General features: G+C 45.5%; 2 protein-coding genes and 1 non-coding gene across 4 annotated transcripts; 2 read left to right on the top strand and 1 right to left on the bottom strand.

Moving 5' to 3' along the window:
* Positions 1-215: 215 nt before the first annotated feature.
* LOC101271361 (group IID secretory phospholipase A2) lies at positions 216-7,141 on the top strand. Its single transcript, XM_004272582.3, has 4 exons — positions 216-297; positions 3,449-3,593; positions 4,237-4,343; positions 5,793-7,141. Exons 1-4 carry the CDS (start codon positions 258-260, stop codon positions 5,936-5,938), a joined length of 438 nt encoding a protein of 145 aa, XP_004272630.2. The 5' UTR covers positions 216-257; the 3' UTR covers positions 5,939-7,141.
* An 18,694-nt stretch (positions 7,142-25,835) lies between these two features.
* LOC101271114 (phospholipase A2 group V) lies at positions 25,836-50,111 on the bottom strand. Of its 2 annotated transcripts, XM_049706548.1 has the most exons (5): positions 49,841-50,106; positions 38,748-38,797; positions 37,408-37,552; positions 28,395-28,501; positions 25,836-27,689 (listed from the first exon to the last, which is right to left on the bottom strand). In XM_049706548.1, the coding sequence occupies exons 1-5, from the start codon at positions 49,882-49,884 to the stop codon at positions 27,565-27,567; spliced, it is 471 nt and encodes a 156-aa protein (XP_049562505.1). In that variant the 5' UTR covers positions 49,885-50,106; the 3' UTR covers positions 25,836-27,564. The 2 variants fall into 2 exon arrangements, with proteins under 2 accessions (XP_049562505.1, XP_033289027.1); XM_033433136.2 differs by having other exon boundaries at positions 25,836-28,501; positions 49,841-50,111.
* A 1,124-nt stretch (positions 50,112-51,235) lies between these two features.
* On the top strand, positions 51,236-51,365 carry LOC117202404 (small nucleolar RNA SNORA11). The gene has a single exon (XR_004484743.1). It is a non-coding gene; the product is annotated as a small nucleolar RNA SNORA11 (small nucleolar RNA).
* The last annotated feature ends 20,546 nt before the right edge of the window (positions 51,366-71,911 follow it).

The raw sequence follows: 71,911 nt of genomic DNA on the forward strand, positions 1-71,911 counted from the left end.
TTCTTCTCATCGCTTATGTTTTCCAAATCTTCTATGCTGAACTTGTTTCTACTGCAATCAAAAAGTTGAAAAAACAGATATTAGAAACAAAAATAATAAAATTCCTCATTGCCGGAAAAGAGGAAACAAAGAGTATGGGTGACCTCGTCCAGAGCTGGGAGGGGTACGTGCATCTAGTAGGGTTGCATCTGATATAAAGAGCTGCTAGCATGGAAGGGGACTTCCAGCAGCTGCCTCCACTGCTCTGTGCTGGGATCATGCGACTTGCCTCGCTGTGCATGCTGGTGGTGTTTGCTGGTAAGTGGGGACAGGACCCACAGCTGGGAAGGCAGGGAGGGAAGCGGAGATGCCCTATATCTCTTTCCTAAGCTGAGCTGTTGCTCTGATCCTCACTGCCCTGGCCTCGCAGTCCCCAACTCTTTGGCCCCCTGCAAGGAGCCATCCGTGACTGTCAGTCCCCTGGAACAGTGGCTTCGGCCAGAGAGCCCTGGACCGCCAAGCTGTGTGGCATATGAAGGCGGGAAACTACAGAAACTGTGGTCCAGCTGAACTGATGCCTCTGGTACTTCGGACACAAATTATAGAAATGGATCTGCTCCCCTCTGTCCCTTTGACCAGATAATAGCAATCTCTTACCTATGTACAGCACTCTACATTTTTAGAACTCTTGCATGTTCATTATCTCCCTTGAACCTGGGAAGAGGGTTCTGTTGACCATTGGGAGATGGGGCAGTTTCCATCCGATCTTTAGCAGATCAAATGTACAAATCTCGTTCCTGGCAAACTGGCGTTTTTGTTTCTTGAGCCATCTCAAAATATGTGATTTGAAAAAGGATTTGCATTTTTAAATGTGGTTTTGTGTTATTTTGGGGACTTCCAAATTCTCAAGAGGAACACATCTCCAAGGTTACTGTAAAAACCATTAGGAAAATTGCAATCAAGCTGCAGAAATTCATCTCTCAGATGCAAAGAGGCAATACAGTATAGAGATAAAATACACAGATGAACCTGCATTCAGATGCTGGCCCATCACCTCCCAGTCCCCCTTGCCCAAGTCCCCCTACCCCTCTATATCCTCATCTGTAAAGTGGGCACAATGGCACCCTTTACATTGGGTTGTTAGAAGGACTCTAATGAGAAAACGTTTACAAAGTGTTTAGCAAGTGTAGGTAATAGTAAGCGAGCAATAGTTTAACACACAGCACATTCACGAGATAGTAGTGATGTTACCTCCTGCCACTGCCGCTAACCCTTGGGAGAAAGGGCTCCATCCCCTTCAGTGACAACTGAGGATGGAAAAAAGCAACCCAGGCAGGTATTTCTGTCAAGCTAAGCCAGTGCCTGAAGCCCTCATGACCACAAGTTGAGCTCTTCAATTTCCCAGGGCTGGGTTGACCTCACTGTAAAATTATGAGAAATAAGACCACCCGAAAGCATTCTGAATCAAAGTTGAATTTATTGTTTGCCTGGCAAGGAACAGCTGCATACTTCAGGTGTGAGTTTATTTGTGTGGCTATTTCTAAGCTGAAATGGAAAGGGCTAGACTTAGGGGGGACAGAGGTACAGCAAAAAGGTGAGATTCTGAATTCAGGTCCCTGGCCGGCCTCCAGGGTGGACGCTAACTCTCTTGGCAGTGGGCTGCTTTCTGGTGCCTTATCACCGAATCCGGAAGTCCAGAGGGCCTGGGGTCATTCCTTAGGATGGTCAAAACTTAGCAAGGTTTCTCTTTAACACCCGTACATCTACAGCCACCGTGGCAAACAGCAGTGGCATTGTGGATTCCCACATGCTGGGGACACGACCTGCCTGCAAGTCCCTGACACCACCAGTCACTTTTACCTACAGCCCAAGGCAAGCACCCTGCTTGTGATCGAACCCTTGGTCTGCTGCATGAGTTCATCCCAACCCCACCTCTTCCCATCCCAACCTTCCCCAATCTGGGGCTCATCCCTGGTTTACTACTTACTTCATTTGAGTGTAGCGCTTTCATTATAACATCATTTACTTGGCGGGGGGGGGCTCCAAAACTAGGGTCACCTGAGGGGGCCTCCCCAGCCCAGTCTCCCTGAGACTCTGGGCTCCATCTGTGTCCTTGGATCATCTCCCCAGCTTGCACACAGGTACATTCCAGTCCCCTCTTACCTTGTCTGTTTCTCACAAATTCTCCCCTGAATTCATTGACTTAATATATTTTATTTCTCCTAATTCAACATAATGTATTCCTCTCTCCCAATAAAATAAATTCCCCTTATGATCAACTCTAACCAGCAGATATTATGACTGAAATGAAAAATATCCATGAAAGTCATTGATTTCGGGGCTTCCCTGATGGCGCAGTGGTTGAGAGTCCGCCTGCCGATGCAGGGGACACGGGTTCGTGCCCCGGTCCGGGAAGATCCCACATGCCGCGGAGCGGCTGGGCCCGTGAGCCATGGCCGCTGAGCCTGCGCGTCCGGAGCCTGTGCTCCACAACGGGAGAGGCCACAGCAGTGAGAGGCCCGCGTACCGCAAAAAAAAAAAAAAAGAAAAGAAAAGAAGATCATTGATTTCTAAATCACACTGCTTCCCACGAGAGCCATGCATGCTGTTTAATGTGTGGATTTCTCTACAGGCTGTGCTGGGGGTCTGGGGAGGTGGGGTGAGTGTAAGAGGAAGGGTGTCTTCCTATTATGGAATGTGAACTCAATGCCCAGAGACAGAGAACAGAACCAGACTGCCTTGGGTTTCAATCCTGGCTCTTCTATTTACCAACTACTATGACCTGGAGCAAGTTACTGAGCCGCAGTGTGTTCATCTCTAAAATGAGGATTAAAAATAGTACTTATAGTACCAATGTTGGGTTTTTAGTTTTCATAAATATACCACGATTATCTAAGAAGACAATAACATTAGAGGAAACTGAATGAGGAGTATATAAGAACTCTCTGTATGATCTTGACAACTTTTCCATACACCTAGAATACACCAGAAGAAAAAGGTTTTTATTTTTTTTTAAAAAAAGTGTTTATCTCATGGGATGGATGGAGTCAATATGTCACTAGATGAAAAGATGCATGGTAAGCACTCACCAACTATCATTATATTTTCAATAACCTTAGTGTTAGTTGTCATTTTATTTTATTTATTTCATTTATTTATTTTTTTTGCGGTACGCGGGCCTCTCACTGCTGTGGCCTCTCCCGTTGCGGAGCACAGGCTCCGGACGCGCAGGCTCAGCGGCCATGGCTCACGGGCCCAGCCGCTCCGCGGCATGTGTGATCTTCCAGGACCGGGGCACGAACCCGTGTCCCCTGCATCGGCAGGCGGACTCTCAACCACTGCGCCACCAGGGAAGCCCTGTTGTCATTTTATTATCCAAGGTCATTGGTTTGATCCAGGTGCCAGGCCTGCAGCCCACTGGCCTCCACTTAGATTCATGTCCTCTCCTTGTGGCTGGGCTCCTTGACAGGTGTGATTCCAGCCCAGGGCGGGATACTGGACCTGAACAAGATGATCAGACGAGTGACGGGGAAGAGACCCATCTTCTCCTATTTTCTCTATGGCTGTCACTGCGGATTTGGTGGCAAAGGCCAACCCAAAGATGCCACAGACTGGTAACTCCTCCCAATCATGCCCTGCCCCTACCCAGGGACCCTCCCCTTTCCTCTCCATCCATTTATTCATGTGGTACTATGTGCTAGGAACTCCACTGAGCTCCAATCCAGCCCCAGCCCTTCTGGAGGATTCCCCAGAATCTCTAAAGGCCCCCTTGTACTCTCAACCCCAAACTAGTTAGAATACCCACACACTCCCCAGTGCCGTTGAACATTGTTTTTTAAAAGTCTTACCTCTTTTTGCCATGATCACATTTGGTTTTCACAGCAACCCTAGGGATTAGCCAGAGGAGGGATGAGAGCCAGCCAGGCCCGGGGTCAGTCCCCTCATCCACCACTTACAGGCTGTGTGATCTTGGGCAAGTGGCTTGACCTCCCAGAGTCTCAGTTTCTTCATCTGTGAAATGGGGATAATGCAAGCACCTCCATCATAGGGTGGTCAAAAGGCTTAAGAGAGAATTCATAGATAGCACAGGTGCCTGGTACACAGGAAACAATAAGAGTTAGCTAGAAAGAAGACTAGACCCTGCAGGCCTTGACTCTTCCAAGATAGGCACACGATTTCTGCTCTGGGGCAGGGATAGCCAGAGACCCGAGCTGGCCAAGGAATCAACACCACCATCCCCGTGTCCTCTCCCTCCAGGTGCTGCCACATCCATGACTGCTGCTACGCTCACCTGAAGCACCACAAATGCAATATTCACTTGGATCGCTACAGCTACAAGTCTTCCCAGGGGAACATCCAGTGCTGTGAGTGCCCAGGCCTCGGGGTTGGAGTTGGAGGCCGAGGAAGAGAGTTCTAGCCTGCATTGCCTTAATGTGCTGTGTGACAATGCACAAGCTACTCAACCTCTGTGTTTTTCTCATGTGTCCAGTGGCAGTAGCTGGGCTGTGGAGGAGAGGCAGGAATGGGGGTAGGAGTATGGAGAGGTCCAATAGGGGCTTTGACCCCTTGTGGATCTGGAAGGCTGGCAGACCTCAGCTTAGATCCCTGACCCACCATTAACTAGCTGTGTGACCTTGAACACGTTGCTTAACTTCTCTGAACCTCCTCTGGAAACTCAGGAAGATAACAGTATTCTACTCCATAAAGTCAATTCAAGAACTAAAATAAGAGCAGACACAATGGGCCCTGCAGATGCATGCTCGATAAATTACACAGGCTATCGACGTTACTGTTAATTTTTTCATCATCATTTGTCCTCAGAGCAGCCCAGCCAGGAGGCAGCACCACCCTGGTGATCTCTATTTTGCAAACAAGGAATCTGAGACTAGAGTGAACTGTTTGCTCAGGGTGACACAGATGTAAATGTCGAAACCTGGGCTGTAACCCAGGTCACCTGGCCCCTGGGTTCATGCACAGAGAAAGGTGGCAGGTCCCAGGGCTGGGAGTTGAATGGGCTCATTAGCTGTCACTGTTAATTGAGAACTTAACAATAAAAACAGTAATAGTCAACATTTACTGACCACTTACTATGTGCTGAGGGCTTTGCCTTCTTGCTTTAATCTTTTATATATACATACATATATATATATATATATATATTTTTTTTTTTTCAGATTCTTTTCCCTTATAGGTTATTCAAAATATTGAGTACAGTTGCCAGTGCTATACAGTAGGTCCAGGTCTTCTTACCCCCATTTTACAGATCATGAAACTGAAGCACCGTGGTCCTTTCCTCAGAGGCTTTGCGCATGCTGTTCCACCTGCCTGGAACAGTCCCCTCCTCCACCCTGACTTTCGGGAATGGGGGCAAACCCTTCCGATCTCAGCTCAAATGGCTCTTGACACTGAGTCAGATCCCACCCGTTTCCCATCTCGTAGCCCCTGCATTGTTCCTCACTCCCGGGTAGCACAGTTGCTGGCACTCATTTCTGTGGTTCTCTGATATCTGCCCTCCCCAGGGGGGTGTGAACCTCACCTGTCCATTCTGTTCAGTCCTTTCCCCCCAGGGCCTGCCACAGGATAGGTGCTCAACTGTTTTCTGAAGGGATGAATAAACAAAGGAGCAATGGCACACAGGGAGGCCATGGCCCGCGCCCAAGGTCACAGAGCTAGAGTCAGAGTAGCTGGCAAGGGTACCAAAAGCCATGAAAGGGCTGAGCTGCCATCAGCGTCTCCCTCCAGGGGCCCTGAGACACCCCTGCCCCAGCTGGGGAAGGGATAGATGCTAAGTGCCCTCCTCCTCCACCCCGCAGCTGACAAGGGGAGCTGGTGTGAGCAGCAGCTGTGCACCTGTGACAAGGAGCTGGCGCTCTGCCTGCAGCGGAACCTGGACACCTACAAGAACCACCTGCGTTACTACTGGCGGCCCAGCTGCAAGGGCCAGACCCCCACGTGCTAGGAGGAGCCCCCTGCACCGTGCCACGCCCCCTACCCCGCTCCTGGCTTCTTGAGCTCCGGAAGTCCTGCAGGACCACTGCCACCCCCTCAGGATCTAACCCCTGAACCAGCCTGGCTTCTTTAAAGCACTCCCTGGAAAAGGGAGGGTCTTGGCCTTCCCCCACCCACCCCCCACCTTGCCTCTTGGACCTTCTAAATCTTCCCAGCCAAGGCAGCAGCTGTCTCCCCTGAGGGTGGAATGGGGTCTTAGGAAAGGCCAAGGCCAGGGAGCCCCCAGGGATGGTGTTTAGGCCAAAGCAGCGGGCGTTGGGCGTGGGGTCTGGGGGCGAGGTGCAGCAGATTCTTCCTCTACTGCCGCTCCAGGCACCCCCCTCCCCAGGTCCCCCCCCACCAGTCCAATGCACCGTCCAAGCTGCCACTGGAGTGGCCTCTCTAAAGGGTGATATTGATCTTTTTGTCTGCATGACTCTACTTCTTAAAACCCCAAGGTCCTCCACCACCCAGGATAGGGGCGGAGTTTGGGACCTGCACTGTCTGGCACTGTGTCCCTCTCCCTTGGAAGCTTGGGGATCCTTGCGGGCATGGCCTGTGTCTGTCTTGGACTCAGTTGCATCCCTGGTGCCCAAAGCAGTGCCCAGAACCCAGAAGGGACTCCGTAAATGCTTTTTGAGGGAAGGGCTTGTCGACTTAAAAAAAAAAAACGTAACATGAGAGCTGCGAGTTAAGTTTTATTTGGAGCAAAATGAGGACTATAGCCTGGGAGACAGCACCTCAGATAGCTCTGAGAAACTGCTCCAAAGAGGTAGGGGGGAAGATCAATATATATGTGATTTTGGTGAAGGGGGAGCACAGGCCATCGAGCACATTTTTTTGCAGAAGTTTGCTGCTAGTCTCGTGAAGGTTACGGCCAGTCACGAGGAACAGAAATCACCGTGAAGTATTTTAGTGCTTTTCTAGATTTGAGGAGATCCAAGTATTGGGCTCATAAAATCAGCTCCTGAAAATATCTAACTATCTAAAGGCCTGTTCTGCCAGTGTTTCCCAGAGCACAGAGGGCCTCATTTCTGCTCTCCACCCTGAACTCCTTTCAAGGGGTGTTGAAGGTCAGAGGCTGCAGCAGCTCGTGATTGAGTCCTTGTAGAGGTAGTTGGCAAGGGCCAGTGGCAAGTGTCAATTTGCTGTTGACAGGCTGGACCAAGCAGCCCACCCCCTTTGCTCCAGGCACCTGGTCCACAGGCCATGTGTCCTCCAGGCACCCGTTCCTCTCCCGCTGCCAGGCTTTTGCTCAGCCTGGACTTCTACAGCGACGCTCCACTGTCCTGCCGTCTCCAGGTGGCTAAGCCCACGCTAGGCTCCTTGGGGTCCACGGGCAACGTCCTACAGGAGTCTCCCTGGCTGCTTCCTCCCCAGTCCTAAGGGCTCACTCCCGCCTTCGAGCTCCCACGCACTGTATGGGTCTACAACTTGAGTGGCCTATGATGGTCCAGACTGCTCTGACCTCCCTGGGCCAGACTGGAGCTCCCGGAAGATGGAGGCCACCTCAGTTTCATCTTTGTTTCCTCTGCTGCCCCACATAATGGGTGCTCAGTCAACGCTTTGAGATCAAAGGAGCCCATAATGGAGAGATGGTGGTGGGGGCGGGTGGTGTTCGTGCCAGCTAAGCCAGATGTTGGCTGCCACGTGCTCACATCGGCCTCCTTCTCTTGAGGGTTGCCCTTGGCTGCTGGGAGCTACCGTGCCCATCACCCACCCCAGCCCGCCCACCTCTAACCAATGAGTTGGGAGAATAATACCATGTAGGGCATAACTGCCCCCCGCCTCGTGCAGGACCATCTGGGTCACACGCTGTGTGCCCCAGTGCTCCTCGTGGGGTCAGACTAGATGTCTTGCTTTGTCCCCTGGCCTATCCTGTTTTCCTTGTCCTCCTACAGGTTTTTCCTGAGACCACTCCCTCAATAAATCATTCACTTGCACAAGAATTCCCATCTCAGGCTTGGCTTTTAGGGAAACTAACTTTGGATGGATGGATGGATGGATAATATTTTCATATAAGGAGTCACAATCTGTCATTCATATGTGATTAGCGGTATTTCCAGCTACGCGGCTAGGGCACCTGGAGCCACCCACACCCTCCTGCCCGTAACACACATCTGTGAAACAGCTGACCAAGGGGTTTTCCTTCCATGTGAAGCTCAGTGGCTCATGCTGGAGACCGTAATAGGAATAAAGAACTACGGGTGCTGGGTTCGAATTCCAGGGAATTCCCTGGCGGTCCAGTGGTTAGGACTCCACTCTCTCACTGCCAAGGGCCCGGGTTCAATCCCTGGTGGGGGAGCTAAGATCCGCAACCTGTGCCCTGCGGCCAAAAAAAAAAAAATTCCATTATACCACTGGCCAGCCAGGTGACCTTATATGAGAAATCTAGGTTTCCTCGTGTGTGAAGTATAGATGGAAATACTAAAATAAAAGAAGATGAGGCTAATGTATTAAACGAGATTAATGCATATTAAGCCTTAGCACAGTGCCTGGCCCATAGTAATCCCTCTTTCAAAATTAACTCTGTTATTACTGTTGTTGTTGTTGTCGTTATGCAGAGGGCAGATCTGAAGTCACCCCCAGAATGAAACAGGAGGAGAAAATAGTTAATCAGTGTTGCCCTCTTTCCACCCAATTCCTCTCTCCTTTCTGCATGAAAGCTGTGTATGTTAGATGCTGATACACGAGGTCCATTTATTCAAGACACACAGTCAAGAGCTGGCGACCCTACCTGCCCATCAGAGGTCCCCTGTGCTAGGCTCTGTGGCTTTGTGACAATATCAGTGTTGGCAGATACGGACATTATTATCCCCATTTTACAGCTGAGCAACCTGAGGCTCAGAATGGGAACAGGAACCTCCACAGGTCCCACAACCAACAAAAGGCAGAGCCAGGATGCCACCCCAAACTCTTCCCCCTCTGCTCCCTGGCACCTGGTCCCATTTGTACCGATCAGGAAGCTTCCATCCAAAAACTGTGACTCAATGGGTTTCAACAATGAGGGCACTTATCACCTCACATGACAAGACATCCAGGAGGAAGGTGGCTCTTCAGTGGCTTGATGATGTCATCAGCACCGGTTTCTTTCCTGGTCTCGGCTGGCCACCCTCACTGTGCTGGCTTTGTCCTCTGGGTGGCTCCCCTTCCCGCTCCAAGATGGCAGCCATCATTCAGCCCTCAAGCCAAGGCAGGATAACATCCAGAGGAGAAAGTGTTGTCTGTTCCGTGTCTCTCTTTAGTAAGCCCTACCACCACCACCCAGCAGACCTCTGGCTCAGGACTGGCCACGTTCAACCATGGTGGCCCCAGACCACCATGGAATCACCATGATTGGTTTAGATTCCTCAGGATTTATTTACTCCTGAGAAGGGACAAGGTCAATGTCCCTGAGCGGAGGAGAACTGCCAGAATCAGGGCTCTTGGGGTTATTGATGGGATTGGTGTTGGACGGGCAAGTCCAGGGCTGGGTCAGGAGGAGGACTCTGCCTGGAGAACCCTCTGTGAGCCAAGCACCTTAGTGTTGGTGCCTGCCCATCACATAGTAGGTGATCAATAGATTGTTGAATGAATAAATGAATGAATGAATCCCAGGTTGGTAAAGACATAGGACTTTGGACCATGAGGTGGGATGGGCAGGTGGGGTCTCAGGGTAGCCAGGACAGAGTCCCCAAAGTAAGGGGAGAACCTCCTGCCCTGTGAGTTCTCATTCTGGGCCAATTTCCAGCTACTGGAATTGGATAAGAGGCACAAAGGAAGGAGAGGCTCACAGGCAGCTTCTGTCCTCCACCTCGTGTCTCACATACCCCAGGATGAAGGAAGCAGATGGAAGGACACAGACTCCGTGCTTCCTCTTTCCTCCAGAGTCAGACTCGGAAAAGGCAGGGGCTGGGAGGGGCGGACAATGAACCCCTGACACTGAACACCTGTGGCGTCCACTCACGCGGTCCTCTTAACTCACTCGGAACACTGGAATTGTCACCTGCGTTTTCCAGCTGCAGAAACTGAAACTCGAGAATGAGTCACTTGCTGATAAATGGCAGGGCTGGTATTCGAACCCGGGTCTCTTTGGCTCCAGGGCCATGTCTCACCCTACCTCCCACACTCTTTATTAGAACAGTTGCTGACTCAGCCCTCCGTGACCCTCAGAGAGGAGCAGCTACCCCCAGGGACAAGGAAGCGAGGTTGGGGTATGGCAAGGAGGGATCCTGGAGGAAGGTATGTATTGACAATAACAGCTGCTCTCAGTTCGAGCCCTCACATTTGGTGCACTTTATCCTGCACTAATCCCCTTCCCACCAGGGGCTGGTCCTCTGTTCACCTGGATGTCGGGTTCCACCTCCATAGGGCGGGAGCCCAGCCCAGGGCAGTGATGGGCCGATGACTTCTCCATGTCTCTGCCAGTTTTTTCTGCTGGATCTTGCTCCTTCCTTCTTTCCTGGGCTGTGCAGGTGGGGCTGGGGCCCCTGTCCCTGCCCCCCCACTTGAGGGGGGATGAGGGTGTTCCCACCTGGGGTCCTTGACATCCTTGCTAATGTCAGCCCGAGAGCTGACCTGACCCCGGGCCAGCTGGATGACCCAGAGTCAGGACCTGCTGTCTCTCTCCCTCTCATTTTTTTCACTTAAAATAAAGGAGAGATTTTAAGACAGTTTGTGAAAACTCGAAGCAGGTCAGAGAAGGCGGTGTGGGGGATGCCTCTCTGTTCCCTCTGCTGTAGGTTCCTGGCCAAGCCGTGCCCACCTTGGGGCTTCTGGAAGGCACTTTCCCGAGCTCTTTGCAAAACTGGCCCCTTCTGTCACCCTGAGCTCAGCTGATAGTCACTCCCTCAGACAAAGCCCGCTCCTGCCCTGCCAACCTGAAGCCACCACCTCTCCGCCCTTACTTGCTCCCTGTCTCCTGCCTTATCTTCTCTGCTTCACAGTTTCTGATGGTTTTCCTCGTCACTTCCTCATCCACTTGTCTATATCACCCCAGAGCTCCACTAAAACGTAAACACGACAAACTCAGGGAGGGACCCCCACCTCACCAGCACCCAGAATGATCCAGAATGACGCCAGAGGCACATGAAATAGCTGCTGAACGAATGAGGATTGATAGGGAAACTTACCCTGTTTCTCTCAACTGGCTACTTCCCAGCCGTGTGACCTCGGGCTAGTGGTTTTACTCCTCTGACCCTCACTTTGTGATCAATCAAATGGGGGTGACAACACCTACCTCTTAAGACTGTTTATGATTCCCACGAAAGGGAATTTTTGACCAAATCTTCATCTCTTTCCCGATGAGCGCTTCCAGTTGGTGAGAAGGTTGAGACAGAGTGAAAGGGGTGGGGTGCCCAGATTGGAAAGGGGGTGTGTTTTATCACCTCCCTGCTTCCTCCCTCGGACTATCAGAAATCAGCCACCCATTCTCTGCCAAGAACACTCCCCTACTCCCAGAAGGCCATAGAAGTGAGGTCAAAGGTCATTCTCCAGGTGGGCCGCTTCATCTGGAGCCCCTTCCAGGGGCCGGGCTGGGCCGGGGCCAGCAGAAGCTAAGGCTGTCCTCTCCTGTTGAGGATCCAGCCCTGAGATGAAGTCTGCCTGTGCTCCTGGTTCTGCTATGGCAGATTGCCCCTCCCAGGCCCCAAACACCCCAGGTCTGGGAACCACAGTGTAGAAGAAAAAACTCAGCTGTGGTAGCTCCTGGCTTCCCGAAAGGGAGATGGGAAGATGCCATTTTCTGGATTTCCCTGCGCTAAGAACCTTACATACGTTTTCTCATTTACACCTCGTTATACATGGCCCTGCCTCACTGTACAGATGAGGAAACAGGCTCTGACAGGTTAAATATCTTGCCAGAGGTGACTCGCTCAGCAGGAAGTGGCAGAGGCCGGGGGCGGGAATTAAAGCCATCGTGGCGCCGCCTTCTCCAGCCCAGATGGGGCACTGCTTAAGGCAGTGTGTTTCTAAATCATTATGAAGGACAAGAATCCCCTGGGGGCTTGCTTAAAATGCAGTTTCCTGGGCCTCACACTCAGAGGATCTGATTTTGTAGGTCTGGGGCGGGGCCCAGAGACCTGCATTTTTTTACAAGTGCTCCTGGAGATTCTGATGCATCTGGATGAGAATCATACTCCCCCTCTCCTCTCTCAGTGGGTCTCCATGACCCTCACATTCCCTATGCTTGGCACCTAGAGCAGGTGGAGTCCATCCCCATGGCCAACCCAAGGGCTGACCAGCCCATTAATACCAAGGTTCCTCCTGTGCCTGCCCAGCTCACGGGACTGAAAGATTGGAGACCCACATTTCAGCTCAGACTCTGTGTAAACCCCATTCTATGGGCCTCCACTGCATCATCTGTCAGACAGGAGGGGGTAGAGAACGGACGTGTGCACACGGCCTTTCACACATTCCCCAGCCTTTCACACATCCCTTTCCTGGTGTTTGGTTTAATATTTCATTTTTACTCTATTTTTTTCAGGTTTCTTGGCCACACCATGCAGCTTGTTGGATCTTAGTTCCCTGACCAGGGATTGAACCCACGCCCTCAGCGGTGAAAGCGCAGAGTCCTAACCACTTTCCCTACTTTATTATTTTTTTAAAGCTTTCTTAATCTAAATAAATTTATTTAAGAAGGGAACTTACAACACCCTGGCAAAGGGAAAACTAGCATCAATTGTCATAAACAGAAGGTGACCATGAAAATAAAACTCTTTTTTTTTAAAATTGGAGTATAATTGCTTTATAATGTTGTGTTAGTTTCTGCTGTACAATTAAGTGAATCAGCCACATGTATACATATATCCCCTCCCTCTTTTGGACCTCCCTCCCCCCTGCATCCCACCCATTTAGGTCATCACAGAGCACCAAGCTGAGCTCCCTGTGCTATATAGCAGGTTCCCACCAGCTATCTATTTTACACATAGTAGCGTATTTATGTCAAACCTAATCTCCCAGTTCATCCCACCCACCCCTTCCCCACTGCCGCCATGTCCACATGTCTTTTCTCTACATCTGGGTCTCTATTCCTGTCCTGCAAATAGGTTCATCTGTCCTATTTTTCTAGATTCCACATACATGCGTTAGTATACGATATTGGTTTTTCTCTTTCTGACGTACTTCACTCTGTATGACAGATTTAGACAGACAAGATGCACAACCAATAGTTGTTGGGTGAAAGAGCAAGCACTTGAGAGGAGCTGAGGACACCCAGCCCCCAAGCTGAGACCACCTTCGCCTTGATGTTGTCTGAAGGATTGGGAAGGAACCAGAAGGGAAAGAGTGAGGCACCCTGTGAGCCAGTGTTATGTGTCCTCTCCTCTGGGAAGCCCCACAACGGGGGAAATGCCGGGCCGGGTGATGCTGTAGAAGGTCCTGGAAATGAAGGATGAGGAACATGGGGTCTGCTCCTGGAGAGCCCAAGCATGGCAAGGGAAGGGGGCAGGGAAGGAGTACTGTGCTGGGAGACAAAAGACCCCAATGTTAAGCCTGATTTTCTCACTCCTCCGCTGCACGGCCTTGAAAGCGATCAGAATATGCTACCCAAAATATGCCACTTTAGCATAAAATTATTTTGAGCTGAAGGCAACTGAGAATTAACAGATGCATGAAGAGTTCTTTTTCCTCCTGTTACCTGCCTAAAAGCAGATAAAAATTTCCCTTTGAGGAAGGTGCCCTCTGCCCACCACCCTTGAACTAGGGAGAGAAATGCAACTTTGATCATCAAAGACGGGGAGTCAGCTCCAAGATGAGTTTGCATAAGCAGACTTTACTAAAATAGCTCTTACCTTCCATTTCCCCCCCATATATTTCCAGGTTATTTCCCTACAATTTACTGTCCCTTGAAATCTAAACCCTCTTTCCTTCGCAAAAAAGGTAGATGAGTCCCTGAGTCTAACCACTTCTTTGAGTTTCACTTCTTTTCTGTGAACTCCTGTGCATGTAAATATTAATAAATATCATGTGCCTTTTCCCCTATTTATCTGTCTTTTCTTAGTTTAATTTGCAGACCCCCAGGCACTAAACCTAAGAGGGGAGAGGAAAAGCTTTTCCTCACCAACGCTGGTCTGCCATTCCCCATTGACACCAAAGTGACCAAGGTGAAAAAGCTCATGTTAAATGGAAAAATAAAACAAGAAGCACAACTGTATGTTCATCTTGACTGTATTGGGGAAATGTGCCACATGAAAGGTTGGCAGGAGAAATGCTCTAACATAGTAGTCAAAAGTGTGTGTTCAGGGTCCTGAAACTGAGCATGATCCTGTGGGGATCCTGGGCACCGAAGTTTTTCTGTGTCCTCCGTTCCTTGTTTGTAGGGAACAGACTCCGGCCTCCATGACCTTCCCTGAGTCCCAAAGGGCAGATTCAAACAGTTGCTAATCAGGGAAGGGAGGGGACACAGACAAGAGAGGGGCAGCCAAGAAACAATAGTGCAGCCTCGGGGCTCGGTCCTGATTCCACCTCAAGGGATACATATAACAATATCTTTAAGCTCTTTATAGAACCAAACCCCCAACAAATGAAAGATGTCAGCATTCTTCATTCCAGAGAAGACCATCTGAGTCCAGATTAAAGGAACCAGAGAAGCTCATCAAGAAATTACCTGAGACCAGATGAAAGGAGTGCAGGCCCTGCACACACCTTAATCTTATCAGCAACCCCACCCTTGATGAATTGCTATAAAACTCAACAAATCCTCCCAGGATGGGACACACAGTTTTCGAGGGCAGGAGCCTGACGTGTCCCCCTTTGCCTGGCAAAGGAATGAACAATTCTTTTCTAGTTCACCCAAAACTCTGTCTCTGAGATTTGATTCGGCACCTGTGCACAGAGGCCAAGTTTTTGGCATCAGTCCCACACACAAGGGTCTCCTGACTCCTGGGCATGGGATTTTGTCATTGAACCTCTCTGAGCCTCAGTTTCCTGAGGCAGCTATCCTCAGTAGTGAAGCCTGAGGGAACTCAGGAAGGAAACAAAGAATACCTACCATCTAGCAGTCAGCAGACAGCAGCCACCCGCAAAGGTGCAGCTTGAGGAAACCCAGGATGTGAAAACACAGGATACTGGTCCCAGATAGCTGAGGCGCATATCAAAGGAATGATTTCAGTGAGCTCAGACGCTTGCATCTTCCCATATAGAAAAGGGCTCAATTCCTTAACTTGAGATATCTAGTTTTCTTTTATTAACTGTGCCTGTTAATAAATAATAGTCATAATAATAAATTAATACTAAATAATAGTATTAACTACCTGCCCTTTATTGAAAAACTATATATCCTAGCTCCCCCCTCACCTCCTAGGAGCAGTTTTCTCAGGGTTGCTGGAGATGCTGCCTCCTGGGCTTGAAGTCCTAAGAATGTCTGCTGAATAAAACATAACCCTCAGCTTTTAGGTTGCGCACTTTTTTTCAGTCGACGGCAGTCACAGTGGCTTGGGGGGCCAGGGGCAGCCTATGGTTGATACCAACAGGTAACTCTCCTGTCTGGGGACAGCAGGCAGGCTGGCTGAGGTCTACACTGAAATCTTCCCTGAGCATCATGTGAGCAAGGGGCAGCCACATCGATTCAGCACACCGTTCCTGGGCAAAGAGGGCAGGCTCTGGGGTTCATACCCTTTTGCCCTGTTTACCAGCTGTGCTTCCTGGGGCAAGCTCCTTGACTTCTCTGTGCCTCAATCTCTTCACACACAGGACGGGGGCATTCACAGTACTTCCCTCATGAGTGAATATGAGGGTTCCGTGGAACCGTGGTGAAGCACACTTCAGACACCGTCTACACTGGGCTCTGCTCTATTGTGTCAGGCACCAGACAAGGCAGCGGGATTCATAAAGTAGTCCCAGTCAGTCCTCAAGAGCTCACCATTCACACGAGGCACTCGAACATTGCTACAGGGAACCAGCTTGGGTTGGGGAGGCTGCCCCAAACTTCAGGGTCTGAGAACCTGGTTCAAGTGCCACTAACTTGGGTGTGACCTTAAGCAAGACACTTTTCTCTCTGTCTCTCGGTTTCCCACCCAGTAAAATGGGATGTTTTGAGGCTATATTGGATCATGGATTTGAAAATATTTTGAAAAGCATAAAATATTAAAAGGTCTGGGGTGCAGAGCAAGATAAATATTATAGGATATCCCTTACATGTAGAATCTAAAAAAACAGTACAAATGAACTTATTAACAAAACAGAAACAGACTCACAGACATAGACAACAAACTGTGGTTATCAAAGGGGAAGGGGAGAGGGATAAATTTGGAGTATGGGATGAACAGATACACACTACTATATATAAAATAGATAAACAGCAAGGACCTACTGCATAGCACAGGGAACTATATTCAATACAGTGTAATAACCTATAATGGAAATGAATCAAAAAATGTGTATATATAACTGAATCACTTTTCTGTATACCTGAAAATAACACAATATTGTGAATCAACTATACTTCAGTTAAAAAAAGAAGGTCTGGAGTGTTCTACATAGAATGGGAGTCTACACACTATTTACAATTGCCAAGACATGGAAGCAATCTAAATGCCCGTGGACAGCCATGGGCATTGATTCCTTTTCAGCCATAAAAAGGAACGAAATTGGGTCATTTGTAGAGACGTGGATGGTCCTAGAGACTGTCATACAGAGTGAAGTAAGTCAGAAAGAGAAAAACAAATACTGTACATTAACACATATATGTGGAATCTAGGAAAATGGTACAGATGAACCGGTTTGCAAGGCAGAAATAGAGACACAGACGTAGAGAACAAATGTATGGACGCCAAGGGGGGAAGTGTGGGTGGGATGAATCAGGAAATTGGGATTGACATATATACACTAATATGTATAAAATAGATAACTAATAAGAGCCTGCCGTATAGCACAGGGAACTCCACTGTACAGTAGAAACAAACACAACATTGTAAAATAAGTATACGGCAATAAAAATAAAAAATAAAAGATTTCATTTAGTGCTTGGTTTGGGGAAGGCTAGAGTGTCAAAAATGTAAAAAGCCTTAGATCTTTTTAAAAGTTAGAAGTCTCATTCTCTTCAATAATCTAGGATATAATAAACGTTAACATAAACCACAGGAAATGATTCTGATAAGGCAAAATTTTGGTTCCTAGGCAGATTGCCTTTCACAATCTCATTAAGAGCAGACCAATATTCCAAGAAATCGTTGTCATTTTAGCAGAGACAAAACCAAAGTCTAACTTTGCATCAGTGTACTTTTTTTTTTTTTTTTTGGCCATACACGGGACTCTCACTGTTGTGGCCTCTCCCGTTGCAGAGCACAGGCTCCGGATGCGCAGGCCCAGTGGCCATGGCTCACAGGCCCAGCCGCTCCGCGGCATGTGGGACCCTCCCGGACCGGGGCACGAACCCGTGTCCCCTGCATCGGCAGGCGGACTCTCAACCACTGCGCCACCAGGGAAGCCAGCATCAGTGCACTTTTGATATCAAAATTTATTTTTTTAAAAACTTTATAAATAAATCAATTCAGTCTTACCCACTTGACCACATATAAAAATCCATGTTCTGCAAACCTACAACTTTCTACATCCATTTAGGTTTCTCCTTTTTTTTTCTCTCTCTCTCTTTCTCATTCTGGAACAACCAGTCATCTTAATTTAAGACAAAATTACTCTGTTTTTTCTTGAGAAAAACACAGCCATCATACCTTGTATATTTTTCCTTATCAAAAACATATCCTAATTTCCTTGCATACACTGTTCCTCTTATTATTTTTAGTAGTTTTATTGTCATATTTTGATTATAATTTTTAGCCACTAGTAACCTTTATTTAACAGAGAAAACTACAAAGTTTTTTCTGTGAAATAGTGACCTGTCATATACCAGCATTCTGTAGCAGACTAGCCAATTTTACACATACGTGTCACAATTTCTAGAGACGTTTCTTTATAGGTGGTTCCCAACTTACAACTGTTCAACTTATGACCTTTTTGTTTTACGATGCTGCTAATGCCATACGCATTCAATAGAAACCATACTTTGAACTTTGACCTTTTCCTGGACTAGCGATATATAGTGTGATGCTCTCGCGTAATGCTGGGCAGTGGCTGCCACTGCGGCTCCCAGTCAACAACATGATCCTGAAGGTACACGATCAATACACTTACAACCAAGTTGGTGGAGCATATCGTCAGCAGGGGTTTGAGAAGGGAGTTTTCGGTCGACTGAGAAGCTCCCATGTTCTTAATTATCAATTAGACTTAATTAGACTTATGAACAGAGATAACTAGGGCTCCAGCCCAGCTTCTGTGTGCCTAGGGCTCCAATGCAGCTTCTGGAATATACTCAGAACCTTAGGAACCAAAATCTGTCCTTACTGTGCTTCAGTGAACATTTGTCTGGAGCACGGGCTCAGGAGTCAGACTCGTCAATGGGTCCCCAATCAGTGAATCAGGAGTGAAGACAAAGGCTTCAAAGAGACTCACTTAGGGTCCTGGGTGAGAAGTCTGGGGGCCCATTGATGAATCTGATCCTATCTGAGTCTCCAGCACTTTAACCGTTAAAGAAAACCAGAGCTGGACAGTGGTCATAGCAGGAAAAGCAGATTTTTAACCAAGAATGATTTCAGTATAAGAGAAGAGACTTCATATAGAACTGGGGTCAAGTCCAAACACAGCATGGACAAGTGGGGATTGACAGCCAAGGAGCAGGGTGAGGGTCAGTGGATGGAAAATTACTAGGAGGAGAGAGACATCATGGGTAAGGAGGGGATTCTTGCTGAAGGCCGCCCAGGATAATCAGACATTACCTGGGGATGGTGGGGATTGGACATCTGATCAGATATGCAGGGTAGGGGATTCTCGGTAAACTGCATTATGATTCTTGCTTTGGAGGACAATGTCCGAGGACAGGGTCCGGTCAAAAAAGGACCGAGAGGAGCCTAACTCAAGTTTGGTCAAAGAAAGTCCCTGTCAGTAACAAAGTCCCAACTTTAAAAGGCAGAGATGTAACACGTTTGAAGAGAATGTTCTACCGTAAAAGAGGAACAATTTTTTAAAATAATTTTTTAATTAAAAGAGAAAGTTATAAAACATACACACATTTGGGGGACAAAGACAGTGACACATAATTCTGTTTTCATTAGGAGAACACGTCTTTACCCTGGGGGCACTGTTGTAAATTTAGAAATGTACGAAATCAGGACCAGGACCACAGCTTGTCCCGGCCTCTGGGGTCGACATCAGGCTATCCCCATGGATACATGTGAGTACAGAAGGTAAGCTTTGCTCATCTCTTCTGACCTATACAACCTCCCAGCGTCCCCATACCTGACCACTATCTGCTTCACCCTGGAGCCGGTTTATAAATACAGATTTCTGGTCCCCAAACCAGAAGTGCTGATTCAGCTTGGGGAGGTGTATTTTTAACCACAGGTGATTCTGAGACAGCCCTTCTACTGTCAGTCCCTAGGGCAGCCTTAGAAGGCATTGGGTTCCACCTGTGCAGAGCTTTCTTCTCCCCACTAGGATGAAATGCTTAACCCTTTCTATCGCTATAGAGACCGTACCTGACACTGGGAAATTGTGGTCTCTGAGCTGGAGTCACCAGGCCCCCCTGTATTGGTAGGTGGGGCTGAGTGACCTCTTCATGGCCTGAGAGTGCATGACCCGGGTCCTTTATGCGCAGTGTCCGTGCTCTTTGCTTGCCCTGGTGGAGGGAGATGGAGTAGAATCTGTAGGGAGGCTGCTGGCCCATGGCATTAAATGATGCCTCCTTAAATGATAGCCTCCTGGTTTAACTCAAAACTCCTTCATCACGCATCCCATCCTCATCACGTGTGGAGTGCTTGTCTATTGCCTGTCTGTCTCCTTCCCTAGACCGAGCTTCTCGAGAGAGAGAGAGAGAGAGATTTATATGATGTTGTTGTCGAATCTCTGTGTCCCTAGGGCCCAGCCAGGCCCAGCACAAGCAGGTGTCCCATAAACGTGCACTGAAGAACTATTGACTTGTCCTCTATGGGGACCCAAAAGAGGAACAATGACCTGTGCTGGGGAAGCTGGGACAGGTGTCACCTGGAAGCAGCATTTAGGCCTGGCCTTGGTGGGTGGGATGGACGGGGAGACAAATGTTCCAGGCTCAGAAACGCACAGCCCCTGGATTGGCTGTAGCACTGCTTGTCCCAGGCCCAGTTTGGGTCTCCCCACAGCTGCTGCCTCTCACCCACAGCTGCGGCTACTGCTTCCGGAGAGCTCAGTGGCGCTCCCCCAAATGGGACCACTACAACCACTGCATCACCAGTTGCCACATCCAATGTGGTAAGGGCTTCACGGGGCAACCTGGGAAGACGAGGAGAAGACCACCTTCTGCCCTGGACACCAACCTTGGCCCCTAGGGCTTGTGTTTGGAGTCAAAACTCTTGGGCTTGGGTTTAATGGTACTCTCCCATGACAAGGGCCATTTATTGAGTGCCTACTGTATGCCAGGCACTGCAGTGGGTAATTTATGTGCATCGTATCATCAAATATTCCCAACAACCTAGCGAGGAAGGTGTTATTAGTCATTTGACAGCTGAGGCTTAGGGAATGAACTCACAGCCCGGAAGGAATGTGGCGAGGAAATCCGCAGAGCTACAATGTGAGTCCCTCTCGGATCCCAAAGCCCTTACACGCTAGCTCTCCATGACTGAAACTCAGTGGCTTGGGTCTCTGTTTTCCAATCAGGTGCCACACACCTGTGCTTATGTCCTGTTCCTTTGCTGGGTAGTTATGGAATATTTAGGGACTGATGCTATCACAGGCTTGGAGATCCACTGTCAAAAGCCTAGTCCAAATCTAATATTTGAAGAGAAGCGTGAGGGAGTCAGACATCGAGCCCCATGGGAGACTTTATGTGGTTTCGTATAATTAAGGCTAAGACATGGAAGCCACTTAGATGTTTGCAACTTCAGAGCCAGGCGGGCCCTGAGAGGTCACGTGAACAAGGGTTTCTCAAATCCTTTTGATGGCAACCCGCACAATGTAATAAAATTGACACCCGGACCCAGTCAACCCACATATACACTCCCAGGATAGAAACACAGTTTGCTGAAGCAGCACTTTATGACTTGTGCTATATCGGCACAAGCATGCACACACACATGCATGCACACAAGCGTACGCACGCGTGCACAAGCCAGAAGCAGCCCTCTAAACTCATGTCACGATCCACTAATGGAGCAGGGCTACAGTGAAAATTATCTCTCAGACCCGCGCCTGTGGGAAAGCTGAGGTCAGGCAGGGTAAGGGGCCTGCCTAAGGATACCCAGGACGTGTGCAAAGTCAGACTAGAATCTGGTGTCTAGTTCCCAATACTTCTAGTTATCCAAAATACTGACTAATAGAATGTTAACCCGGGTGAGCGTGTAGGAGGTATTTGGATGCTTTGGGATTCAAAATCCCTACAGCCAGACAGGGTCATACTGTGCTGCTTGGAGGGCTCAGAAGCTCAGTGCCTCTGGGTCACTTCTGTGTCCATCAGGTTTCACTGATCCCTGGGAGTCTCGGTGGCCGGGCACCCCCCAAACCCGATCTTCGGTATTGAGTTCCTAATTCTGACTCTGGGCTGTGGTTTCTGAGAAGACGTAGATGTGACCCCTGCTCTCTGGGCATCTGTGATCTAAGGCAGCACTGATGGAAGCAAATGAGGCAGCAATGCGCAGGCAGTCTGACTCATGGACATTTACCAGGAGCCCCCTCTGTGCCAGGTCCTGTAGCAAGCAAGGCAGGGAGTGCTGAGAGCAATGAGGCATGGGCCCTGCCCCTGTGAGCTCAGCCTCTGGATTTGCACAGTCTCAGGTTCAAACCCTCACTCTGCCTTTGTCTGGTTGCATGGCCGAGATTACATGCTCAGCCTCAATTTACTCATCCATTAAATGGGATAATCACCCCCACCTGTTGGGTTGTTTGGGAGGATCAAATGAGATAACCTCTATGAAAGTCCCTGGCACATAGTAGGCAATCAGCAAGTGGTAGCTTTTATTATTATTACTGATAAGAAGAGGATGCAATTCACAGTTATAGATAGGGAATGAACATTCCAGAAGGGAAGAAACAGCATGAGCGGAGGCAGAGTGGAAAGCATAGGGCAAGATTCGAGGAACAGATGTTTTTGGAAGTAGGGAGTAATCGGGAGAGCAAACTGGAAGCACACTACAGCCACAGGCGGAAAGACCATTGTCAGACTGAAGAATTTGGCAATAGGGAGCCATTGAAGGCCTTGGAGGAAGGGAATGATGTAATTGGAGCGCATGATAGAATAGATGGATAGAGGACGCTTGATTGATAGTAGCAAACCCTGCCAGGAGCTCACTTATCCTATAGTTGTGGCTTTCGGAAATTAGCAGGAAATGGGATTCTGTCACCATCCTGGGAGGCTTCCAGGAGGTGGCAGGATTTCTAAAGTTCCCGAAGGAGGCTCTTGCCACTTGGGTGGGATGGGTTGGGTCTCTCTGATTGGCTAACTGGAGCTGAGCACTCCGGTTTCCTTGCTGGGCTGCTACAGGTCCCAGGAGCAAGTGCCAGAAGCCGATCTGCAGGAGTGACCAGAAGTTGCCCTTGTGTCAACTGCAGCCAGCCTCTGGACACATCCAATGGCTGGAACCTCATTTTCAAGAGCAAGCCATGCAGGAAGTCCATGTTCCCCTAGTGGACATTAGGACACTGAGTTATCTTCTCCCATCCCCCCGGCCCTCTGAGGATACCAACTAGCATGGCTGTCTAATAAATTGCCCATCCCCTCATCCAGTGCAGGCCCAGACCAGGGAGACATCAGTGACTGGGAGGCCAAAGGTTGGGCCCAGCGCTGGTCCAGACTGCTCCACCAAGGAGGTAAAATGCCACAACCACTGTATTTTCGGCCCAAATTTTCAGTTCTCTGTGCTCCCACACTGGTCTGTGAACTCCTTGAGGGTAGGGACTGTGTCTCATTCATTCATTCATTTGTTCATTCAGTCACTTATTCATTCAGCAAACACTTGTTGAGCACCTGCCATGTGGCAAGCACGCTGTTAGGCACTCAGAATCCCACTGTTATCAACCAGGGTTTGGTCAGAGTGGCAGAACTACTAAGAGGTACCTAGATATAAAATGAGGGATTTTTTTTTTTTTTTTTTGCGGTACGTGGGCCTCTCACTGTTGTGGCCTCTCCCGTTGCGGAGCACAGGCTCCGGACATGCAGGCTCAGCGGCCATGGCCCACGGGCCCAGCCGCTCCACAGCATGTGGGATCTTCCCGGACCGGGGCACGAACCCGTGTCCCCTGCATCGGCAGGCGGACTCTCAACCACTGTGCCACCAGGGAAGCCCAAATTGAGGCATTTTAACAGGGATTTGTCTTTCTGTGATGCTGGGAGCCCATGAAACAGTCTGTGAGAGGCTATTCCCTTCTGTGCTGTTGCTGGCTGCCTGAAATCTTACAGCCCAAGTGGCAGGGCAAACTGGAACTGCAAGGATAGGTGGAGCCCAAGAGGAAAGCCTAGAATACCCTTCTGCATCTCACCACCTCCAAGTCTTCACCCAGAGAAGATAAAGGAGGCGATCTGGCAGGACCCAGAGTTGCTGCAGCCCTGGCTTCTTCGCCACAACAGCACAGTGAGCCAGCAGATACAGGACAACGTGCATTAGCCGCAAATGTATCCCATGCCGGGCTCCGACTTTCTGATTGCACAAATCAAGTGACGTCTAGTCCACCTCTGCTTCCAAATCTCAGGCCAAACATCTCTTAAGAGACCCATGCTAAACTGGAACTCTGCAGGGATGGGAATTCTGGGAAATACAGCTTCAGCATAGCTAAGTGACACAGTACAGATCCATGACAGTCTATCCCTTGTTGACTTGGCACCCACACACATCTCTTTCAACCACTCTTAACCTCCAAATAAAGACAATAGCAAAATCCTGTTTCTGCCTAACATAACGAGTACAACTTGAAACACACTAACATCCCCTAAAGAGGATACCAAGTCCTTTTACACATCATTGGGTCATGCTCATTTCTATTCCAGTTGGGTCGTAACCCCCTTTTGATATTCTCTGATTTAGATACTGAGATGTAAGTTTAGCTGCATGAACACAGCTTCTGCATGACAGGAGGGCCACCCCAGAGGAGGTCTGTAACGTTGCAGCTGTCCACATGCATGGAGTGCCAACACATCGTGGACAACCATCTGTAAGACAGGCCCAGAACTTTTTCTTCCTTGGGCATCTGGTCGTGGGGAACTCACCCATGAAGTCACTGGTACAGATTAAGAAAAAGGAGACAATACAGCAGGTCTAGGGGCCGTGGACCTCTGTGCCCCTTACTTATGCAGCTCACCTGGGCCTTCTGCTCCTGTTTAGGTCCAGATATTATGATGTGATGATGTAATTGCTGTCATGCACACCCAGTTTCGTAACCTGGTGGGTCAGATAACAGCCAGTCTCATGATAACTTGTTAACCCAAGGTCAAGAATTCAGTCTCCCTGAAGAACCATTAGCAAGCCAGATGTTGTTTCTCAAAAGGAGAACAGTTATCTGCAGCTGATAGAGGGGCTTTGCTCCAAAATCCTAAGGGTTTACCCTGTGCTTTACCAGTAGGGCCCTGTGAAATCTTCCATGTGACATTTCTACCTGCACACACTCAACAACCATTGGTGTCCTGGGTCTCTTGTGCATTTTCAGTTTGGTAACAGCTATAATTAACACACCCCCATGTATGTGTGCTCTACAGATGATTTTTCATGTTTGAGGGGGGTCCCAGTTGTATCTGAAGCCCACTTTCAAATGCCAGTGAGGGCCTGTACTCACAAGGCAACCTGTCCTTAAGTGTCTGTGTATCTGTGTCATCTGCCAACTTCTGTATAAAGATCTATCCAGGGAGGCATTTACGGTCTGGTCTGTACATTACAGTATCTCCCTTGAAAGGGTGGGGGATGTGATTTTGAAAGGGAGACCTTCCCGATGGTTCTCTTTACAGCCAAGGAATAGTCAAGAGAGCAGGCAAGGAGACCAGCTCTTCCCAGGTTACAGGGACCGCGTGACTCCATCATTTCCCCATGGCTGCTCTCTGCAGTGAGAGTGGGGCAGGGGAGCACCATGGAGGACCTCAGTGGGGTCCCCTCTACTGAGGATGAAACCAGTGCACCAGCGAGTCTAACCACCAAAGGACAGACTCTGGAATCCCCAGAGGGAGTCAGAGCAGAGAAGAAATAGAGCTGGCTCTCAGGCTGAATCCAGGGGATTCTCCTAAGAACTGCCAATGTGGGTGAGTCCCTGAACCACTCCAGGTTCCATTTTCTCTCTTTTGGGGCCAGAGTTGAAGACAGTGGGATAGTGGTCAGAACCTAGAGTCTGGAACGAGGATCTGAGGTCTAAACCTACTTCTGCTATTGATGTGCTGTGTGACTTTGGGAAAGTCTCCTAACCTCTCTGGGCCTCAGTTTCTTGGTAGATAAATGAAGGCTCTCCATGAGCCCTTCCAGCTCAAACCCATGTCAGCCTGTGGTGTTGCTTTCATAATATTGCAACATCCCTCATCCACAAATGCCTGTCTGAATACCAGTGCTTTGAGCTTACTTGGATGCCCCAGTAAGAGGGGCCTGAATGCAGCCCCCTCCTGCAGAGCTTACCAGCAAGACACCACCCTGCCTGCCACCTGACCCTGACGGGAGAAGGGAGAAGCCTGGGCTGAGGTCTCTTCTCCATCATCCAGAATATCACAATTGAAGAGAAATGGCATTGAGAGTGAAGCTCTCAATTTCCTTTACATACCTATTTAAAAATGGATTTGGAAAATGGCTCTGATCAAAAAAATTTCATGAGCGAATTGGACATTTGAATTGCTTTCTTTGTTACTCTGTCAAATTTAGACGCGAGTCCATAGCAAACTTTTCGAAAACACTATTACATTCAGGGTAATTGCATAAAATTAAATTTTATTTTGAAAATGTTCAACATTGGAGGTTTTTAAATATAGATCCCATTTATCATGTGGTTATTTTGGGATTTGTCAATGGAAGGAAGCCAAATGTCCTTTCTTGGAAAGGACTCTCCTTTGTTTTGGGATGTGTCCTTTCTTCCTGCAGTCTGGGTATCAGAACACCCTTTCTTTTATGAATAGATAGATGAGGTGGGCTCTTTAGTGTCCTTCCTTGGTAAAAATAAACCCCATAGTTGAACTTTTTTTTATATATAAATTTATTTATTTTTGGCTGTGTTGGGTCTTCGTTTCTGTGCGAGGGCTTTGTCTAGTTGCGGCAAGCGGGGGCCACTCTTCATCGCGGTGCGCGGGCCTCTCACTATCGTGGCCTCTCTCGTTGCGGAGCACAGGCTCCAGACGCGTAGGCTCAGTAGTTGTGGCTCACGGGCCCAGTTGCTCCGCGGCATGTGGGATCTTCCCAGACCGGGGTTCGAACCCATATCCCCTGCATTGGCAGGCAGATTCTCAACCACTGCGCCACCAGGGAAGCCCGAACTCTATTTTTTTAATGTCTTGCTCTGTGAAATCCCAGAACCTCAGCCTCGCCAGGTCATCATCAAGGTAGCTTTGGGATTCCCAATTTACATCGCAAAAAACATTACAGTTTCTTTTTTTTTTTTTTTTGCGGTACGCGGACCTCTCACTGTTGTGGCCTCTTCCATTGCGGAGCACAGGCTCCGGACGCGCAGGCTCAGCGGCCATGGCTCACGGGCCCAGCCGCTCCGCGGCATGTGGGATCTTCCTGGACCGGGGCACGAACCCGTGTCCCCTGCATCGGCAGGCGGACTCTCAACCACTGTGCCACCAGGGAAGCCCTACAGTTTCTTTTTTAAAGAGACCAGAAATCAGAGGGGTTCAGTAATGAGCCTGAGACCACACAGCTGGAGAAGCCAAGTTGGCATTCAAATGCGGCACTCTCTGGTCTGGAAGCCCAAGACGGCACGATTGCCAATCATCTTCTCCCTGCTCCCTGGAGGAAGAATGAGGTCCAGTGCTTGGTTCGAGTGGACCCAAGGTTTAAGGAGATGAGCCCCAAAGAAGGCTTGGTACTCATCCCAGGAAACCTTCTAGTTACTAATCTGTACCTTCTTCCTCTGAGGGAACATGGTTAATGCTGGGTCTGGTGCCCCAACAGCAGAGAAAGAGGTGCAGGCAATCCTCCACAGCAGGGGAAATACCTGTGTGGTTATTATTAGTCTTGAGAAGGAATTTTATTTAATATCTATGTGGCAGAATTATGGAGTCACTTTTGCTTCCACTTCTGTGAAAATTCTCTACAGGATGGTAGTGATAACCCAACTGCAGAACTGAAAAGTCAATGCATCCCAGGAAAGCCTCCCTCCTGGAGAAGCAGGGCTGTCTTCAGGGATGAGGAGAAATACAGCTGGCCTGGAGTGAAGGGCGAGCTTTCAGCACCAGAGTGGCTGATCTCACAAGTGGAGGCCGGGGACCCTGACCTTGCCAAGTCTAATGACCAGAGTCACGCTCCTGGAACTCTGGAGGATGAAGTGTGGCTGTGGGCCTCCTCCGAGCCCAGTGGAACATCAAGAAAGAATGAGGTCCCAGACCTGGGAGCCTCTCTGGGGATTCCAGCAGAGTGGGTAAGCTCTGTGCTGTACGAGAGGGTGTAAGAATCTTGGTCCAGGAGGAGCTCACTGAGGCGACTAGATGCAGAGGAAGTTGGGAAAGTATTGATAAAGAGGGTTGTAGCTCCTCATGTTTCTTTTCAGACAGTAGACGAAACGCCGGTCACAGGCGCAGAGCTGCATCTGGCAGAGGGACCCACGTCCTGCAAACAGGACACCAAATGCAGGATGAGGAAGAAGAGATGCTCTGTGACACTGACTCTGGACTTGCTTCAGTCCGGACTTGCTGCTAGCCTGAGCAGACTCCCCAGTCTCCTTCCTGCCCTCAGTCTAACGTGGGAGGCACAGCATCTACACTGGGGGTGCAAAACCCGATGGAAGAGGCACAGCTGCTGCCCAGGGCGAGGTTTCAGCTGAGGGAGACACAACTCCTGCCCTCAGGGAGTCCCCAGTCTGATGGAGGACACGCATTCCCTCCCCATCAGACTGGGAGCTCTCAGTCTGGTGATGGAGACAGCCCTGTCTCTGGAGGAACTTCAGTTCTCAGAGAGGAGACACCATCCCCAGATTTAGCTTTGAACTCAGAAGGACCTGAGCTTGAATCCCGACTCTAGCTGTGTGCACTGGCAAGGCTTTGAGTCTGTTTCCTCATCTGTAAAGTGGGGACTAAAGCCACCCCACAGCGAGCAAAAGGACATATGGAAAGCGCTTGACCCCTAATACATGCTGAGTCTAAGATGTTTCCGCCCGCCCCCTAGAGGTCAGATACAGCTGCAACAATCCTCCCCCTGTTGCCCCCATCTCTGCCCCCCCAAGATATAGACTGGCTGACCTCTTGGGGCACCTGACTTCAGAGGCAGCAGGGACCCAGGCTCTTCCAGTGGCCTGAATGGAAGCCCCAGCCTTACCACAGGTGACCAGGCCGCATGCAACTCTGTATCTGTACACCTGTGTCAAGGCATTGCAGCCTTTTTTCTCCAGCCGCGCGTAGCAGTGGTCATGCATCCAACAGCACCTGTCAATGCAAGAGCTTTAGATCCTGAGCAGAATGGGCCTGTCCCTTGAGCAGAGGCCATCATGGTTGGTGAGATCTGACCAAGAAAAAATCTCATGATATGGCTGAGTCCTTCCTGCTCTTCCATTAAGTCTGTCCCACACATGTACCAGTTCACGGACCAGCTCTTTCCTCCTGGGCCCACGGTGAGACTACATTTCCCAGCCACCCCCCTTGCAGGTATGTGTGGTCACATGACGAGGCTGGCACCCTGGAAAATGTACAGCACTTCTAGACCTACCCATAAAAATCTCCCACTCTAGGAGACCTTCAAGATGGCGGAGGAGTAAGACATGGAGATCACCTTCCTCCCCACAAATACATCAGAAATACATCTACATGTGGAACAACTCCTACAGAACACCTACTGAACGCTGACAGAAGACCTCACACTTCTCAAAAGGGAAAAGACACCCTCAGGAGACCTACACACAGAGGTGGGGCCAAATCCAAAGCTGAACCCCAGGATCTGTGCAAACAAAGAAGAGAAAGGGAAATCTCTCCCAGCAGCCTCAGGAGCAGTGATTAAATCTCCACAATCAACCTGATGTACGCTGCATCTGTGGAATACCTGAAGAGACAACGAATCATCCCAAAATTGAGGCGGTGGACTTTGGGAGCAACTGTAGACTTGGGGTTTGCTTCCTGCATCTAATTTGTTTCTGGTTTTATGTTTATCTTAGTTTAGCATTTAGAGTTTATTACCATTGGTAGATTTCTTTATTGATTTGGTTGCTCTCTTCCTTTTTTATATATATATATTTTTTATATATATATATATATATCTTTTTTTCCTTTTTCTCTTTTTGTGAGTGTGTGTGTATATGCTTCTTTGTGTGATTTTGTCTGTATAGCTTTGTTTTGACCATTTGTCCTATGGTTCTCTCTGTCTGTTTTTGTTTTTTGGGTTTTTTTTAGTATAGTTTTTAGCGCTTGTTATAATTTGTGGATTTCCTTTTTGGTTTCGTTGCTCTCTTCTTTCTTTTTTTAATTATTTTTTTATTTTTAATAATTTTTTTTATTTTAATAACTTTTTAATTTTATTTTTTTTTCTCCCTTTTCTTCTGAGTCGTGTGGCTGACAGGGCCTTGGTGCTCTGGCTGGGTGTCAGGCCTGTGCCTCTGAGGTGGGAGAGCCAAGTTCAGGACATTGGTCCACCAGAGACCTTCCAGCTCCACATAATATCAAACAGCGAGAGCTCTCCCAGAGATCTCCATCTCAAAGCTAAGACCCAGCTCCAGTCAATGACCAGCAAACTACAGTACTGGACATCTTATGCCAAACACCTAGCAAGACAGGAACACAACCCCATACATTAGCAGAGAGGCCACCTAAAATCATAATAAGGTCACAGACACCCCAAAACACACCACCAGACGTGGTCCTGCCCAGCAGAAAGACAAGATCCAGCCTCATCCACTAGAACACAGGCACTAGTCTCCTCCACCAGGAAGCCTGCACAACCCACTGAACCAACCTTAGCCACTGGAGACAGACACCAAAAACAATGGGAACTACGAACCTGCAGCCTGCGAAAAGGAGACCCCAAACCAGTAAGTTAAGCAAAATGAGAAGACAGACAAACACACAGCAGATGAAGGAGCAAGGTAAAAACCCACCAGACCAAACAAATGAAGAGGAAATAGGCACTCTACCTGAAAAGGAATTCAGAGTAATGATAGTAAAGATAACAGAAATTTTGGAAATAGAATAGAGAAAATACAAGAAACGTTTAACAAGGACCTAGAAGAACTAAAGAGCAAACACACAATGATGAACAGCACAATAAATGAAATTAAAAATTCTCTGGAAGGAATCAATAGCAGAATAACTGAGGCAGAAGAACAGATAAGTGACCTGGAAGATAAAATAGTGGAAATAACTACCACAGAGCAGAACAAAGAAAAAAGAATGAAAAGAATTGAGGGCAGTCTCAGAGACCTCTGGGACAACATTAAATTCACCAACATTTGAAGTATAGGGGTCCCAGAAGAAGAAGAGAAAAAGAAAGGGACTGAGAAAATATTTGAACAGATTATAGTCGAAAACTTCCCTAATATGGGAAAGGAAATAGTCAATCGAGTCCAGGAAGTGCAGAGAGTCTCATATAGGATAAATCCAAGGAGAAACATGCCAAGACACATATTAATCAAACTATCAAAAACTAAATACAAAGAAAAAATATTAAAAGCAGCAAGGGAAAAACAACAAATAACATACAAGGGAATCCCCATAAGGTTAACAGCTGATCTTTCAGCAGAAACTCTGCAAGCCAGAAGGGAGTGGCAGGGTATTTAAAGTGATGAAGGAGAAAAACCTACAACCAAGATTACTGTACCCAGCAAGGATCTCATTCAGATTCAATGGAGAAATCAAAAGCTTTACAAAGCTACGAGAATTCAGCACCACCAAACCAGCTTTACAACAAATGCTAAAGGAACTTCTCTAAGTGAGAAGCACAAGAGAAGGGAAAGACCTACAATAACAAACACAAAACAATTAAGAAAATGGTAATAGGAACATACATATTGATAACTACCTTAAATGTAAATCAATTAAATGCTCCAACCAAAAGACATAGACTGGCTGAATGAATACAAAAACAAGACCCAAATATATGCTGTCTACAAGAGACCTGGGAACACATACAGACTGAAAGTGAGGGGATGGAAAAAGATATTTCATGCAAATAGAAATCAAAAGAAAGCTGGAAGGCTTCCCTGGTGGCGCAGCGGTTGAGAGTCTGCCTGCCAATGCAGGGGACGTGGGTTTGTATCCCGGTCCGGGAAGATCCCGCATGCTGAGGAGCAGCTGGGCCCGTGAGCCATGGCCGCTGAGCCTGCGCGTCTGGAGCCTGTGCTCTGCAACTGGAGAGGCCACAACAGTGAGAGGCCCGTGTACCGCCAAAAAAAAAAAAAAAAAAAAAGAAAGCTGGAGTAGCAATTTCTCATGTCAGACAAAATAGATTTTAAAATGAAGACTATTACAAGAGACAAAGAATGACACTACATAATGATCAAGGGATCAATCCAAGAAGAAGATATAACAATTGTAAATATTTATGCACCCAACATAGGAACACATCAATACATAAAGCAAACGCTAACAGCCATAAAAGGGGGAATCGACAGTAACACAATCATAGTAGGGGACTTTAACACCCCACTTTCACCAATGGACAGATCATCCAAAATGAAAATAAATAAGGAAACACAAGCTTTAAATGTACATTAAACAAGATGGACTTAATTGATATTTATAGGACATTCCATCCAAAACCAACAGAATACACTTTCATCTCAAGTGCTCATGGAACATTCTCCAGGATAGATCATATCTTGGGTCACGAATCAAGCCTCGGTAGATTTAAGAAAATTGAAATCGTATCAAGTACCTTTTCTGACCATAATGCTATGAGACTAGATATCAGTTAGAGGAAAAAAATCTGTAAAAAATACAAACACGTGGAGGCTAAACAATACATTACTAAATAACCAAGAGATCACTGAAGAAATCAAAGAGAAAATTTTAAAAACCTAGAAACACATGACAATGAAAACACGATGACCCAAAACTTATGGGATGCAGCAAAAGCAGTTCTAAGTGGGAAGTTTATAGCAATACAAGCCTACTTCAAGAAACAAGAAACATCTCAAATAAACAACTTAACCCTACACCTAAAGCAATTAGAGAAAGAAGAACAAAAACCCCCCTAAGTTAGCAGAAGGAAAGAAATCATAAAGATCAGATCAGAAATAAATGAAAAAGAAATGAAGGAAACAATAGCAAAGATCAATAAAGCTAAAAGCTGGTTCTTTGAGAAGACAAACAAAATTGATAAACCATTAGCCAGACTCATCAAGAAAAAAAGGGAGAAGACTCAAATCAATAGAATTGGAAATGAAAAAGGAGAAGTAACAACCGACTCTGCAGAAATACAAAGGATAATGAGAGATTACTATAAGAAACTCTATGCCAATAAAATGGACAAACTGGAAGAAATGGACAAATTCTTAGAAAAGCACAACCTTCCAAGTCTGAACCAGGAAGAAATAGAAAATATAAACAGACAAATCACAAGCACTGAAATTGAGACTGTGAATAAAAATCTGCCAACAAACAAAAGCCCAGGACCAGATGGCTTCACAGGTGAATTCTGTCAAACATTTAGAGAAGAGCTAACACTTATCCTTCTCAAACTCTTCCAAAAGATAGCAGAGGGAGGAACACTCCCAAACTCATTCTCCGAGGCCACCATCACCCTGGTACCAAAACCAGACAAAGATGTCACAAAGAAAGAAAACTACAGGCAATATCACTGATGAACATAAATGCAACAATCCTCAATACAAGTAAACAGAATCCATTAAAAGGATCATACACCATGATCAAGTGGGGATTATCCCAGGAATGCAAGTATTCTTCAATATACGCAATTCAATCAATGTGGTACACCATATTAACAAAGTGAAGGAGAAAAACCATATGGTCATCTCAATAGATGCAGAAAAAGCTTTTGACAAATTCAACACCCATTTATGATAAAATCCCTCCAGAAAGTAGGCAGAGAGGGAGCTTACCTCAACATAATAAAGGCCAGATATGACAAACCCACAGGCAACATCATCCTCAATGGTGAAAAACTGAAACCATTTCCTCTAAGATCAGGAAGAAGAGAAGGTTGTCCACTCCCACCACTATTATTCAACATAGTTTTGGAAGCTTTAGCCACGTCAATGAGAGAAGATAAAGAAAGAAAAGGAATCCAAATCAGAAAAGAAGAAGTAAAGCTGTCACTGTTTGCAGATGACATAATACTATACATAGGGAATCCTAAAGATGCTACCAGAAAACTGCTAGAACTAATTAATGAATCTGGTAAAGTAGCAGGATACAAAATTAATGCACAGAAATCTCTGGCATTCCTATACACTAATGATGAAAAATCTGAAAGAGAAATTAAGGAAACACTCCCATTTACCATCACAACAAAAAGAATAAAATACCTAGGAATAAACCTACCTAAGGAGACAAAAGACCTGTATGCAGAAAACTATAAGACACTGATGAAAGAAATTAAAGATGATACAAACCAATGGAGAGATACACCATGTTCTTGGATTGGAAGAATCAGCATTGTGAAAATGACTATTCTACCCAAAGCAATCTACAGATTCAGTGCAATCCCTATCAAACTACCAATGGCATTTTTCACAGAACTAGAACAAAAAATTTCACAATTTGTATGGAAACACAAAATACCCCGAATAGCCAAAGCAAACTTGAGAAAGAAAAACGGGCTGGAGGAATCAGGCTCCCAGACTTCAATCTATACTACAAAGCTACAGTGATCAAGACAGTATGGTACTGGCACAAAAACAGAAATATAGATCAATGGAACAGGATAGAAAGCCCAGAGATAAACCCACGCACATATGGTCACCTTATTTTTGGTAAAGGAGGCAAGAATATACAATGGAGAGAAGACAGCCTCTTCAATAACTGGTGCTGGGAAAACTGAACAGCTACATGTAAAACAATGAAATTAGAACACTACCTAACACCATACACAAAAATAAACTCAAAATGGATTAAAGACCTAAATGTAAGGCCAGACACTATAAAACTCTTTGAGGAAAACCTAAGCAGAACACTCTATGACATAAATCACAGCAAGATCCTTCTTGACCCACCTCCTAGAGAAATGGAAATAAAAACAAAAATAAACAAATGGGACCTAATGAAACAAAAGCTTTTGTATAGCAAAGGAAGGCATAAACAAGACGAAAAGACAACCCTGAGAATGGGAGAAAATATTTGCAAATGAAGCAATTGACAAAGGATTGATCTCTAAAATTTACAAGCAGCTCATGTAGCTCAATATCAAAAAAACAAACAACCCAATCCAAAAATGGGCAGAAGACCTAAAAAGACATTTCTCCAAAGAAGGTATACAGATTGCCAACAAACACATGAAAGAATGCTCAACATCATTAATCATTAGAGAAATGCAAATCAAAACTACAATGAGGTATCACCTCACACCAGTCAGAATGGCCATCATCAAAAAATCTACAAACAATAAATGCTGGAGAGGGTGTGGAGAAAAGGGAACCCTCTTGCTCTGTTGGTGGGAATGTAAATTGATACAGCCACTATGGAGAACAGTATGGAGGTTCCTTAAAAAACTAAAAATAGAACTACCATATGACCCAGCAATCCCACTGCTGGGCATATACCCCGAGAAAACCATAATTCAAAAAGAGTCATGTACCACAATGTTCATTGCAGCTCTATTTACAATAGCCAGGACATGGAAGCAACCTAAGTGTCCATCAACAGATGAATGGCTAAAGAAGATGTGGCACATATATACAATGGAATATTACTCAGCCATAAAAGAAACGAAACTGAGTTGTTTGTGGTGAGGTGGATGGACCTAGAGTCTGTCATACAGAGTGAAGTAAGTCAGAAAGAGAAAAACAAATACCATATGCTAACACATATATATGGAATCTAAAAAAATAAAAATATAAAAAATGGTTCTGAAGAATCTAGGGGTAGGATAGAAATAAAGACACAGACGTAGAGAATGGACTTGAGGACACAGGGAGGGGGAAGGTTAAGCTGGGACAAAGCGAGAGAGTGGCATGGACTTATATATACTATCAAATGTAAAATAGATAGCTAGTAGGAAGTAGCCACGTAGCACAGGGAGATCAGCTCAGGGCTCTGTGACCACGTAGAGGCGTGGGATGGGGAGGGTGGGAGGGAGACGCAAGAGGGAGGAGATATGGGGATATATGTATAGCTGATTCACTTTGTTATAAAGCAGAAACTAACACACCATTGTAAAGCAATTATGCTCCAATAAAGATGTTAAAAAAAAATTCCCACTCTGTCCTCCACTCTCTCTCTCTCCATCTCAGCTGGATGGAGATGACCCAGCCAAGGACTCTGAGGCCATGGGGAAAGTCACGAGACAGGAGAAACCTGGGTCCTGGAATTGATATGTGATTCACATGGTCAAATGAGCAAAAACTAAACTTCAATTGTGATAGCTGTGGGCAACTGCATTTTTTTTTAATTTAGATTTACAGAAAAATTGAGAAGATTGTACCAAATGCTTCCTCTTACCCCACACCCAGTTTCCCCTATTATCAACACTTTTTATGAGTATAATATGTTTGTTACGGCTAACAAACCAATACTGATACATTATTAAATAAATGTTAACTAATTAAATAATAATATATCACTATTGATTCATAAATTGTAAAAGTCCATAGTTTCTTTAGATTTTCTTAGTTTTTACCTAAATGTTCTTTTCTATTCCAAGATCCAGTGATGGCCACCATGTTACATGTACTTGTCCCGTCTCTTTAGGCTCCTCTTGCCTGTGGCAGTCTGTCACACTTTCCTTGTTTTCGATGACCTTGACAATTCTGAGGAATGGTGGTCAAGTCTTTTGTAGGATGCTCTCCTACTGGGATTTCTTTGATGTTTTTGTCATGATGAGATGGGTTATGGGTTTATTTTGCTGCCCATGTTGTTCCAGTTTTGGCCATTAGGGGGCTCTCCCAGTTGGCTCCTGTGCTCTTTGACATATTCCTATCAACGAGGGGTTTGGTTTGGGTTTGTTTCGTTCGAGCCCTTCCTTAATTTGGGGCACTACAAAAAGCTCCAGGTTCATCTTGTATATTTCCTGCCCTCGTCCTAGGATCAGCCATCTCTCCAAGGAGCCTTGGTTCCTCTTATTGGAGAATGGTGTCAGAAACCAGGTCTGGGCACTAGGTGCTGCTTCTTGCTTCTGGGGTATTGTTTCTTTTAGGGCCTCTCAGACGACAGAGCAAAAAAAATATGTGTCTATATTAACCCACGTAATTACACATATCTCTACATATTTTTATATGTAACCATCTGCATCTATATACAGCTAACTAGGAGTTTATACTGAAGTCTCCAACTCTAATCCATTATCACATAGATCATTCTAGCTTCCTGTCCCTGCTTGTCTGGTCTGTAAACTCCCACTCCAGCAGCGACAAGCTTGGCTCCAACCATCTGCCCTCCATTTGTTTAAGCCCCTCATCCCCTTATACGTGTCTAGCTGTATAAGAATTGTTAACCCAGCAGATTGTATTTTTCAAAGAGCAATCTCTCCCATCTCACATGTTCTTCTAGAACATTGCCACTTCCCAATCAAGAGGTGGAAACTAGGCCCCCTCTCTCTTAGAGCCTTTGTGACTGCCTTGACGAAGAGAACAGTGGAAGTGACACAGTAGAATTTCTGATGCTGGATCACAAAAACACCATGCTCTTTTGTCATGCCGTTCTGGAACACTCACGCTTGAAACCCAAGAGGCACCGTGCTGTGAGGAAGTCCAGACAACCTTAGAGAGGCTTAAGTGAGAGGAACTGAGGCCCCTGGCCCACAGCCTCAGCTGAGCTCCCAGCCAGCAAACAGCAACAACTTGCCAGCCATAGGAGTAATCATTATAGAAAGCAGATCGCCCAGCCTCAGTGGAGCGGCCCAAGCCGAAGCCAGGTGGAGAAGAGACAAGCCATCCCGCCAGGCCCTGCCCAAGTGGCAGAATCTTAGCAAAATAAGGGGTTGTCATCGCTTTAGGCTACTACATTTTGGGGTGGTTTGTTATGTAGTGATAGATCAACTGATATATTAGGCACTGAGATTCAGGGAGTTACTAGATGTATCTTGGGCAAGTCAGTTAACCTCTCTAAGACTCAGTTTTCTTATCTATAAAATGGTGCTTTAATACTCATCTTTCAGAATTGATATCGAATTAGATGAGATAATGTGGATACAGAGCCTGGAGCATAAAGGACAGTTATGACAATTAACTCACCAATCAGTACAATCCTTGGGGGTTCCTCGACCCCCCCAGCCGCAGTAACAGCCGTAGAAGCCATAGCTCGTCAGGGCGGGCTTCCTAGTCACCTTCTCAATCATCACCTTCAGCTGCAGCAAGCTCCCTGGGACAGCAGGCACACCTGAAAGACAGCCCAGGCAAACCCGCTCCAGGCCCACTTTCCCACGTGCTCCCTCCCTTTCTTTCACCTTGAGGCTCGGAGGGACCAATATGTCCCTTTTTTATCCTCCCCATTCATGGGAGAGGAATGAGAAACGTGAGGGCAAACAGATAGAGAAGGGATTAGAAGTTTGGACGTGGACGATCCCAGCTCTGCCACTAATTCACAGTATGATGTTGAATAGGTCACTTCATCTCTCAGAGCCTCAGTTTCCTCATCTGCAAAATGCGGGGGCGGGGGAGGGCCTACAATGAACGCCTACCTTTTGGAGATGTTATGAGGGTTGAAAAAAGATAAAGTATGTAAATTTCTAGCACAGTGACAGACACATAGTAAGTGACCAAGAAATGTTCAGGATAATGAATATCGTATCAGTATGAAGCAGGCAGACAGGCACTTCCTGTCTCTCCTGATGATACACCCGTCCCTCCCCGCGGTTGACACCATCTGGAACGGGAGGCACAGAATCTTAGAGCAGTGTGGGACCCGTAGAGATCACTGGAGGCAGCTCCCTCATCTTACAGTTGGGAAACTAGCTCAGAGGGGAAGGTGACTTGCCCAGGGTTTTGCAGCGAGCCAGAGGCACTCTCCCACTCTCCCTGCAGTCTCCAGGGATCTGGCAAGGCATCAGTAGGACAGCCTGTCAGAGGTCGTGTACATGGTGACGGGGCTGCAGGGGAGGCCTAAAGCCAGGCTCCCCCCACGCTGGGCAGTTCCCTCCAGCTGGGAGGTGGCAGCAGGTGGGACATGTAGAAAACCTGGACAGGCCTGAGCAGAGAATGCCCAGGAATTGTGGAATGGAATATTTATATAAGGATCTTGTGTTGTGACAGTTTTATCGTATTTTATTTGGCATCAAAGTAAAAAATCTGCCTCCCATGTCCACAAGCCCCATGTCTTCCACATGGCACAATCTTTCCATATCCCCTCCTAGAATCCTGCCGCAGCCCAACCCGTCGACTATTATTCTGTGTCACAGGTAAGGAGGCAGAGGCTCGGAGAGCCCAAGGCTCTTGCTGAAATCGACATGGTCAGGGTAGGGCCAGGATTCAAAATCAGGTCGCCAGGACTTCCAAGACTGGTCTCCTTTCCACTACCCTATTGTTCCTGTGGGGTGAAAGGTCAAAAGTTCAGAGGTCTCAGGGCAAGCACTTACTACAAGCCAGGAACCAAGCCAGTGTGAGGAGGCCCTTCATCTCCAGGGTTCTGGAAAAGAAAACACAGCCCATGACATGTCGATCGGGAGAGGCCCTCATGGCCCATTCAGACCCACTCCTGGCTGGGGAGGGCCACTCCATGGCCCACCAGGCCCCACCCTCTCAAGTTGGGCAGTAAACAGGCAACAGCAGCTGGAAAAATGAGGCAAAAACATCAAGGAGTTGACCCAAGGGGTCCCTGGGAGGAGAGGGGCACCCTGGGTCGTTGTCCCCATTAGAGATGGGAGAGAATTTTCCCATGGCAAATACCCCCAACACAATCGCTCCTTCTTGAAAATTCTTTTTCAATTATATTTTACAGCTGTGTTGGTATAAAAACAAATACAGTCCAGGCTGGATTCATTCTTATACGTTCATTATATTATATTATTTTTTCTCCTGATTTTAAAAGAATTTAAAATTAAAACATTTTCATGGGCCCGAGGCACCATGTCTACCTACAAAAATAAGTCAACCCTGGGTACTCACAACAGCTCTGAAGGGTAGGTATCCTTGTTCTGTAGGGGAGCAAAATTTGAACGCCAAAGTGTGTCTCTTTGGCATAAGGATTAATTTAGGCTGATGAATTTTAAGAAACAGAAGATTAGGGGAGTCTTTCTTTTTACCTCTCCCTTAGCTGCCTTAAGAATTTAGATAAAGGTTCTGTTCCCGGAACAGAACTATTATAGAGGTATCTGTAAGGAATACGGGAATAGCTGTGGCTGGAGAAACTTGACAGGGCCTAGAAACCAGAGTCGACCCTGTGTTCCATAGTCTCTGCAGGCCCAGCAAACATTTGCATAACAAACATCCGCTTTTCCAACTCTATGTGAATTGCCTTCCTCCCCTTTGAAGTCCCAAAGCCCTACCCCCAACATCCTCTCTGGTCTTTAGCAGGAGATCGTATTTAAGATAAGGGCTTGGGCCATTTTGGTGAGTTCCTTAGTTTTCCTGGGTCTCTCCCATGTGTACGTGTTACTAAACTTTTGTTTGATTTTCTCCTGTTAGTGTATCCCATGTCGATTTAATTCTTAGACCAGCCAAGAGAACTTAGAAGGGTAGAAAATATCTTCCTCCCCAACAGTTCTCATTTTGCCAGTGCAGAAATGGAGGCTCAGAGAGCTCAAACAACCTGCCAGAAGTTACGCAGCTGATAAAAAGTGGAGGTGACGTTCAAACCCAAGCCTGGCGCGTCGCTCACTGCCCCATACATCCTCCCTCCCTAGAGGGATATGTTCCCCTCTGAGCAGAGCGGGCTGGGGTCCTTCACATGCTCTATCCCATGGGCCTGGAGGCCCCAGCTTCCCTCCCCAGCATCTACCTTTGACAAACGCATGAATCACTAGCCGCAAGTCCAAAACAATCACACCCAGAAGGCAAGGGAAATTCCTTATGTCTCGGGCCAGTGATGGATTCTAACTTGGCCTCTTAGGAGTTCCTTACCAGTGGCTGCCTGCTTCCCTTCCCTCTCTGGATCCCAAAGTCCTTGTTCACCCAGAGCTGCTCAGCTGACCTATAGTCTGCCAGGATTCCACTCCGATGCCCTGCTGTCTCCGATCCCCGAGTTCCGTGGTCACTCTGAGAGCTCTGGCCCGGGCCCCTGGTACCTCCTGTGGCCTGGCTCCAAACACACAACCTCCAACTCCCCAGGGCTCCCAGCAGCTGGGCTGGCCTCTCCATGCCATCCTTTGTCCAGCAGCTCCTCTGAGTTCCAAGAACATTCCTGAGGGTTCTGTCCGCCCACAGCCTCCGCTCTGAGGGCTCTAAACAGACAAGGAAAATGACCCTAGACCTTACCCTTCCAAGCCAATCTTCCTCACTGCTTCCTGGAGCTGTGACAGGAGGAGGACACCAGCTACCATGTACTGGGCACCTAAGACGTGCCAGACACCATCCACTGTCTCCTTAAACCTGCAAATGACCCTAACACGTGGGTACTGTGAAACCTACTGGCAGTGTCTGCCCTGTAACAGGCATTTGTTGAAAGAGAGAATAGCAGTTGTTGACTTTACAGGTGAAGAAATGGAGCCTCAGGAAGGGAAAGTGAGTTGCCCAAGGATTCAGCTCAGGACTGTGAATCTACTCCTTTGACTGGCCCTACTCCGCTGCTTCTGAACAGCCCCTGGGTACTAATCATCTTGTTCATTTTCTATATTTCATGACACTTTAACATCTTGGGGACCTTGCTGGGCTGGAAAGAGACAGCCCCTCCAAGACTAGCTAATCCCTAGATAAAGCAAAACACTCTCCTGTGAACATGGCTTTCAAGTGCAAACCAACCGATCCTAAACTCCCATGCCCAACCACTTCCTCTATCTCAATTCCACACTCCCAGCCAATATTTCCCCTGGCCTAAATCGCCCCAGGGCCGGGACCAGACCACCGGGCACCACCCCTACGGCCTGAAGTCCACTGAAATTATTCAAGCTAGCCTGTCCTAAACTGTTTACCCTGGCCTGTCTTGCCTTAGCCACAGAAGACACAATGCAGGCTCTGGGCCATGCTTTCCCTCATTTCTTCTGTCTCCTGATCAACCCTGGTGCTTCTCTGTGTGGCCCTGCTAGGTGTGGTACGTCCCCTTCTCCTGGAAACTGTAACAAACTAGCTTTTAAACGTAATCGTCTCCTGATCTGTTGCCTTCACCATACCTGAAGAAAACCAAAATCCCAGGTGCACATTAGATCATCTTGGGACATGGCTGTTGACGTGAGGGAGCAGTGCCAGGTCCCACACAGAGGAGTCAGGAGGTGCACAAAAGAAGTTTCACAGAGGACGTGGCAGAGGCATTGAAATAGCTGCTCTGGAGGCCGGGAAAGTGGACCATCGATGGATCCCAAAGGAGGCTTCCAGCAGAAGGATGTGGGGTTGGATATTTTTATCAGGCAACCACGGAGGAGAATGAGCGAGGCCAAGAGATAATTGTGGAGTGGAGCTCTGGCTGCGGTAATGTGAGGTGGGGAGAGTGGAGACAGACAGCCTGACAGAAGCATGGAGACATGGGGGCCGGGGAGTGGCCGGGTCACTGGAGAGACAGGTCCTCCAAGTCTACATACAGCGGCCCCCCTGCTCCCAGGACCACCCCCCTGCATCCCAGTTCATGTCTCCTGGATGGAGATGATCAACAGCACCAAACCCCCACTACACAGAAGGTGCTACTGAGACCTCCCCGAAATCTAGGGGAGGCCATGAGGGGCCAGGGGTCTCCTCTCACAGCCCCGTCCCTCTATACGCCCTGACCCCACCCCCCTCGGGCAAGGCAGCCCCCAGAATGAGATTCCTCACCAGTGACACCTTCTCTCTGTCCTCGGTCTGGAGTAGAGGCAGGAGCTGGGCCCAGCTGGTTTTAAGGGCCTCCCTGCCCACCTCTTACACCCCACCTGGGCCAGCTCCAGGATGCATGGTAACTCCCACAGAAAGCCTTACTTCACCCCTCAAGACCCCTGGGGATATCTTTCCCGTCTGCGCTCAGAAGTAGCTATTTCCTGAAGCACGCCAGACGCCTGGGAGGCTTCCGGGAGAGACACAGAGGAGGGAATAACCACAGTCAGGGTTATTCTCCATCGATGGCCCATTTTCCCTGACACCCCCCCCAACACATAATTTTCTGAGAAGATGTGGGTGTGAGCTCCTTCCTCTCCTTGCTCTTGACTCCCTTTTCTCTCCCCCTCCCCTCACGGCAGTATCAGAGAGGAGCCCCTCCTTGGGCTCCAATGAGCCCTTCTCTTCCCAGGACCTAAGCACGAGGCACCCGCAGGAACGCTGTGAATTCATTTCAATACGGAAAGTACTTATCGAGTGTCTAATCCCTGCCAGGTTACTGCTGGGGATCCACTGTGAATAGGACAGCTTCTCTTCTGGTTGGGAAAACAGATAGTAAAGGCACCCAGTAAATATACAGTACGTCCAAGGGCAGTAACCGCTGTGGGGAAAAGTCCTCTCTGTTCTGCATTTTCATTTCTTTTTCTCAACCAATTCCTTCTGCTGCCTACAGGTATATACAAGCTTCACCATCCTAAACCAAACAAAAGGAAGCCAAAACAAAAAAAAAGGAAAACATCGCTTGCCTCTGCTGACCTCTCTCCAGCTCTTTTTCCTCTAAAAGCCAAAATTCAGGACAGAGACACCTCCTCTTGTCCATCACCCACTCTCTTCTGAACCCCTTGCTGTGTACCTTTTGTTGCATCCCTAAGCCGGCTCTCAGGGATCCCCCAAAGCCTGGCATTGCCCAAGCTTGGGCTTCTCTTGAACACTCCATCCCACTGATCACCTCCTCCTTCTTGAAACTCTTTCCCTCTGGCCTTCAAGAGGCCACAGTCTGCCATCTCTCCTCCGGCGGCTCACCCCCCATCTCTGTTGACCCCCAAATGCAGATGTTTTCAAGGGACCTGCTCCTCTCTCTCTACCCCTCTCTCAAGGTGAGTTATCCGTGTACAGGGATTTAGGTCTTATTTCTAGGCAGATGTCCCAAGATATCCCAGGTCAAGCAGTATCTGGCACTAACTCTCACTCAACAATAAACATTCAGCCCAGGGCAACAATAAACTCCCAGCCCAGACCTTGGAAATGCTTTGCTTGTCCTACCAAGTGACTTTAAAACATGGAATTAGTAGGGTTTCCCTGGTGGTGCAGTGGTTCAGAGTCTGCCTGCCGATGAAGGGGACAGGGGTTCGTGCCCCGGTCCAGGAAGATCCCACATGTGTTCATCGGTAATGGGACAGGGAGTGCCTTGAGAGCAGAAACCATCTCTTCTGCAAACACGTGTTTGAAGTGCTCAGCTCAGAGCCTAGTCCATAGTAGTTGCTCAGTAAATGTACTATAAGCACATTAAAGGAACCCATCCCAGGATGAAGAGGTCACTGAGGGCTTTCTAGAAGAGGAGGCACCTGGACTGAATCTCTAAAAGTAGGTTTGAGAAATTGGAACCCTTGTGCACTGTCGGTAGGAATGTAAAACGGTACAGTTGCTGTGGAAAACAGTATATGGCAGTTCCTCAAAAGTTAAAAGTAGAATTACTATACACCCCAGCAATTCCACTTCTGGATGTGTTCCCAAAAGCATTGAAAGCAGAGTCTCAAAGAGATATTTGTACAACCATGATGATAGCAGCATTCTTCACGTAGCTAAAACATGGAAGCAACCCAAGCGTCCACAGACAGGTGAATGCATAGGTAAAATGTGGTGTGTACATACAACGGAATAGTATTCAGCCTTAAACAGGGAGGGAATTCTGAAATAAACCAGTCACAGAAAAACATAGACTGGGCTTCCCTGGTGGCACGGTGGTTAAGAATCCGCCTGCCAATGCAGGGGACACAGGTTCGAGCCCTGGTCCGGGAAGATCCCACATGCCACGGAGCAACTAAGCCCTTGTACCACAACTACTGAGCCTGCGCTCTAGAGCCCGCAAGCCACAACTACTGAGCCTGCGTGCCGAGAGCCTGCGCACCGCAACGAAGAGTAGCCCCCATTCACTGCAACTAGAGAAAGCCCGTGTGCAGCAACAAAGACCCAATGCAGCCAAAAATAAAATAAATTGATGGAAAAAAAAAAAGACTGTATGATTCCATTTACATGAGATACTTAATCAACATCATAGAAACAGAAAGTAGAATAGTGGTTGCCAGAGGCTAGGGGAGGGAGAATGGGGAGTTAATGTTTAATGGATGCAGAGTTTTAGTTTTATAAGATGAAAAGAGTTATGAAGATGGCTGGTGGTAATGGTTGCACGACACTATAAATGTAGTTAATGCCACTGAACTACATACTTCAAATGGTTAAGATGGTAAATTTTAGGTTATGTGTATATTACCACAATTTTTAAAAATGAAAAAAAAAAGAGAGCGAGAGAAAGTGGATTGGAGTTCACCAGGACAAGAATGTGAGGAAGGGCATTCAGGTAGAAGGAACAGCACATGCAGGACTCATAGGCATGAATTATAAGGGCTCGTTCAGGGAACTGCAAACAGACGGGGTAGCTGAGGGTATTAGGCAGCGATATTCTATTAAATATTTAATAAATGACCCTCCAGGGGGGTAAAAAGCCCTGATTTTTAACATTTGCCAATTTCTGTCGTGTAAATACTCTCACCCTGAGCAATTTCATGCAACTCACATCATGTCACTGAATGTAGAGCTGGGAACACACACTTACCAGGCAAGGATGCTTGGTAGCTAAGAGCCCGCGTTCTGGAAGTGCCACTTATTAGCTGTGACCTTGGGCAAGTGCTCTGCTCCTCAGTTTACCCACCTGAATAATGGGGTGAATCATTTTACCTGCCTCATCCCTATGTTCTGAGTTGATACATGGCAGGCATTTAGAATTGTGCTGGCACAGAGTAAAGGCTCAATTCACGTTTGCTCTTCTTCCTAGGAAAGACGGACATGCGCGCTCTTGACTTCTCAGAAAAGGGAAGTTCCTACGTGTACAGTAGGAATTTAGGAATGGTGGGAAAGGCTAGCTGAAGAGATGCAACTGGGTGTGTCAACAAAGAATCTTGGGTGTCAGGCTAAGGAGTTTTACTCTTCTGCTGAGTGTCCCAGAATGACCTCGATCAATAGCAAGATGATGTGACTTCAGTAAGAAGAGACTGAATAGGTCTTATCCTAAGATCCCCAGAACTGAAGCACACAAGGACAGGGGTGGGTGACACAGCTCAGCAGTCATATGTATGGTCCCCAAGCCTGGTACCAGTCAGATCACAAAAGCAACAGCTGTGTCGGCAGTGACGGCAGGAGTGGGTGCCCAGAATGAGGTCCTAGCTGACCTTACCTGGAGGGGAGTGCCTGTTCCCGAGCCCCATCTCCAGGAGGGCTTCTTGAAACCTGGGGGTGTCTGGGTCACAGGATGCCTGTCAGATAGACGGAATGGGGGCCGACTGGTGTTTGGAAGGGGGTTTGGGGTACCCAGCCTCTGTCTCCAAACTTCTGAAGGATATTCAGGGGTAAAAAGCAGCATCGTTGTCCCACGTGGCTCCACTGCAGAGCTGGCCCCAAGTGTGGGCACCCCAAGGAGTCAGGTTTGAGCTAGACACAAGAAAGATTTTTCTAGCAACTCCAGGGTCCTGGGGAAATAATGAGCTGTCTTGGGAGTGGTGAGTTTCCTGTCCCCAGGGGCACTTTTTATTTACCACTTTTTAGGAACAGAACCGTAGTAGGGGCAGGGGGGATGGGGTGGCGGGGGAGTCACGCCCTCACATGATTCCACAGGAAAAGGAGCTTTCTTTAGGTGTTGGGAACACGAGAGCCTCATCAGAAACACATGAAGTCAGTCATGCCAGTTACGAAGATTAGGTTCATAGGTTTGTAAAAGTGTAGAAAAAATATTACATTTTACCAAGACTAAAAAGAAAAAAAAAAACCCAGAAAACTCAGGACCCCTTCAGTTGCTCTATGGCATGGAAAAAGCTGTCAAATATTCTCTGCTCCCCACCTTCTTGGGGGTCCTGCCCCAGCACTGATTCACGCCCAAGTCATGTCCAGGGATGTTGCGAATAGCAACATTAAGTCGGACACGGGCTGGATGAGCTCCAGGGCCGACCTTCTGTGACAGTGGGTGCTCTCATGTTAACCTGTTCTTGAACATTCCAAGCTTTTCTACTGAGGACTTTGGCACTTGCCGTTCCCCCTGCCTAGAATACTGATACTTAGCAAGACATGGTGCTCTTCATTCCTAATCCTCTAGGTCTCATCTTAAATGACACCTCTTCCAGGAGGCCCTCCCTGACCATCTACCCAAGGTAGCTCCTCCTCCTCCCATTAATCCTATATCACTGTTTTCCCCCTGCACAGCACTTACCACCATCTTTTTTTTTGATGTTGTATGCAATATATTATTCAACAAAATTTTTTTTTCTTTCTGCAAATATACAGATGATTTATCTACTTAGGTACAAATGATGAAAATTTTATATAGTTGAAATGATTTCACATTCAGTGATCATATTCCTTAAGATTAAACCAACAAATCATAGAAATATTCTGACCCAACTCAACAAACTACTAAATTGGATTTTTTTCCCTTTATAAGCTTTTGCCAATTATCAACATTCAGCTAACTTTAACTTCTCCCATTAACCTAGCCAAACCTAAGTAATTTAGCAATTTCTCATGCCCATTTCACCTTTCTACAACTCGACAGCCCTCACAGCACTTTGACATCATCTTTCACTCTCTTTGATGTATTTCTTTACTTGTTTATGACATCCGTCTCCTACCCCTTCCCCTAGAGAGCAGGAAACTTGTCAGTCTTGCTTTTCATCACATTATCAGCCACTAGCCCAAAGCCTAATACATATTCGCTGGTTGATACTTATTTGTGGAGTAACAGCAATTGGATCGGTAAACCAATTAACTCCGGAGGGAGTAGCAGCCTCACTGGATTTCAGCCATTCTGTAGGTTGGCAGTTTGCTCTAAAGACACACACAGCCAGCCCAGTCTTGGTCTCAGTCTATTGGTACATATGTAACAGGCTCAAGTTCAACTTTCACCAAAACTTTTGCTAAAAATGCAATCCAAACACCTACTTGGTAGCAAGGACATGTTTTGCTTTATCTTTGAAAAATCAATTCAGCTGTTCGTTCTCGGGAAACATTCCCTGAACGGGTCTTCCTTTCTGACTCTGTTTCTGTTGGTCCCTCCGATGGAGGGACCAACATCACTCTCTTTTCACCTGGTAAAAGCCTACTGTTCTTCCATGCCGTAATGCCACCTCTTTTTTGGAGGCAGGAGAAACCCTAGAACAACCTATGGCTCTGACTGGCAAGATCTGAGACCTAAGAGCAAAGCTTCTAGGCTCCTGATCCTGAGATACTCACGATTCCAGGCCAATCTGCTTGTCTTCAACCCCAATCCAACCCAGCAACCATTTCCTGAGCAAGTCCTGCGGACAGAGCTGCAGTGAGACACTAAGGAAACAGACGTAAAGCGAAATCAAGGGATGGTGATCCGGCGCCTGTTAGCATGGGGGAGATGAGAACAGGGCTTTAGAATGCCCGCGGCACCTAGAAGGACGTTTGAACTCCTTCCCAGAGCTTAAGGGGAGGAGCCACCTCTTCCAGACGCCTCCCTGATATCTGCCTGGCAGAGTTCACGGCCTCCCCTCCTGTTCCTGGGTCGATCGGTCTCACCTCTATGACAGCACGGGCCACAAGCTGCCAAAGTACCCCGGCAGGTCCGTGGCCGATCAGGACCTGCTGCCACGCCTCTCCAGGCTTGCCTTGGATCCGCACACAACCCAGCGCTTTGCTGGGAAGAAGACTGATGCCAACCCCTTCCAGTTCTCAGACACACCGTCTTGTGCTCTCTCTCTCTCTCTCCACCCCCTACTCGCCTCCCTCTCTCTCTCTCTTTTTTCCTCCTTCTCTTTCTTCTTTTACTCCCCCCCCCACTTTCTTCTCTTCCTTTATTCCTTCTCCTCTTTCTAGATTTAACATGCTTAGCATTCAGTAACTCTTTTGTGAGCACCTACTATGTGCCAAGCTCTGTTCTGGGGAAAAGCAATGAACAAAACAGATGAGAAGTCCATGCTCATGGCCCCCAGAGACCTTGCATTCTGGTGGGAGCAGACAGAAATAGACAAGTCAATAAATAAAATATATAGAGTTTGGCAGGTGTTGATAAACACTGTGGAGAAAAATCAGGAAAGGAGGAGAGTGGTGTGTGTGTGTGTCTGTGTGTTGTGGGGAAGAGGGCTGATGGTGGGAGCAGACAGTTTAAATAGGGTGGCCAGGAAACATCTCAGGGCAGAGGAGACATAAAGGAGGGGAGGGAGCAGGCTGTGGGGACACCCTGGAGAAGAAGGCTCCAGGCAAAGGAAGTACAAAGGTCCTGGAACAGAAGCATGCCTATGAGTTGGAGAAATAATAAGGAAATTAGGTCTACCTTTGCCAAAAAGCCTTCTTCTGGACCCATCGTCCTGCCCCAAACTGGAAAAGTTCTGCTTCTCTGTGTTCTCCCAGCAGCCTGTGAGCTCCCACATCATAGCATCAATCACAGTACATTACAACGTCTCCCCACCAGACAGGGAGCAACTTGGGGACTTTTGGCTTTCCAGCACCCAGCATAGGGCTTAATACATATTTATTGACTGTCTAATGGAATCAATCAATGAATAAACAAACTAGGCTATGAATCCTGGAGGATGTCTCATTCATCTCTACCCCTGGCAGCATCTAGTACACAGTATGGCACAGATTGGGCCCTAGAAAAAAAATGTTTGTTGAATGACTAATAGAAATAGCTAATGCTTATTAAGCACAGACACCATGCTAAGTCCTTTATGTGGCTTACCCCATTTCTCCTTAAAGTGATCCTATGAGGGAGGCACTACTGTCAGATGCAGTTTGCAGATTAGGACAGCGAGGCTCAAAGGAAAAGAAATGACTCACCCAAACCAGACAGCTGCTAAGTGGCAAAGCTCTGAGTTGAACCTCATTAGTTTGACTCCCAAGGCCATGTCTGCTCAGCCCAAAGCTAAACTGCCTTCCAGAGAAGACAGCCTGGGAGTGGAGGGAGGGAGGGGTAGGGAGAGATAGAGGAAAGGAGAAGAAAGATCTCCCTATACGGGCCAAGAACAGCATCTTCCCCATCTCTGTATTCCTCTCCACATGTACCAAAGTGTATGGCATACAGAGAAGTTTAGTAAAAGTTAAGGAATATTAAGTAGATGTTGATGATTCCTTTTCCCAAAAAGGAATAGTTTTGTGTGGTTTAAGTTAAAGAGAAATTCCGGCAAGGCCTCAGATTAACACGAACAGAAGTCCCAACTTGAATCCTACGGATAACCCTGCCCAGCTTTGCCCCTAATCTTAGGAATGATCTTCTGGGTAACCTCCATCTCCCTTTAGGTGTGGCCTTGCATCTTTAAGAATGACACAGCTCACAAGGTTTGACACATTCTGGGTAAAGGACCCTGCAGCCCGAGGGATCTCCTCTTACAGGGTCTGTGCCTTGCCCACCCCTCCCAGGGCCCCCTCTTTGGCTTCCTGGACCCCATCTTCTCCAGTCTCACCCACTCCAGCTGGTTGGCCTGCAGCCTCCATGCCCGCAACTGACCTCTCTGGCCTGGCCTCAGCTCCTGTTCCCATGAGCAGCGTCATCGGGCAGAGCCTGGAGCCCCAGGCCCTGCTGGCTCCCCTCCTGCAGCCACAACATTGGGGTCCACGGGCTGCGGATCCCAATGGATTCTAGGCTTCCAGATTCTTAAAGTCGTGAATGAGAACGAGTGGTGAAGACAGGCCTGGAGGTGGTGAGAAGGAACTTCTGCCCAGACCCAGCTGGGCATCCGCCTGCTCAGCCCACAGCTGCCCTGGCAGGTGCAGGAAGTCCAGCAAAAGCCTGGAGCCTGGAACTGGCTCTCCTGCCAAACAAGCCTGGGCAGTCACCCAGAGAATTCCAATGAGGGTTGATGTGAGTCCTGAATTATCCAGGTCACAGCCTTATCCGGTTTCACAGGCTTTGCTAATCTCCTCAAGCCTGGAGGGATCACCCCCACCCACCCACCTCCTCGGTCCTGAGCTCAGAACTTTCTTAAGGATCCGACAGTCTGCTAAGTAACTCGACTATTTTAGTCCCTGGGGTCCTCAGTCTTGACGGAGGCAGAGGCCTGAACACAGAGCCTGGGGATGGATGGGATGCCTAGGAAAACAGATGGGGAGGAAGGTGGTCCGAGGGGGAGGTACTGGAGCCGTCAGGGAAGCAAATGTACTTCTGGAAGTGAGTTCTGAGAGTGGGGACCAGTGGCCAGAAATCAGGTGGTGTCATTCATTTCTGAATACCTACCATCATTATTTCCTAAAGACCTACTGTGTGCCAGCTGCTGGGCTGAGAGGCAGGTACAGAGATGAATAATGGAGGGGGCGGTGCGGGAAGGTCCTCGCTCTCAAGGAGCTCAGAGTTTAATGCTGGAGACAGAGCAGGAATGAGCACACCACCGAAAACACTGCAGAAGTGCCGGGATAGATACGCCCGGAGCAGCAACGGGGAGAGGGAGGCCCCGCCCAGCCAGCACAGGCTGGGGACTAATAACTCAGCAGCCACAATAATGATGGTAGAATTAACGTTCGTGGGTACTTACTGTGCACCCTGCTAAGTGCAACACATGATTTATCCCGTCTAACATAGGCATTAACTCCGTGGGGGAAAGGGCTATTCAGACAGTGATCCAGGAACTTGGCCAAGGTCACACAGCTAACCAGAGCCTCCCGTGAGCTTAGAAGGACCCTTTATTCAGATTGGCAGGCCCTGCTTTGACTGGTATAGTCCTTGACACAATACAGATACTGTCTTTTTTTTTCTCATCATCAGAGAGGGAGATAAAAGCCTTAAAAAACAATCCAGAAATGCATAAAGTTAAAAGTGAATCATAGTCCACCCAAGATAACCACTTTTCAGAATGATTTCTATTCTTAAGAATAATATTTAAAATAACTCTGATTAAAAATAATTTTTGGGGTGTGCTCAGAGCAGGGAGTCTGAAGAAATGGCTCGTCTGTTTACAACACACCCGACAGGAATCAGGGTTCATTGTGACAAGGGGCACAAAACTTGTGGCCTTCCTATGAACAGATACCCAACACATATCCCCCCTTCACCTGCACGTGGCTGCTGGGCAGGACCAGTGGGACAGGGCTCAGTACTGGAAGGAAAGCTACAGTATTCAGTGGGGGAGTTTGCCACCTGGAGCCTGTCCGGTCCACGTGTGGCTGGGCCATGAGTGGTGTTATAGGCATAAAGACTTTGAACCCCTCTCTTCAAGGAAAAAAGAAAAATAGATTCCGTGTATATGCCATTCTGGAAAAGGCAAAACAATGGAAACAATAAAACGATCAGTGGTTGCCAGGAGTTTGCGGGGGAGGGGAGATGAATACATAGAATACAGAAGTTTTTATGAGCGGTGAAAATACTGTGTATGACACTATAATGATTTTATGTCATCATACTATCGTCCAAACCCACCATAGAACGTGCAACATTATTCACTTCATAAAGCGAACCCTAAGATGAACTAGGGACTTTGGTGATTATGATGTCAGTGCAGTTCAGCCTTAGTTTAAAAAAAAAAAAGTCTTAAAAAGAATTAACACTCAGGGTAGATGTTTTTGGCAAAACCTTTGTTTCACTTTTATATATGTATACACATTATATATGTGTCTGTTGGACTGTAATGTAAAATGTGCTTTTTAGAATAAAAAAGTTTGCAGGTTACTGTAGTTATACTGGCAAATAAAAGCACAAATTAAAAAAAATAATAATAATTTTTATCTCTTTCTTTGAGATTTTGTCCATATTGGCTTTTATTTTATTTTATTTTATTTTTTAGAATTAAAGCCTTAAAGATTGAATTGGAATTCTTCCTTGACGCTTCTTCTGCCCTATTTCCAGCCTTCCTTCCCTATCCACAGATAAACAAATCATGAAATTGAGGTGTAGCCACAAAATTAATAACATTATTTCCTGGTTTTTATTTCTACACAAATGGAATAATAGTGAACTTAACATCTTGCAAGGTGCTTTTTTCACTCTCTCCACATTGATCCCTATACAACTGATTGAAGGTAAATAATGAAAAAGGCAATGTTGGGTCATAGACTATCCACATGTTTTCTTAAAATTTTATCTTGAAAAATTTGAAATCGACAGAAAAGTTGCAAGATTCATGTAATTAATACTCATAAATCCTTCAATTCACCAATTGTTGACATTTTGCTATAATTGCTTTACTCCTGTCTCACACACACACATTTGAGGGTAAGTTGCAGCGACTTCATTCTAAATAATTCAGCATCTATCGTCTAAAGATAGACATTCTCTTACATAACTTAACGCAGTTATGACACTCAAGAAATTTAACATTGATAGAATACTATTATCTGGTATACATTAAAAATGTCTAATACCCAATTTTCCCCTGTTGTCTCAATAATGCTCTTTATAACCAATTTTTTCATTTTTTTTTTCAATCCAGAATCCAAACAGAATCAGGCATTGCATTTAGTTGCAATCCGTTGTGTCTGTTTGGTAATCTTTCATCTAGAATATTCCTCAGTCTTTTTTGTTTGCTTGTGTTTATGACATTGACGTTTTTGAATCCAGGCCACCTGTCTTACAGAATCCCCCTCCCTTTGGATTTGCCTGATTGTTTCCTCATGGTTAATCAGGTTAAACGTTTTTGGTAAGAATACTCCATAGGTCAGGTGGGAGGTGAGTATGGTATGAGGTAGGAATTCCGTATCTCTGTAGGGAAGGTTGATGATTTCAATACCTTTTGTCAAACAGTACAATCTTTCCCTTCTGATTTTAATGCTCCCTCTATCACCTAAGTTTCCACCTATGCTTGGATCTGTTTCTCGGCTTGCTTTATTTTACTTTGATCTATTTGTCTACACTTGCCCTAATATCACTCTGCCCAATTACTATGGCTTTTTAAGTCTTCATGTATACTGAAGACATCTCTCTTCTTCTTCCTTCTTCTTTAGAAATGTTTTGGTTATTTTTAAACACTTATTCCTCCACATGAATTTTAGAATCAGTTTTTCAAGTTCTATGACAACTCCCATTGGAATTTTTATTGGAACTTCACTGAATTTTGTAGATGATGTGACGATATTTAGTCTTGCTAACCCTGAACATGACATGGGCTTACTCTCCATTTACTTAGGTCTTCTTATATGTCCTTTAATAAGGTTTTATGATTTTTCTTCCATGCAGTGAGATACTATTCAGCAACAAAAGACATGAACCATCAGGCCTCAAAAAGACACGGAGGAACCTTAAAAGTATATTACTAAGTAAAGGAAACCAATCTGAAAAGTCTACTTACTGTATGTTTCCAACTATATGACATTCTGGAATAGGCAAAACTATTGAGAGTAAAAATATCTCTGGTTGTCAAGAGTTTGGGATGGGGAGAGCACATGAGTAGGTGAAACACAGGGGGATCCTTAGGGCAGTTAAACCATTCTGTAAAATACAGTGATGATAGATACATGACATTGCCCATTTGTCAAAATCCAGAGAATATACAACACAAAGACTCAACCTGAATGCAAACTATAGACGTTAGTTAATAATAATGCATCAATATTCATTCATTCATTGTAAGAGATGTCTCACGCTAACGTAAGATGTTAATAGTAGGGGGAACTATGTCTGTGTCCGGGATGGGAGGAGGTTTATGGGAATTCTGTACAATTCTTCTGTAAATCTAAAACCTTTCCTAAATACAAAAACAAAACCAAAGTTTATTAACTTATAAAGAACTGTTATTGAAATATGTGCTTTTACATGATTATACACATTCTTTTTTAAAATATTGAAATACAGTTGATGTACAATATTACATTAGTTTCAGGTGTATTACATAGAGACTTGACATTTGCATACATTATGAAGTGATCACCATGATAGATCTAGTAACCATCTGGCCCCATACAAAGTTATTACGATATTATTGACCATATTCCTTATGTTGTATGTTACATCCCCATGGGTTATTTATTTTATAACTGGAGGTTTGTACTTCTTAATTCCTTTCACCTATTTCATCCAACCCCCAACCCTTCCCCTCTAGCAACCACCCATTTGTTCTCTGTATCTATGAGTCTGTTTTCATTTTGTTTTGTTTTTTTGACTTTCCCCATATAAGTGAGATTATAGACTATTTGTCTTTCTCTGTGTGATTTATTTCACTTAGCATAAAACCCTCTAGATCCATCCATGTTGTCACAAATGGCAAGATTTACTTTTTTATGGCTGAGTAATATTCCATTTTGTGTGTGTGTGTGTGTGTGTGTGTGTGTGTGTGTGTGTGTGTACACCACATCTTCTTTAGCCATTCATCTATTGATGGACACTTTGGTTGTTTCCATATCTTGACTATTGTAAATAATGCTGCAATGAACATTGGGGTGCATATATCTTTTTAAATTCGTGTTTTTGTTTTCTTCTGGTAAATACCCAGAAGTGAAATTACCGGATCATATGGTAGTTCTATTTTTAATTTTTTGAGGAACCTCCATACTGTTTGGCTGCACCAATTTACATTCCCACCAACAGTGCAGGAGGGTTACCTTTTCTCTACATCCTTGCCAACACTTGCTATTTGTTGTCTTTTTTTTTTAATTTATTTTATTTTAATTTATTTTTGGCTGTGTTGGGCCTTTGTTGCTGCACGCGGGCTCTCTGCAGTTGCAGAGAGTGGGGACCACTCTTCCCTGCAGTGCATGGGCTTCTCCCTGCAGTGGCTTCTCCTGTTGCAGAGCACGGGCTCCAGGTGCACGGGCTTCAGCAGCAGTGGTGTGCAGGCTCAGTAGTTGTGGCTCGCGGGCTCCAGCGCGCAGGCTCGGCAGCTGCGGCCCTAGGGCCCAGTTGCTCTGTGGCACGTGGGATCCTCCTGGACCAGGGCTCGAACCCGTGTCCCCTGCATTGGCAGGCAGACTCCCAACCACTGTGCCACCAGGAAAGCCCTTGTTGTCTTTTTGATGAAAGCTATTCTGACAGATGTGAGGTGATATCTCATTGTGGTTTTGATTGGCATTTCCCTGATGACTTGTGATGACTATCTTGATTACAACACAAGTATGGCGAAGATTTTATTTTCTTTCTTTGCCCAGAGCCCATTTTGTGTTTGACTGGCTTCCATGCTCTCGTGCAGTGTTTCATAAATTTTATTGTGCCTACAAATCACACAAGGATCTTTTTAAGATGCAGATTTTGATCCCTGGGTCTTGGGTGAGGCTGGAAAATTTACATACAAGCTCCCTGGTGATCCCAATACTGTGGGCATGTGGTCCATACTTGGAGGAGCAGGACATGCAAACAGACAAACAAACAAGACCGGAAGACCCAGTCTCTGCCCTCTATAATCTGGTTCCTAAATAAGGGGGCAAGAAATATCTAATTTCATGACAATGCTACCAGTGTTTTTGTGTTTTTTTTCTAAATCCACCTTTTGTGGTTTTTTTGGGTTTTTTTTGCGGTACGCGGGCCTCTCACTGTTGTGGCCTCTCCCGCTGCGGAGCACAGGCTCCGGACGCGCAGGCTCAGCGGCCATGGCTCACGGGCCCAGCCGCTCCGCGGCATGTGGGATCTTCCCGGACCAGGGCACGAACCCGTGTCCCCTGCATCGGCAGACGGACTCTCATCCACTGCGCCACCAGGGAAGCCCCTAAATCCATCTTTAAAGGGCTGTTTTCACTGCCCTTTCTTTCTGAATCATATTCAGTTTCTATTTCCAAAGACGCTGGAACTCCTTGCTTCAACTCAATGAGTCATCTGAGATTGGAAGTTTGTATGTCTGAATGAAACTCAACAAAAGGTCCATAACACCCCAAGGCAGTCAATTGGGCCAACAAATATTTGTGTTTGTATAAGTCAAGAGCATATCTAAAGGCTGTGAAGGTCACAGCTGGGGTCACCCAGACAATGGCTGCTTTGGGGCTAGTCAGAACATGCTGCTTACTTGAATGAGAGTCTTAAGCTAGGTAGCAAACACGATGAGAGGGAGGTGGTTGCAGTGAACAAAGCTTATGTTTGCAGACAGCCATAGCACGGTGCAAGGACTCAGGGGATTAGAGTTCCGGTCCTGCCACAAACTTGCTGAGCCTCAGCTTCCCCATCTGTAAAATAAGATGATTGCACTCCATTCTAGTTAAGGGTGCTTCTAACTCTGCATTCTTTCTTTTTATTCTAAGCACATTCATTCCAAATAAGGGCCTGGATCTTCCTTTTCCAGGGCAAATGCTTCAAGTTTCCAGCTGCATCCTCCACCCCCTTCCGCACTGCCCCACCTTGCTCATCCCACCTTTGGTCCATTGAGCAGCAGACAGATGAGGCTCTGGCCTTCCAGATGCCTGACTTCACGTCTCAAAAGCAAGGGGAATCCAGTCCCGGGACAGGTGGCCTCTCCTGGGCAGACCCCAGGATGCTGATCACAGATAGAATACCTCCAACCACATTTTCCACTGATCTCAGATGGCCTGAGGGACATCTGGCTGGAGAAGTTCCTGGGTCCATCCTGGAACCAAAGAAGATTTTGCTACAATTGAATAGATTCAGAGAGTCAACTGAGGAAATGACGAGAGAGGCAGCTGGCTCAAACCAGAGCCCTTATTTGCTATGGGGAAATCAAACTCTTGACTTAAACCAAACCATGGCTTCAAGAAGCCATGAGCGGGCATTTCCTGAACCTTCCTTGGATCTTCTCAGCTGCAGGTCCTGGGCCTCCAGAAACTTCAGACCATAGTTCTGTCCAGGTGTGAGCCAATTGTGACCCAGAGAAGCAGCTTATCAGTCAGCTCAGAGTCTTCCTCAGGCAGGGCCTAGAGTCAATCTTGTTGCCCTACTACTTGGTGTCTGGGATAGGCCCTCTGTACTGTTGACTGAAAAAAAAATGCACAACCTAAAAGTTGAGAGTTATGTTTTATTCGGCAGACAAAACTGAGGACTTAAGCCCAGGACACAGCATCTCAGATAACTCTGAGAGACTGCTCCAATGAGGCGAGGTGGGGAGCCAGGATATATAGGAGTTTTTGCAGCGAAGACCAGGTAATTGGAGCATCAAAAGATTACTGTTAATTAAAGAAAACCAGATATCTCAAGTTAAGGAATTTAACGAATTTAGCACTTTTCTATGTATGGGAAGATGCAAGAGCTGGGCTCACTGAAATCTTTTCTTTGATACGCACCTCAGCTATCTGGGGCCAGTATCTGGGCTTCTCACTCTGAGTCTCCTCAGGGTGCACCACTTGGGGTGGCGGCAGCAGCTGACTGCTAGTTGGGGGGTCACCCTGCCTCCATCCTGGGTTCCCTCAAGGCTGCTGTAATGTGATGGCTTGACGGCTGCCGTGTCCTTTGTTTATTGCTATGGCAGCAATGTTTTTCATTCACAGTACCAACATATTTACTGCTCATTCATTCATTCACTCAACACACATTTATGGACCCAAATTCAACAGACCCTGTGCTATGTGCTAGGGAAATGAGATCACAGTAGCTGACCACCTCACCTTGTCAGCCCATAGCGAGTCCCCTCTGAGTTTTCAGCTCAGGAGAGAAGGGTATGCTCACTTGATCTCCCTAATGCTGACAGAGGTTTTACTCTGCACAGGACTTCCCTGCTCACTCTGGTGTCCTGGCATTCTCCATGTGGTCTGAATGGAAGGGACAAGTTTCTTACACCTCCTTGGAGCACAACACAAGGAAATATAAGACTAAGAGATGCAGGGAGTTTCATGTCTGATGGGAAAGTCATTCCATATTCCCAAGGGGTTCTCAGTCATCAGGGAGATACACAGCTCTGTGCTTGGAGGGCTCCCAGACTTCAGAGAGCTCCTTGTTTGGTGGAAAGATTGGATACATAAATACTAATATCCAAAGATTTGCAGCACCTTATTAAAAAGCAGTGGGCTGGCTTACTGCTGAGGGAAGGAAAAGAGGTGACTAATCCCTAGGTGAGGTCCTTTGAAATAAGATATGTGGAAACAGCGTTTCTTTTAGGCCCTGCTCAATTCAGGCATGAAGGAAAAGCCCACAATCATAATTGTGCTGAGAGATTTATAAGTACAGCAGGCAGGCCAGGGTGGAGCAAATGTGAGACGACCATTCTAAGTGGCAACATTTTAAAGTGGAACACAGAATGAAGTATGTTCTCTGGAAACGACGGAGAGGTGGTTTTATCTGTGTCTCTGGATCAAACCCCAGAGAGAGGTCTGAGCAATGGAGAGATGTAACCAACCCAGAAGAGAGGTAAGGAATCACCAAGCTGCAGGGTCCACGAGGGGTCATTAAATCCAGCCCCCGGCTATAATGAAAGACTTGCTTTATCTAGCTCCCAAATGGGCTCTTGGCCTCTTTCTAAATGTCATTCCAACACTAGCCATCTCCAAAATGAGAGTCACATCTAGCTTAAACCTGTCATTATACTGTATCTGCCTCTCTCTTGAAAATACTGAATTGGTTGAAGATAAAGGCAGAGCGATAATTCCATCTTCCACAATAATTCTATCTTGTACAGTATGGCTTCAATGTGCCATAGGTTGAGCCAAGAAGGCCAGAAGAGCTGCAGTAATCTGGCCCCTTCCGACCTCTCCACCATTATTTCACTCTCTGAGCTTTGTCCATCTGGCCTTTTCTCACTGCCTCCAACAGCATACTTTCTCCTGAACACAGTCATAGTGCTTACAGCTTCCTCTGCCTAGACTGGCCCCAACAAACTACCCTTAGGGCTCCACTTAAGATTGGAGGTCTAATTTATTTAGAAAACTATTTCCGGAAGGGCAGTGCATCCTGCAATCATTGGGAGTGGGGGTGCTGGAAAAGCAGGTTGAGTTTCCAGAAAAGACTCCCAGAGTCACACCACAGAACTAATCTACCAAGGGAGCTGCTGCTTCTGCCACAACAGGAAGCTGTTTGTCAAACGGTGAAGCTGTCGTCATATCACGCCTTCACTAGAACACTCTGCCAGCAGATTGATGCCTTACATCTTGCTCTTTTCCCATTCACTCAGTTCTGATTTCAAATCTCAGGCAAATATACCTGATAGGCAGAATCTTAAAACACATGGAATCTTACCTGCAAGGAAGTCTTATTTAAGTTTTCCAGCCTCTGCAGTGCACTAGAAGGAGATGAAATAGATGCTGAGCAAGCCAGTTCATAGATATCTTCTACAGTCTGTCTTTTTGTTTATTCAAGTGCTATACACACCCTTCTTCCCATATCTGTACTTCACTTTCAACTAAGTGGTCTCCCTTTGAGCCTATTGTTCCAGTGGCATAAGGACCCCAAAATGACCATGTGGTAATTCCATATGCAACTAACTTCCAGTTTAACTGAACCAATTTTGCATACCCTAGTGAAGGTACTCCTTACCTGGACACTAATATCTTTAATCTCCCAACTAGGCCACAGAGGGACCGGCAGCCCCGGACACAATCAGGAAACTGACTTGTCAGATCGAGAAGCTGCTGCTGGAGCTACAGTTCCCAAATCACAATGCCCCTGCTACAAGCTTCTCCAGCCACATGGATGCCACAGACCCCAGCTCTCTCTCCCATTAAATCCGCTCTGAATTCAAGACTCATATGATTGTAACTTATTTACAGAACCTATATCTAATTCAGAAACCTAGCTGCAAAAGAAACCAGGAATGTTGTCTACAAAAACCCACTTTAAAGACACATACAGGTTAAAAGTAGAGGGATGGAGAAAGATACACCATGCTAACACTAATAAAAAGAAAGCAGGAACAACTATATTAATTTTAGACAAAACACGCTTCAGAGCAAGGAAAATTATCAGGAATAAAGAGGGGCATTTACACAATAATAAAGAGATTCGTTCTCTAGGAAGATATAACAATCCTTATTGTGTATGTCCCTATCAACAGATCAGCAAAACTGAACAGCACCATCAATCAACTGTACCTAATTGACATCTATAGAGTACTTCACTCAGCAACAGCAGAATACACATTCTTCCCCAAATCCTGTGAAACATTCACCAAGATAGACCACATTCTGGGCCATAAAACACCTTAAATTTAAAAGAACAGAAATCATACAACATATGCTCTCTGGCCACACTAAAATTAAACTAGAAACGAACAACAGAAAGATAGCTGAAAAATCTCAAAACACTTGCCAATTAAACCTGCAGTTTCTAAATAATACATCAGGAGAAATTAAAAGACATTTTGAGCTAAATGAAAATGAAAACACAGCCCCTCAAAATTTGTGGGATACAGTGAAAGCAGTGTTGGGGGGGGAATTTATAGCATTAAATGCATACAGTAGAAAAGAAGAAAGATCTAAAGTCAATAGTCTAATCTTCCACCTTTGGAAATAGAAAAAAAAAGCAAAGAAAACCCAGAGTAAGCAGAAGAAAAGAAATAACAAAAATGAGAGAAATCAATGAAACTAAAAGCAGGAAATCAGTAGAGAAAAGCAATGAAACCAAAAGCTGGTTCTTTGACAAGATTAATAAAATAGGGCTTCCCTGGTGGCACAGTGGTTAAGAGTCCACCTGCCAATGCAGGGTACACGGATTCGAGCCCTGGTCCGGGAAGATCCCACATGCTGCGGAGCAACTAAGCCCCTGCGCCACAACTACTGAAGCCCGTACCTAGAGCCCGTGCTTTGCAGCAAGAGAAGCCACCGCAATGAGAAACCCGCGCACCGCAACAAAGACAAGCCCTCACTCGCTGCAAGTAGAGAAAGCCTGCGTGCAGCAACGAGGACCCAACACAGCCATAAATAAATAAATACATTTATTTTAAAAAAAGAAAAGATTAATAAAATCAATAACCTCTAGTGAGGCATCCAAACAAAGAGAGAATATACAAACATTAATCTTAAAGGAGGAGGCAGAGTCAAGATGGTGGCGTGGGAAGACGTGGAGTTAGCGTCTCCCCAAAACTAGGGCGCCTGCTGGCTGCTGGTGAGGGACTCTGACAGCCAAGGAGATGGGAGGAACCCCAAGGTAAACCGGTAGGGTGTCGGGGGACTGAGGGGGGAGGAGAAGTGAAGGCCAGACAGGATTGGCGCCCCTGAGGCTGGGGAAGTCAGGAGAGGCAGGTGGGAGGGACTCTCTGGGAAGAGCAGGAGAGGAGCTGAGGGTGACTGCCCCACCCACTCGGGTCCAGGGAGCCTGCTGGGCTCCCAGGTGAGGCCCCCTGTCCTCTGAGACCAGGGGTGGGGGACATGCCTGGGCCCCTTCTATTCCTTGAGCCTAAGCCCCACCCCCCAGGGCCTTTTCCAGCCCTGTGAGTCCTGAGCCTTGGCCCAGCACACTACCCAAAACTCACCCTTGCTTAGGCCCCACACTCCACAGCCAAGGCCTTCCCCCCCCACTTTTTTTTTTTCCTTTCCCTCCTCTTCCTTTTTACTATTGTGGTACTGTTGTACCTTCCAGTGGTTGATTCATCTATATTTTTATTTTTATATTCTTCCTAACACATCTGTTAGTTTCCTAGTCTAATTTTATTTTTTACTTTGTTATTGTTTATTTTGTTGTTTTTTTTGGCCACCTCAGGCGGCTTGCAGGATCTTGGTTCACAAGCCCGGGGTCAGGCCGAAGCTCCTGCAGTGGAACTCTGAGTCCAAACCACTGGGCTAACAGAGAACCTCAGACCCCAGGGAATATTCATTGGAGTGAGGTCTCATGGAGTTCCTCATCTCAGCATCAAGACCCAGCTCTACCTAATAGCCTACAAACCCCAGAGTTGGAAACCTCAGGCCAAACAACCAGTAAGACAGGAACACAGTCCCACTCATTAAAAAAAAAAAAAAAAAATTGGGACGTCAGAAAAATATGTCACAGATGAAGGAGCAAGATAAAAACCTACAAGACCAAATAAATGAAGAGGAAACAGGCAATCTACCTGAAAAAGAATTCAGAGTAATGACAGTAAAGATGATCCAGAATCTCAGAAATAGAATGGAGGCACGGATTGAGAAAATACAAGAAATGTTTAACAAAGATTTAGAAGAACTAAAGAACAAACAGAGATGAACAACATAATAACTGAAATGAAAAATACACTAGAAGGAATCAGTAACAGAAGAACTGAGGCAGAAGAATGCATAAGTGAGCTGGAAGACAAAATGGTGGGAATAACTGCCAAGGAGCAGAATAAAGAAAAAAGAAAGAAAAGAATTGAAGACAAACTCAGAGACCTCTGGGACAACAATAAACACACCAACATTCAAACTATAGGGCTGCCAGAAGAAGAGAAAAAGAAAGGGTCTGAGAAAATATTTGAAGAGATTATAGTTGAAAGCTTCCCTAACATGGGAAAGGAAATAGTCATTCAAGTCCAGGAAGCACAGAGAGTTCCATACAGGATAAACCCTAGGAGAAACACACCAAGACACATATTAATGAAACTAACAAAAATTAAATTCAAAGAAAAAATATTAAAAGCAGCAAGGGAAAAACAAAAAATAACACACAAAGGAATCCCCATAAGGTTATCAGCTGATTTTTCAGTGGAAGTTCTGCAGGCCAGAAGGGAGTAGCAGGATATACTTAAAGTGGTGAAAGAGAAAAACCTAAAACCAAGATTACTCTACACGGCAAGGATCTCATTCAGATTCGATGGAGAACTCAAAAGCTTTTCAGACAAGCAAAAGCTAAGAGAATTCAGCACCACCAAACCAGCTTTACAACAAATGCTAAAGAAAATTCTCTAAGCAGGAAACACAAGAGAAGAAAAAGACCCACAAAAACAAACTCATAACAATTAAGAAAATGGTAATAGGAACATACATATCGATAATAACCTTGAATGTAAATGGATTAAATGCCCCAACCAAAAGACACAGACTGGCTGAATGGATACAAAAATAAGATCCATATATATGCTGTCTACAGGAGACCCACTTCAGACCTAGGGACACATACAGAATGAAAGTGAAGGGATGGAAAAATGTATTCCATGCAAATGGAAATCACAAGAAAGCTGGAGTAGCAATACTCATATCAGATAAAATAGACTTTAAAATAAAGACTGTTAAAAAAGATAAGGAGGGACACTACATAATGATCAAAGGATCAATCCAAGAAGAAGATATAATAATTATAAATGTTTATGTGCCCAACACAGGAGCACCTCAATACATAGGGCAAATGGTAACAACCATGAAAGGAGAAATCAACAGTAACACAATAATAATAGGGGAGTTTAACACCCCACTTACACCAATGGACAGATCATCCAAACAGAAAATAAATAAGGAAACACAAACTTTAAATGAAACAATAGACCAGATAGATCTAATTGATATTTATAGAACATTCCACCCCAAACTGGCAGGATACACTTTCTTCTCAAGTGCACATGGAACATTCTCCAAGATAGATCCATCATGGGTCACAAATCAAGCCTCGGAAAATTTAAGAAGATTGAAATCGTATTAAGCATCTTTTCCAACCACAACACTATGAGATTGGAAATCAATTAGAGGAAAAAAACAGTAAAAAACACAAATACATGGAGGTTAAACAGTGCACTACTAAATAACCAAGAGATCACTAAAGAAATCGGAAAAGAAATTTAAAAATACATAGAAAAAAATGACAATGAAAACACGACGACCCAAAACCTATGGGACACAGCAAAAGCAGTTTTAAGAGGGAAGTTTATAGCAATACACTCTCACCTCAAGAAACAAGAAAAATCTCAAATAAACAATCTAATCCTACACTTAAAACAACTAGAGAAAGAAGAACAAAGAAAATCCAAGGTCAGTAGAGGGAAAGAAATCATAAAGATTAGAGCAGAAATAAATGAAGTAGAAATGAAGACAACAATAACAAAGATCAATAAAAGTAAAAAGTGGCTCTTTGAGATGATAAACAAAATTGATAAACCCTTAGCCAGACTCATCAAGAAAAAAAGGTAGAGGATGCAAATCAATAAAATAAGAAATGAAAAAGGAGAAATCATAGTTGACACTGCAGAAATACAAAGGATTATAAGAGACTACTACAAAAAACTATATGCCAATAAAATAGACAACCACAAAGAAACGGACAAATTCTTGGAAGGTACAATTTTCCAAGACTGAACCAGGAAGAATTAGAAAATATAAATAGACCTATCACAAGTAATGAAATTGAAACTGTAATTAAAAATCTTCCAACAAACAAAAGTCCAGGACCAGATGGCTTCACAGGCGAATTCTATCAAACATTTAGGGAAGAGCTAACACCAATCCTTCTCAAATTCTTCCAAGACATTGCAGAGGGAGAAACACTCCCAAATTCATTCTACAAAGCCACCATCACCCTGATACCAAAACCAGAAAAAGATATCACAAAATAAAAATTATAGACCAATATCACTGATGAACATAGATGCAAAAATCATGAACAAAATACTAGCAAACAGAATCCAACAGCACATTAAAAGCATCATACACCATGATCAAGTAGGATTTACCCCAGAGATGCAATGATTCTTCAGTATATGCAAATCAATCAATGTGATACACCACATTAAGAAAGTAAGGAATAAAAACCATATGATCATCTCAATAGATGCAGAAAAAGCTTTGGACAAAATTCAACACCAATTTATGATAAAAACTCTCCAGAAAATGGTCATAGGGTACCTACCTCAACATAATAAAGGCCATATATGAAAAAAACCACAGCAAGCATCATACTCAATGGTGAAAAACTGAAAGCATTTCCATAAGATCAGGAACAAGACAAGGATGTCCACTCTCACCACTATTATTCAACATAGTTTTGGAAGTCCTAGCCACAGCAATCAGAGAAGGAAAAGAAATACAAATTGGAAAAGAAGAAGTAAAACTGTCACTGTTTGCTGATGACATGATACTATACATAGAAAATCATAAAGATGCCACCAGAAAAGTACTAGAACTAATCAATGAACTTGGTAAAGTTGCAGGATACAAGATTAATGCACAGAAATCTCTGGCATTCCTATACACCAACAATGAAAATCAGAAAGAGAAATTAAGGAAACACTCCCATTTACCATCGCAACAAAAAGAATAAAATACCTAGGAATAGACCTACGTAAGGAGGTGAAAGACTTGTACTCAGAAAACTATAAAACATTGATGAAAGAAATCGAAGATGACATAAACAGATGGAGAAATATACCATGTTCTTGGATTGGAAGAATCAATATTGTGAAACTGACTATACTACCCAAAGCAATCTACAGATTCAATGCAATCCCTATCAAACTACCAATGGCATTCTTCACAGAATTAGAACAAAAAATTTTGCAATTCGTATGGAAACACAAAAGACCCCAAATAGCCAAAGCAATCTTGAGAAAGAAAAACAGAATTCGAGGGATCAGGCTCCCTCGATTTCAAACTATACCACAAAGCTGCAGTAATCAAGACAGTATGGTACTGGCACAAAAACAGAACTATAGATCAATGGTACAAGATAGAACGCCCAGAGATAAACCCATGCACGTGTGGCCACCTAATTTATGACAAAGGAGGCAAGAACATACAATGGAGAAAAGACAGCCTCTTCAATAAGTGGTGCTGGGAAAACTGGACAGCTACATGTAAAGGAATGAATTTAGAACACTACCTAACACCATACACAAAAATAAACTCAAAATGGATTAAAGACTTAAATGTAAGACCAGACACTATAAAACTCTAGGGCAAAACATAGGAAAAACACTGTTTGACATAAACCACAGCAAGATCTTTTTTTGACCCACCTCCTAGAGTGATGGAAATAAAAACAAAAATAAACAAATGGGACTTAATTAAACTTAAAAGTTTTTGCACAGCAAAATAAACCATAAATAAGACAACCCTCAGAAAGGGAGAAAATATTTGCAAATGAAACAACAGACAAAGGATTAATCTCCATAATATACAAACAGCTCATGGAGCTCAATATCAAAAAACAAACGATCCAGTTAAAAAATGGGCAGAAGACCTAAATAGACATTTCACCAAGGAAGACATACAGATGGCCAAGAGGCACATGAAAAGATACTCAACATCACTAATTATTAAAGAAATGCAAATCAAAACTACAATGAGGTATTACCTCACACCAGTCAGAATGGCCATTATCAAAAAAGCTAGAAACAATAAAAGGGTGTGGTGAAAAGGAGCTCTCCTGCACTGTTGGTGGGAATGTAAATTGATACAACCACTATGGAAAACAGTATGGAGTTTCCTTAGAAAACTAAAAATAGAACTATCATACGACCCAGCAATCCCACTACTGGGCATATGCCCTGAGAAAACCATAATTCAAAAAGAGACATGTACCACAATGTTCATTGCAGCACTATTTACAACAGCCAGGACATGGAACCAACCTAAGTGTCCATCAACAGATGAATGGATAAAGAAGATGTGGCACATATATACAATGGAATATTACTCAGCCATAAAAAGAAACGAAATTGAGTTATTTGTAGTGAGGTGGATGGACCTAGAGTCTGTCATACAAAGTGAAGTAAGTCAGAAAGAGAGAAAAAAATACCATATGCTAACACATACACATGGAATCTTAAAAAAAAAAAATGGTACTGATGAACCTAGTTGCAGGGCAGGAATAAGGAGATAGACATAGAAAATGGACATGAGGACATGGATTGTGAGGGTGAACCTGGTGCGAAGTGAGAGTAGCATCGACATACATCCACTACCGAATGTAAAATAGTTGGCTGGTGGGAAGCAGCAGCATAGCACAGGGAGATCAGCTCAGTGCTTTGCGATAACCTAGAGGGTGGGATAGGGAGGATGGGAGGGAGACTCAAGAGGGAGGGTATATGGGGACATGTGTATGCATATGGCTGATTCACTTTGTTGTGCAACAGAAATTAACACAGTATTGTGAAGTAATTATACTCCAATAAATATCTATTAAAAAAAAGTCTTAAATGAAAGAGAGGCCATCATTACTGATCCCATGGATATTAAAGGGATAATAAACAAATATTATGAACAACTCTATGGTGACAAATTTGATAGATTAGGAGGAATGGACCAATTCCTTGAAAAACACAATGTATGAAAACACACACAACAAGAAACAGATCATTTGAATAGGTCAATATTTATTAAAGAAATTGAATCAATAACTAATAACTTTCCCAAAAAAGAAGCCAGGTCCCGATGATTTCACTGGTCAATTCTACCAAATATTTAAGGAAGAAATTATACCAATTCTCTACAATCTCTTCCAGAAAATGTCTTCCAGAAACTCCCTAACTCATTCTATAAGGTCAACATTATTCTGATACCAAAACCAGACAAAAGCATTACAAGAAAGGAAAACTACAGACTGACATCTGTCATAAACATAGGTGCAAAGTTCTTTAAAAAAATTAACAAATCAAATCCAATAATATATTAAAAAAGAACTGTACCTCACAACCAAGTGGGATTTATTCCAGATATGCAAGGTTGGTTCAATATTTGAAACTCAATTAATGTGCTCCATCACAGCAACAGGTTAAAGAAGAAAAACCACATGATCATAACAATAGATGCAGAGGGCATTTGACAAAATCCAACACTCATTCATGATAAAAACTCTCAGAACCTAGGAATAGAAGGGGACTTCCTCAGCTTGATAAAGAACATCTATAAAAAATCTACAGCTAAAATCATACTTAATGATGAGAAACTAGATGCTTTCCTACTAAGAAAAGGAACAAGACAAAAATGTCCCATCTTACCATTCCTGTTCAACATCATACTGGAGATCATAGTTAATGTAATAAGGAAAAAAAAGAAAAGTATACTTATTAGGAAGAAAGAAATAAAACTGTCTTTTTTCACAGATGACATGACTGTCTAAGTAGAAAATCTCAAAGAATCAACAACAATAGCAAAAAACTATTAGAACTGATAACCAATTACAGTAAGATTGTAGGGTACAAGGTTAATATACAAAAGTCAATTGCTTTTCCAGGGAATTATAGCCATTATCTTGTAATAACTTTAAATGGAGTATAATCTGGAGAAATACTGAACAACTATGCTATACACCTGAAACTAATATAATATTGTAAATCAACTATACTTCAATAAAAAAGTCAATTACTTTCCCTATATATCAACAATGAACAATGAGAAATTGAAATTTTAATATCACTTACAGTAGCACTCAAAAAATGAAATACTTACATATAACTCATACTAAATATGTCCAAGACCTAAACAAGGAAAACTACAAAACTCTGATGGAAGAAATCAACTAATTAAATAAATGAAGAGATAGTTCGTGTGCATTGATAGAAAGTCTCAATACTGTTAAGATGTCCGTTCTTCCCAACTTGATCTACAGAGTCAGTGCAATTCCAATAAAAATCCCAGCAAGTTATTTTGAAGATATTGAAAAGCCAATTCTAAAGTTTATGTGGAGAGGCAAAAAAATCCTGAATAGCCAACACAATATTGAAGGAGAACAAAGTTGGAGGACTGACACTACCTGACTTCAAGACTAACTATAAAGCTACAGCAATCAATACAGTGTAGTATTGCCCAAAGCACAGACAAATAGATCAGTGATACAGAATCAAGAGCTCAGAAATAGATGCATACAAAAATAATCAGCTGATCTTTGACAAAGGAGCAAAGGCAACTTAATGGAGAAAGGATAGTCTTTTCAACAAATGGTGCTGGAACAACTTGACTTGCACATGAAAAAAAAGAATCTATACACCGACCTTACATGCTTTGTAAAAATTCAAAATGGATCATAGACCTAAATGCAAAACATAAACCGATCAAACCAGAAGATACCAGAGGAGAAAATCTAAATGAACCTGGGTTTGAAGATGACTTTTTAAATAGATTGGACTTCATTAAATTAAAAACTTCTATACTTCAAAAGACACAGTCAAGAGAATGGGAAGACAAAACACAGACTGTGAGAAAATATTTACAAAAGCTAATAATTTTTTTTTTCTCCCAGAGACATGGGTTTGCAATTCTGAAACTACTTGATTTGTCCTAGAATTGAATAAATAAGTAAATATGTTGTGGATAATGAAGCTCTTGTTAGAGAAAGGAGTTCTAAACAGGGAAAAGGGGAAGGTTACGTTGAACCCTGCGGTGTCGGATTGGAATTGGAGATATCAGTGTAAACTAATTGTGTGAGTGCATGTGAGTGTGTGTGTGTGTGTGTGTGTGTGTGTGTGTGTGTGTGTGAGTGATTTCCCAACTTTGACTGCTGAGAAGGCCCAGAAGCAGTGATATCCAGGTAGCAATGGTCACCCAGGTTATACGGAGGGGAGGCAGTTTAACCTGTCTTAGAAACAACAGTATTCTGAAGCTGAGGTGCTTATAAAAAGGCCAAGGTCTAGCCCATCACCTCTGAACCTTCATTTAGGCCTAAAACAAATGGCATGGGAACAAAAATCTGTTGACTGAAAAAAAAATACAGAACCTAAAAGCTGAGAATTCTATTTTATTTGGGGCATTACTGAGGACTTATGCTCAGGATACAGCCTCTCAGAAAGCTCCTGAAGAAGTAAGGAAGACCCAGGATAAATAAGAGTTTCAAAAAAATAGTAGTCAAACATCAAAAGATTACTGCTAATTAAAGAAAAACCAGACATCTCAAGTTAATGAATTTAGTGCTTTTCTCTGTATTAGAGAATACAAGAGTCTATGCTTAATGAAATCATTCCTGTGATATGCACCTTACCTATCTAGGGCCAGAACCCTGCTTTTCTCCATCCTGAATCCTCTCAGGATGCACCGCCAGGGGTGGCTAATGGCTTGATGCCCACAGCATCCTTTGTTTGCTGAGATGGTAGGTAACATTCTTTGTCCACAAATCCCAGATTGTGAAGGCCCACAGAGATCCCCGGAAGTTGTGTTAATTTGCTAAGAATTTGAACCAGGTGACAGGTACCACAAACTGAGTAGCTTAAACGAGAAATTTCTGGTCTCACAGTTCTGGAGGCCAGAAGTCTAGGATCAAGGTGCCACTGGGGTTGGTTCCTTCTGAGAGCTGAGAGGGAGTGTCTGTTCCATGCCACTCCCGGGGCTCTAGTGGTTTCCTGGCCATCTTTAGGATTCCTTGGTGTACAAAAGCATCCCCACCCAGATCTTTGCCTGCATCTTCAAATGAAGATGTGTGTGTGAGTGTGTGTGTTTGTGTGTGTGTTTGTCCAAATTTCCCCCTTTTTTTTTTGCGGTACACGGGCCTCTCACTGTTGTGGCCTCTCCCGTTGCGGAGCACAGGCTCGGGAGACGCAGGCTCAGCGGCCATGGCTCACGGGCCCAGCCGCTCCGCGGCATGTGGGATCCTCCCAGATCAGGGCACAAACCCGTGTCCCCTGCATCGGCAGGCAGACTCTCAACCACTGCACCACCAGGGAAGCCCCAGATTTCCCCTTTTTAAAGACACCAGTCATACTGCATTAAGGCCCACACTAATAACAGTATCTTAACTAATCACTTCCACAAAGACCCTGTTTCAAAATAAAGCCACATTCTGAGGTCTTACTAGATGTTAGGACTTCAACATAGGAATTCGGTGGGGGACACAATTCAACTCATAATACAGGTCTAGCACTTCAAGGAAATTGTATCTTCAACATGAAAGCTGCCTGGGGTGAGGTTAGTCGGTGTAGATTAGGTTATTGTAGTGGAAACCCTGACAGTTGTTTTGGGGGTTTGTTTGGTTTTTTGTAATGTAAGCGCCTGACTTAACCTTTGATTAGTGCCTGACAACCTTGATTAGTGCCTGATAACCTCTGATTGCCAGGCATCGACTTCAAAGACGGCGATCTTGAATAAACACATTGCCAACCATGCACGACTACATAAAGGGCCAGGCTGCCTCCCCTCACTGAGGCTCCTTTGTTTTAGAGATTTTGGTTAATATGAGTATTTGGGCCACCTGTTTTTATCTCATCCCATGCTTTACATTACCACTCATGTGTTTTAAATTCACCTGTAAAGAGAGAACACACAAAACCCTAGCCCCCCACTCTCAACCCCAATAAAAGCAGAACCCCATGCCCATGATCTCCTGCTCTCTACCCAAGACCTCGCTGTGGGGACCCAGGTGTACCATGTAATTTCCAGGTCCTGTAAGTAATAAACATTTATTCTGTCAAAGTTTTTGGATGGTAATTGCTGAGGGGCATCTTGCAGTCATAACAACCATAAGGGCTGGTCCAGCCAAAACACTGGTTATTGATAGGCTGAAACCACCAGGCAACAGTTTACTAGTCACTGATCTCAATAGCAGTGGTTTAAAACAACCAAAGTGTATTTCTCACTCACACAAAGACTGCTGAACACCTGCGGGAATTTCCCGGACGGGTGTCCTCCATGCTGTGACTCAGGGATCCAAGCTGCCTCCATCTTCCGGTTCCACCATGAGGAGCAGAGAAAGATTGGAGCATCGTACGTGGTTTTTACCTTGTTTCAGCCTGGCAGTGGCCGTCAGCACTGATGCATACGTTTTGCTGGCCAGATTCACTCTCCTTGGCCTTGTTACCTGGAGGGGGGCCTGGAGAATGTGGGGAGCAGGTGGAATGGTGACAGGTACCACCATAGCCTCTGCCACACTGGCTGTTTGGGGACGGGTGTTGGGGAGAGTTAACTGAAGGCCATGGGAGCTAAATTCTTAGCAATA

This window comes from Orcinus orca, chromosome 1 (genome assembly GCF_937001465.1).
Source record: "Orcinus orca chromosome 1, mOrcOrc1.1, whole genome shotgun sequence".
Taxonomy (NCBI): domain Eukaryota; kingdom Metazoa; phylum Chordata; class Mammalia; order Artiodactyla; family Delphinidae; genus Orcinus; species Orcinus orca.

Bases quoted from the DNA above. Each gene is read 5' to 3' on its own strand.
- LOC101271114 (XM_033433136.2), bottom strand. From the start codon at position 49,884: ATGACGCTGCTCATGGGAACAGGAGCTGAGGCCAGGCCAGAGAG. The intron at 37,553-38,747 runs GTAAGTGCTTGC...GCTGTCTTTCAG, and splicing joins GGCTTGGTTCCTGGCTTGTA to GTGTGCCTGCTGTCCCAGGG. The intron at 28,502-37,407 runs GTGAGTTAATTG...TTGCATTGACAG, and splicing joins CCCAAGGATTGTACTGATTG to GTGCTGTTGGATGCATGACC.
- LOC101271361 (XM_004272582.3), top strand. From the start codon at position 258: ATGCGACTTGCCTCGCTGTGCATGCTGGTGGTGTTTGCTG. The intron at 298-3,448 runs GTAAGTGGGGAC...GCTCCTTGACAG, and splicing joins CATGCTGGTGGTGTTTGCTG to GTGTGATTCCAGCCCAGGGC. The intron at 3,594-4,236 runs GTAACTCCTCCC...CTCTCCCTCCAG, and splicing joins CCCAAAGATGCCACAGACTG to GTGCTGCCACATCCATGACT.